Source organism: Salvia miltiorrhiza, chromosome 4 (genome assembly GCF_028751815.1).
Source record: "Salvia miltiorrhiza cultivar Shanhuang (shh) chromosome 4, IMPLAD_Smil_shh, whole genome shotgun sequence".
NCBI lineage: Eukaryota > Viridiplantae > Streptophyta > Magnoliopsida > Lamiales > Lamiaceae > Salvia > Salvia miltiorrhiza.
Window position 1 is genome coordinate 30,521,340 of NC_080390.1, and position 72,089 is coordinate 30,593,428.

At 38.1% G+C, this 72,089-nt stretch overlaps 3 long non-coding RNA genes across 3 annotated transcripts; all 3 read left to right on the top strand.

The window, feature by feature from the left end:
• Positions 1–20,638: 20,638 nt before the first annotated feature.
• Positions 20,639–22,727, top strand: LOC131019732 (uncharacterized). The gene is made up of 3 exons (XR_009100398.1): positions 20,639–20,997; positions 21,361–21,480; positions 22,275–22,727. It is a non-coding gene; the product is annotated as an uncharacterized LOC131019732 (long non-coding RNA).
• An 18,488-nt stretch (positions 22,728–41,215) lies between these two features.
• On the top strand, positions 41,216–43,820 carry LOC131019733 (uncharacterized). The gene is made up of 3 exons (XR_009100399.1): positions 41,216–41,412; positions 42,928–43,003; positions 43,624–43,820. It is a non-coding gene; the product is annotated as an uncharacterized LOC131019733 (long non-coding RNA).
• Positions 43,821–48,339: 4,519 nt separating this feature from the next.
• Positions 48,340–50,892, top strand: LOC131019734 (uncharacterized). The gene is made up of 3 exons (XR_009100400.1): positions 48,340–48,536; positions 50,051–50,126; positions 50,747–50,892. It is a non-coding gene; the product is annotated as an uncharacterized LOC131019734 (long non-coding RNA).
• The last annotated feature ends 21,197 nt before the right edge of the window (positions 50,893–72,089 follow it).

Consider the following 72,089-nt stretch of genomic DNA (forward strand, 5'->3'; position numbering starts at 1 on the left):
ACATAATCATCCGGGATCACCAGGTCGTAATAAATTTGCCATTCTTGAGGATTCTTCGGTACTTGAGGACATAGAGATTGATAAGCAGGATACCAATGGAATTGATATAGGCAGGGCTGTTGCTATGAACGCTACCTTGGATGAAAATGAACATAATCAGGGAACAAGACCTCAGCAGCAAATTCCTCAAGTGCAGGGAAGGGATATCGCAGATAAGCAGCTTATTTCTTTGGAGCAAAATACCGAACAGTTGGGAGACGTGAATGATAAGAGGGAAGGCTGCGGTGCACGGCCGCCTCCTTCAGTTGAGTTTTACAATAATCGGCTGGGGGATATCAACAATCGGCTGGGGGATGTTAATTTGAAGTCCGACGAATGAACAAAAAGGCATGTTGCTGAGGAACAATGTGTCGAACAGTTGGCGGGCGCTACGAAGAAGGTGGCTGAAGGTTCGGATCAAGCCTCACCTCAGGAGGAGCGACAAGAGAGGGACCACGAGAAGTCGCATCAGCAGGCTACTCTGATCAGTAAGGCGTTTTCTTTGGCTGATCAATCAGAAAAGGAACAGAAAATTTTAGCTATGGAAAATGATACCAAAACGGAAAGGTTTAAGCAGGAGATCTTGGGTTCGGTACCTAAACGTGGCAGAGGGCGTCCTCCCAAGAATGACCAGAACGCACGCAATCATAATAAGGCCCTTCTTCTTCAACAAGAAAGCATTAAGAATCGTCTCCGGAAGGCAGCTGAGGCCGGGCATCAACCACGCGACTACATTATTGATTATCAGGAGTCGGAAAGTTCGCAGGCGATGGACAACGTGGCCAATCAACGTTGGGATAAGGAAGCGGAGCTGGGGTCATCTCAGCCCAGGATTACCCAATAATTCTCATGAATTTTCTAGTTTGGAACGTTCGAGGCTTCTCGGACGAATCTAAAGCTCTTCTTAAAGAGCATTGTCATTCCTTCTTGCCTTTGATTGTGGGCATTATTGAGCCCAAGAAAAGCCTCCATAAAGTTCGTCAGAGCTATTGGCACTCGATTAATATGGTTCCCCGCCATCAAAATTGTCGGCAGCCTCGGAGGTCGAACATCTGGTTGCTTGCTAGTCCGTCTGTTCAGACCGTGATTTTTCTTTCTTCGGACCAAGTTATTATTGCCGATTGTGTTTGGCATTCTTATTCTTTTAGAGTCGCTATTGTGCATGGTGCTAACGATCATGTTTCTAGGCGCGCTTTGTGGGTCGATCTTCTGGCCTTTGTTGATGGAAATACAGTTTTTATTGGTGATTTCAACGCCGTTAAGGGTGCTCATGAACGTCGTAGTTTGGTGGCACCTCTGAGAAGTTCTTGCAGTGAGTTTTGCGATTTCATTGAGGCTTCGGATATGATAGAATCGCCTTCTTCAGGCATTCGGTTTACGTGGTCTGGTCGGAGACTTCTTCCTCGGCATGTGGAGTCTAGATTGGACAGGGCGTTTTTCTCTAATGGCTTTGCGAACTTGTGGGTGTCGATCAATACTCATGCGCTTCCAAGACTTACTTCTGATCATTCTCCCTTGATTTTCCAATGCAGTGCTGAGACGGGAAAGGGGAGACGTTTTAAGTTCTTAAATATGTGGACTTTTCACCCTAGCTTCCAGGAAAAAGTGGCTTCTTCTTGGGATATGCAGGCGGACATTCGTAGTCCTATTTATAAAATCATGTTCAAGTTACGACGTCTCAGAAATGATCTTAGGGCCTGGAATAAAGATGTTTTTGGGCAGGTGGATATGCAGATTCAAGCCGAACAAAACTCTTTGCTTGATGTTCAGAATAAGATCTCTGATTTGGGCTACACAGATATTCTTTTTGATGAGGAAGTGGGGCATCAAGCTAGGTTGTCTTCCCTCTTAGCTAGAAAGAGCAGCCTTCTGCAACAAAAAAGTCGTGCGCATTGGCTTAATGACGGTGATCGTAACACTTCGTTCTTTCACCGCGCTATTCGCTTCCAGAAGCAAAATCACAGGATTGAGCACTTGAAGATTGGTGATGTCGTCTCGTATGATTGGGGCATTATCCAGCAACATATTATTGATTTCTTGTCCTCTCTTTTCAAAGAGGATAGTCCCAGCAGCGTGAATTTAGAGTTGCTTGAAGGTATTATTGATCAGTATGTTTCTGAGGAGCAGAATGAGAAGCTTACTCGTACTCCTGATGACGAGGAGATTATGGCAGCGGTCTTTAGCTTGGATGTGAACAGTTCGCCGGGTCCGGATGGCTTTTCTGGGAAGTTTTATCAGAGCTGCTGGAGCATTATCCGTTCGGATATTCTTATTGCTATTCGTGCGTTTTTCCTAAATTCGTACTTGCCTGCAGGTTGCAATGCTAGCACCTTAATTTTGCTCCCGAAAAAGGATGTGGTGGAGACGGTGGCGGATTTGAGACCCATAATTTTATCAAACTTTTTCTTCAAAATTATTTCTAAAATTCTTGCCACTAGATTGGGTGGAGTAGCGGCCGTTGGGGTGTCTCCAAATCAATTTGGTTTTATTGGAGGTCGCTCGATTCATGATTGTATCATGCTTGGTTCTGAGGGTTTTAGCTGCATGAATCGCACGGGCAAAAACTCGAATATGGCATGCAAAGTGGACATTCGCAAAGCCTTTGATACTATGCGCTGGGATTTTATTCTGCATGTGCTCCGGGTCAATGGTTTTCACGGAAAATTCATTGAGTGGATTTCCATTATCTTCAGCTCCGCTCGGATTTCCATCCTTTATAATGGGCAGTTGAGTGGATACTTCGCTTGCTCTAGAGGGGTCAGGCAAGGTGATCCTCTTTCTCCGATTCTTTTTGGCATTGCTGAGGACGTCTTGAGTCACTTATTCCTCACTTGTGTGGCTTCTCGCCACATCATTCCCATGGATTTTAGTAGAGGAGCTCATTTTCCTTCTCATCTACTTTATGCTGACGACATCTTGATTTTTTGTAAGGCGTCGATGAGAAATGCTCGTAAAATTAAAGAAATTTTGGATTTCTATGGTGATATTTCGGGACAAATCTGTAATCCGGCTAAGTCTCATATTTTCTTTGGGAGTGGCGTGTCTCGCATTATGAAGAATCATGTGATTAGTGAGCTTGGTTTTGCCATGGGTCTTTGCCGGTCACTTACTTGGGAGTTCCGATCTTCTCTGGCCGGATGCGTGCGTCTTACTTAATTGGCATTTATGACAAGATTGTCAATAAGTTCTCAAGCTGGAAGGGGCTACATCTTTCTATGGCTGGCAGGATCTGCTTGGTTCGCTCTGTGATTCAAAGTTCGCCGATTCACTCTATGATGATATATAGATGGCCTAAGTCTCTCATTTATAAGCTTGACAGGAAGTGTCACAATTTTATTTGGTCGGGGCATGTGGAGAAAAAACCCTCTTGTCCTGTCAGTTGGTCTAGGGTCTGTGCTTCTCGGTCAGAGGGTGGCCTCGGGGTTAGATCTTTCTCGGCTATGAACAGAAGTTTTTTGATTAAAATTGCTTGGAGGCTAGTGCAAAGCCGTGACTTCGCTCCAGCTGTTCTTGCCACACGTTACTTGTCGAAGTTTGGATATGCCAAGATGAACCTGGCTTCTTCGCCGTTCTGGACGGGCGTTAGGGAGCATGTGAATACTTTGGTGAATGATACTTATTCCTATATTGGTACAGGAGAACATATTTACTTCTGGCATGACGATTGGTTGGGTTACAAGCTGGCTGACAAGCTCCACATTCCTTTTTTTATGAGGAATTTCCTGCAACAAGCTGTGAGCGATAATTTCTATGATGGTGTTTGGCACTTCACTCTGGATTTTATTATTCAGTTTCCTGACATTGTGGTGGATATTCTGATGCTGCCGATTGGGGAGGAGAGTGACACTCGTTTCTGGAAGCCTTCTATTAGTGGGAAGGTTACTGCTTCTATTGCCTATGCTTCACAATCTTCGCACTTTCCCAAAGTTACTTGGGGAACCTGGATTTGGGAGCGCTTTATTCCTGACAGAAGATCTCTTATTACTTGGCGGATTTTGCATATGAAGTTGCCTACGCTGGATGGTCTTATTAAAAGAGGCATGCACGGCCCCAATAGATGTGTGATGTGTGGGACGGCTGAGGAATCCATTGATCACCTGTTCTGGAATTGCAGTGTTGTTCGACAGATTTAGGTGGTTTTTTTTGATTGGTTTGCCAAGGAGCACATCCTGGATTGCTTGGATATTCATAGTGTGTTGGCCACTGTCTGGAATACTGATTTCAGTCCGTTGGTTCGGTCTTATTGGAAGGCTGGGGTGATTAGCCTTATTTGGAAAATTTGGGACTGTCGCAATCAAATGATTTTTGAGGATGATACTTTCCATTCTAATCTGATTCTTGGATTCCTCAAAGTCATGTTTAAGGAGATTGATTCTAACTTCCCTAAGCTTGGGCGTTCTTTTAATTCATGGCAGGATTACTTAGTGCTCAGGAAGATTGGGGTAGCCATGCGTGCTGCTCCTCCTCCTATGATGATCGAGGTTCACTGGTGGCCGCCGGATGGACAGTGGATGAAGGTTAATACTGATGGTTTGGCTCTTGGTAATCCTGGGAGCATTGCGGCTGGTGGTGTTTTTCGTGACAACTGGGGTGCGGTCTGTGGTTGTTTTCATTACAAAGGTGGTTCGGGGTTTGCTTTTGAAGCGGAACTCCTGGCGGTCATGCATGCTGTTAGGATTGCTAATTTCCGGGGTTGGCTTTGGCTCTGGATTGAAGCAGACTCGTCTTATGTTGTTCAGCTTTTGCATTCACGTTCTCTGGATGTCCCTTGGCATTTTTTACCTCTTTGGAAACAGACTTTAAGTTGGCTTTCTAATTTTCGTCTTCAGATTTCGCATATTTATAGAGAAGGAAACAGTGCGGCGGATATTATGGCTAACCATGCCCGGATGGAAGGATGGTGGCCTTTTGCTATTGAGGATATTAAGACCGCGGTGTCTTTAGATATGGCGACTCATAGTCGTGTTCGTATTAAGAACTGATGAGGTGGGACTGTGTGGTGTTGGGGTGTGGCTTTTTCGAGGGCTTCGGCCTTTGTCTTGCAGTTGGGAAGGCGATGAGGTAGGCGGCGACTTCTCGGCAGTTGGTTTCGAGTTCTATTAGGGTGAAGAAGGGATCTTTGGCGACGGCGTATAACCGGCCAAAATCTATTCTCACCTGGCGTTTTCTGGGACGTAGGCGACGGCGTCTTACCGGCCTTTGTCTCACTCTTGTGATTATCAGTTTCGTCTACTCAGCGACGGCGTCTAACCGGTTGAGCTTTGCTTTTGGAGGGGCGAAGGTTTGTAGGTGGGCGGCTACTTCTCGGTATGCTTCCTCGGGTTTGCTTAGAGTGGGGGAGGGATCTTTGGTGACGGCGTCTTACCGACCTCTGTCTTACTTTTTTGTGGTCTGTTTTGTCTTCCCAGCGACGGCGTATAATCGGCTGGGGTTTGGTCTTTTTTCTTTTTTATTTGATGATGGCGACGGCGTCTTACCGGCCATTGTCTTTTTGGCCCTGCGTTTTATTGCTTTGGTTTCGACTGGTTTGAGCCAGGTTTGTTTTGGGACGATGGTTAGGCCGGAGTTCCAGAAACTTTCCTCTCCACTCTTCTGGTCGTGGTTTGTTGTCATTAGACGGGCACTCTTTTTCCTTTTCTGGTTTTTCCCACTGGGTTTTCCATGAAAAGGTTTTAATGAGGCTCGGCCCTTAGTCTGCTTTTTTGTGCTTTCAAGGGTTCTAGGTTTTTTCTTTTTCCTTTTTTTTTTTAATAAAATCGCATTTTAATAACTACCAAATGCAATCATAAGTCTGTGCTTTATTGAAATATGGCATAAAACATGGAGTATTATTTTTTGGAAGTTTATAACTTGTTCATATTACTGACTTGTCTCATCCAAACAAGACATAGTTAGCATTGAAGTTACTATTCTTGCACAACTCCCGATAATGTGTTGATGCACATTTCAGCAGCCCTCCCCTCACATCATTGTACTCGCAACTTAAATCGTGCCACAATATCTAACTTGGCTCATATCACGTGGAGACGACGACGACATTCCACACTTCCAACTTGTTGATCCACCGCCCATAAAAGTCTCCAAATGGCGCATGAGGTATAACCCTGTGTCTATTGTATTCTTGTTGTCTACCCATTTCATATTTACATGTTGCATTTGCGCTCTTGATATCGTGTTTGCCTTTGCAAATTTTTGATGGTCCAAAAGATACTATGACAACAAAAAACACTAAAAAACCACACATGATTAAAATATATAAAATTATACATGAACATCGAATGTATATTAAGGCGAATATATTCTTACCTTCAAGCAGACATGAAAAACATTATGAAATCCAACTCTTACCATATTCATTGTCGATGTTAGACATGAATAACGCATATTATATTCACAAACACTATATTCATAGACAACCTCACATCATATTCACACATTCAATTAGCACAAACAAAATCTTACACTAACAAACATTACTCATATTCACATTATAATAATATGAAAAGAATAATAATGATCAATGAATGGTATATTTATATTTAGTAAAGCCTAAAACATTCCCACAAAAAAATGCATGAGCATACGAACGACCTGTAACCACTTGTCATGTTCATATCCAAATAAAGAGTTGAACAAAACATATTGTCAAACGTAAGTTCTATGTTCACATGAACAACAAAAATGAATAACAAAATAGACAAATGAACATGAAAATATGACATTTTGTCAGAAATAAATTATATGTTCACATGAATAACAAATATGAACAACAAAATAGACACATGAACACGAAAATATGGCATTTTGTCATAAATAAGTTCTATGTTCACACGAACAACAAGCATGAACCATGTTGTGATTAGTATTACTACGATATAGTTATGATTGAACAAACCCGTGAGAAATCACAGAAAATCGAAAAAAATCGTCGTCGAAAATCACACAAGAAATTGCCATATCTATTCCCCACCAAGCCGGAAACCACACAAACTATACCAACCAAATCCTAGTGTCCATGGAAAAGTACAAAAAGTTTTCACAAATATAGATTGAATAAAGCTCATTCGTTGGAGAATGTCATAAAATCGCAGAAACCCACCCACATAATATATTCACGCTTGAACAAACCCGACGGAAATCTCACAAAATCGAAGAAAATCATCGCCGAAAACCACACAATTCTCCAATCGATTCCCCACCAAGTCGAAAATTACACAAACTAACACCACCAAGTCGGTATTCGTCGAAAAGAAGATTTAAACAGAAAAAATCGTGGAATCCCTTAATATGGCACTCACCTTCGTCAATGGTGGTGATGTTCACCGGACAACGATCCCAAATTGGGCGAGAAACTTCTGGTTTGGTGGTAGATGAACAATTCTTTCTCTCTAAAGAATGATCAACGGTGATAAGCTAGAGTAGAGGTGAAAAAACTGCATGCATTAATTAAATCACTTTTTGATTTCTATCCAATTTAGTAAGACACGTCAATTAAGGGATTTCTTCAAATCTTAGATTAACATTCATTATTTGACTTTTAACTAATACCTTATATGCCCTTATTCACACAATTCAGCTGATATGTTATATATATTGTAATACTCCCTTCGTCCACGAAATGAGTACCCATATTTCCTTTTTCGTCCGTCCACGAAATGAGTACCCATTTCCCTTTTTGGCAAGTGTACCCCACACATCTCTTTAATTAATACACTAAAAAAGTGGGACCCTTAAACTATTCACACTACACTTCATACATTTCTTAAAACCCATGCCGTCCACACATGGGTACTCATTTCGTGGACGGAGGGAGTATTAATTATGATTATTATCTTTAAATGTCATCCGCTAGATTAAACAAAATCAAGGGCTTAAGATTATTCTTAGGTGTCACAAAATCTAAAGTTCTCACTTGATACCAACCCTATATATATATATATATATATATATATATATATATATATATATATATATATATATATATATATATATAGGGAGGGGAGGGCTAGAATAAAAACACTCTTAAGTGTATAAAATATAAATGATTTTCAGCCCTTAGATCATCAAGATCTACGGTTGATTCGTAACCCTTTTGGATGAATTCGTGGTCCTGGGTTCGAATCCCAAAGGTAGCAAAAATTTATTTTTCACAATTCGTAACCATGTTGGATGAATTCGTAACCCTGTTGGATAAAATTCGTACATTAAAAAATGTTTATATTTATATTTTAAGAAGTGTTTTTACTGTAGCCCTCCTCTATATAGGGATATATATATATATATATATGTGAACATTATTATGTTCATTTGTTTTCCTATGAAAATATCGACGAACATTAGTATGTTCATTTATTTTTTTTACGAAAATATCGACGAACATTAGTTTGTTCATTTATTTTTACGAACATATCAACGAACATTAATATGTTCATTAGTATTTTCTACGAACATATCAATGAACATAATATATGGATGCATTATTCACGTAACAGACTCTTCATCAAATTAATATTCCATAAATAAAAGATTTGATTGCCTATATCTATGACAAGTAACGATAATATCAAATCTTCACCAGATGAATCATCACCCTTGGATATATGAAGATCGACGCACAAAATTTGGTCTTCATTCTTCGAATTTTTTATGGTCTCCATAGAACTCTATCATATATATATATATATATATATATATATATATATATATATATATATATATATCCCTGCACATATGTTTGCACATGCAGACGAATGTATATGAGAATTTGTGAACCTCATATATATGGTACTGGAACTATAAAAGGTATATTTGAGGCAGAAAACTTGTACACTTGGGCTCGTTTGTTATGCATGATAAGTGTGGGATAGATACCTATAACACCCTAATATGTTCTTTGCTTCAAAATTCAAAGCCTTTTATAAATTAATGGCATGTTATCTATTATCCATATCTTTTGGATAGTGTATCACACCTGGGAGGTGCGATAGCGTAAAATATTTTTTATATATCTAACCAAACATGATATTGATATCTAATAAATTAATAGATATCACAGTCAAAGATATCACGTCTTATCTCATACAACGAAGAAAACGAGCCCTTAATGAATAATCAAATCACATTAATTATGTGCTAAATAAAAACAATATCAATAATTTGAAATATACCTAGGCTACATCACATCTTTCTTCATCTTAAATCAAGAAGAGTAGTGTTAAGTGTGCGTGTGTTGGCCAAGCGGCAAGGGGGTTAATGCCTTAGGTTAAAGTGTTAGGTCTCTGAACTGGTGTATGGGAGGAATACACCAATATGCTATTTTTCGCAAACTTCTTTTGAAAACTGAAGTTAGTATCGAAACTGATACTGAAGTGATTGACTGAAGTAATCAGTGTGAAATGAGATCAGTTAAAAGAGGGTGTAGACTGATACTGATAGCGGTTCAGTATTTAACTTCAGTGCGAAGAACTTGTCGACACACTGATAGTTGACTTAGGGTTTCAGTCTAATCAGTTTTAAACAATCAGAGAACTGTTAGAAATCTTACTAAATATCCGAAGATTTGTTAGTTAGACAGCTGATAACACTTGGAGCGGAAACGATTTTAACGAATAGCCTTTAAGTGAATCACTTTATTCAATTTTAGGGTTTTTCTTTTCTCTTAATCAATTTCAGTATAGGTATGAGTTTGTGCGCACGTAAATGAAAATAAATCCTGAAAGCAAATAAGAACACAAGAGTTTTACGTGGTTCAGAAAAATATTTTCTACATCCACGGTCAGTCGATCACACTGACAATTCACTGGGCTTGTGCTTGCAGGTGCACAACAAACCTTGCTTCTGAAACTCATGTTTCAGAGCCAACACACTGGGTTGGACTTTTCTCCTTCTTAACTCACAGTTGCTAAGACAACACGCGTCTAGCTTGCGGAGGTTAATATTCTCTGAGTTCAGACAACCGTCTCAAACTCTCTCTATCTCAAACGCTCTTCTCACTCTGGTAGAAAAGGGTTCTAATCTCCAACTTACAATTACTGAGAACAGGCTCTCAAGTAATCAAGATCTAGGCTAAAGATAAAGAATATGTGCCTAGAGATTCTAAGATAATGTATGTATATCAGGTGGTCTGATATTTGGCAGTGAGAATTCTCTTCTTCGATTTAAGTGTTTTGGCTAAGTATAAGCTGAGTCTTGAGTTTGGCAGAGCTTCAGCGTATGTTCTTGAATCGGTGAGGTCGAAGGTTGATCCTTGAGCTTTATTTATAGGCGGATGAGGAGGAGTAGATTCGTTGGAGGGGATCCTTCAATCCTATCTTTCGTTTGACTTGTCAATTCAAATATGGCTCAGGTCTTCGTCCTCTGTCTCCTTTATGCCGAAAGAGGTATGGTTTTTCTGGACTGGGAGATGGTGTTGCAAGGTAAAGTAACACGATAAAGGAAACTCTGCATGATGAAGGACGATTCACCATATTCTTGCACTAAATGCACAGTCCTTAGCATTAAATGCGGCGTGTACCGGAAGCATTCAAATTTTCCTTCGTTAACACTAAATGATTTATACATTACTCAAGTTTTAGTCTGTATCTGCACCATCAGTCCGAGGTTTCATTAGCTGCATTACTCTAGTTGCAATGAATTTGTTGACTGGTCAGGCGTATTTAAATGTTTCCCTAACACTTGTACTTCAGTGCAGATTCCTCATTGAATTCAACATTTGATTCAGGTGAATTCTAGTCTTCAGTTTGGTGATCAGTGAAGCTTCAGTCCTTCATACTTTAGTCTTCAAGACTTCAGTTCTTCGGTCGTCATCTTTGGTCTTCAGTCTTTGAGACTTCAATCCTTTGGTCTTCAGTCCTTCCGTCTTCAGTCTATACTAGAGAAATGAACTCCAACAGTTGAGTTCAAAAGAAATTCTAGTCTAGTAAATTTAAAATCTTAGGGTTTTGGGATCATCAAAACTAAGGAATGGATATTTCTTCTTATTTCCCAACACAAAGGCCTTGGGTTCGAGTCCCCTGTGGTGCGGCCTTTAAAATTCTTTATTTAAAACTTGTTAGTTTTAAAAAAAAAGTGTAGTGCTAAATCATAACTTTGGCTGCCATAAGTATTAGATTAGTAATTTTGTATTTGTTATAATCATATATTTAATTATGGGTAAATATTAGTTTATGACCCATCGTTTGGGCGTTTTCTCAAATATAACTCACCCTAAGCATATTTACAAAACAATACCCATCGTTTCTGACTCAACCTAAAACACCTCTAGATTGACTTGCAATAGGACAAGGACACTCTAGCAATGGTAAGTTGAACCAAAGTCATCTCTCAAGGAAGATCTTAAAGGGCTTCTAATTATATCACAAGAAAGCGGTAAAGGCTGGATTGAAAACGGTAAAATTAAACTAACACTTGGAATTAAACTTAACTTAAAACTTAAACTTAAGAATTAACTAGGCGAAACTCAAATACTTAAGCATAAATAAATTATTAACCCTAGGCAGAATTTAAGTAGTAAAGTAAAGTTTGATTATTCTAATTTAACTAAAGCTTGTAAATAAAAACTTAACTTAAAATTAACTAGATAGAAAAGAACAAAGCAGAAATAAACTATTAAACCTAGGCAGAATTAAAAGCATAAAGTAAAGGCAAGTTGAATTTAAACGCTACGAGGCTAAGAATTTAAATAACTTTAATTAAAAGCTTCTAATCTAAACTAACATAAACGAAATTGCATAATTGAAAGCAAAACATAATTCAAGTAGAAACTAATAAATAAACGTAATTAATAAATACCGAAATCGTCTCGAGAAGCAAATCTGTCACTTGATTACAACTCTAAACGAAGAACTAACTAAAACTGAATTGAATGCTAACTAAAACTCGAAACTAAAGAACTATGAAAAACGAGAATTAAACTAAAGATTGTTTTGATTGCCTAAGGTCGAAGCTACTCTTGATCCGAAGGCTAAAGGATTATTTCTCATAATGAACATTAAGCTCTTTATATAGACTGTCTTTCATCAAACCCTAATATCAATCAAGAACGGCCCATCAAAACTGGGGTTAAAAGATAGAGTTGTGACATCAAAGGAAACTTCAGGATTGGAAAGACTGCTCGGCAAGTCTTGGCAGCTCTGGCGAGTCATGGCAGCGCTGGAAAGTCATGGCAGAGCTGAAAGTCAGCTCTGGATAAGGATATTTCCAGCTCTGGAACAGTGTTGCGTAGGTAGCTCTGGAGATGGTCAGCTCTGGAGTTTTGGTCAGTTTTGGAACTCAGTTCTGTAGACTCTGGAATTCAGCTCTGTCTCTGGCACGGGAAATCCACTCTGACGAATGGACTTCAGCTCTGTCAGCTTTAGCTCTGCACAGATGAATGCCAACTCTGTCAGCTTTAGCTCTGGTCTAGTGAAATTCCGCTCTGTCGAGATTGGTCAGCTCTGTCAAGTTCAGTCAGCTCTGGCTATCGAACTCTACTCTGGGGAATGAAATTCAGCTCTGGAAAGTTTAGTCAGCTAGAGTATGCACCGCGAGCTCTAAAAAGTATGATTCTGATCCAAAATCTCCAACATAGCACTCTTCCTCCTATTATATCAAAATCTCCTACAAAGCATTAAACAAACCCATAAACGCACCAACTTTCAGAATATTTAACTCATATTTCGTACACTCAAACCCCCAAAATAAGAACATTTAGGCATAAATCAGTTTCATTTTTTTCTTATTTGTGATCCGCAAAAATAATACGGCGATTGGTATTTGATGTGTCCGGCCAAGCGCCATGGTGAAAGTACACGTGGAATAAAAAAAAAACTAAAGAAATGGAATCGGGAGCCACCATCCCTCTCCCTTGCTCTGCCCCGTCACCCCCCTCTATATCTCTCTTCTTCCCTCTTCTCCCTTGCTCTGTCCCGCTTCCATCTCCAGCGAGGGCCGCCATCAGGAGCCACGCCGTGGCGCCTCCTGGACCAAGCGGTGACCCACTTCGTGCACGATGATAGTGCGCAACCCTAGGCTAGGCGAATTCCCCCACCAAAAAGGGATTTTAATCGATTTGCAGGCGTAACCCTAATTGGTACCCTAAATTGGCCCCTCCCCAATTCTTTTCCCATCGAGTACTTGGACTTCAAATCATCGAAGGGCGCTGCGGTGGTCTGGGGCTGTGGTTGCGGCTGGGGCGTGGGCTTTGGCGGCGGTGGTGGCGGGTGGTGGTGGGCAGCTAGTTTGTGGTAATCTCGGTTGATTCATTGGTACCCTGCGCTGCCCCCCGCCGCGGATCTGTAGCCATTGGCGGCTGGGCTCAAGTGATTTTTCTTGCTGAAGCAACCGCTCATTTTTTGGGCTTTTGGTGGTTCTCTGAAGTCAAGATTGCAACTTTATGAGATGAATTTCTACGGGAAATTGGTATATGCGCGGCGGGGGTGTGAGGGTAGGAGATGTGAGGGTGTGAGGGAAATTGGTATATGCGCGGCGGGGGTGTGAGGGTGCAACTTTAAAGAGATGGAATCGTGGATGCAAAATTGAAGCGATTTGTTTGGGAATGTGTTTGCAGCAGATGAGAGAAATTCACAGACCACTGTCTGTTGACTTCTCACGAGGTGTTGGCGAAGTATTTTTGGGGGTCTTGATATTTTGAGTCAGGGTAGGAGGCGCCACGGCGTGGCTCCCGATGGCGGCCCTCGCCGGAGATGGAGGCGAGGCAGAGCAATGGAGAAGATGGAATGAGAGGGATAGAGAAGGGGTGACGGGGCAGAGCAAGGGAGAGGGTTGGTGGCTCCCGATTCCATTTCTTTAGTTTTTTTCTTTCTTTTTTATTCCACGTGTACTTCTAATGTGGCGCTTGGCCGGACACATCAAATACCGATCGTCGGATTATTTTTGCGGGCCACAAATAACAAAAAAAAATGAAACGATGGGTATTATTTTGTAAATATGCTTAGGGTGGGATATATTTGAAAAAACGCCTAAACGATGAGCCTGATATTTACCCTTTAATTATTAATCAATTATCTTATAATGTTACCCCTGGATATGTTCTCTTTTCCTAATAATTAAAGATTATTTTTACATATATTAAACTAATTATACTATGTTAACTATGCATTGATTTATTTTTTTTGATATACTGACTTGATTTTATTTAATAGTGAAGATATATTGTGTTCTTATATAGTTTTATATTTATCAATGTAAGGATATTTAATAAATTTTAAATTCTAATTTAATACTAATATAACTTATCATATAAAAACATGTTTTTTGTAGATATAAATGTTTATTTTAATTATATTTTACAACTTTCATAACACCATTCAAGTAAATTAAATAGAGAAGTACATATAATTTGACATGTATAAAGCTTAATTTTTTTTCTATTTATGATTGAATGTAACAAGTAGGTAAGATGACAAATATTTGATTGGTCTTTGGATCAATTATGTTTAGAAGCAATATTTTTTTTTCTTATTTTTTCATTTATTGCTTTTTTTACATCTTTAATTATTTTATTAAATATTCCTCTAATATTTTTTTCTTTTTTTATTTATTTCTAATTTGTTATGTCATATGTATGTAATAGTTATAACTTTTTTTTATTTTTAAGTCCTTATTTTAATTTGAATTCAAATTATTTTATTAAATATTTTTAAATGGTAGAGGATTTAAATTATATATATATATATATATATATATATATATATCGGTTCAAATTAAATTTTACCAGTTCAATTCCAAATTACTATTTTTTTTATTATTTTTTACTAAGAATAATTGAACAAAAAACTCAATGTCTGGCACTCTTCTTAGTTAGTTCTATATCCATTCATATTTATACTTGAGTGTTTTTTTTTATCAGGAAAAGAGAAGAATATAATAAAAAGGAGAGTACAAGGGGTACTCCAACCCTTACAACCAAGCAAGCTAAAGAGGATAAATCCTCGAAAGCGAAAAATCTGAATTACAAATCCAAGCAAGATCTAGGATCATAAATCCAATTTGCCAACGTAGCATTGCTTAATTTCTCATCCTTCAGAGATGCCCAAGACCAAACTCTAATCCTAATTTCCTCAACCATTTTGGCCATCTCCAAAATACCTCACTCAAAAATCAACTTATTTCTAACCTTCCACAAAGACCAAACAACACACACCCGCAATGTAGCAGATATTCTCGAAAAAGTTCCTTTTCCAAGAATGTCACAATGTTGAAGAAAGTGTATAACTGGATCAATATGAGAAACCATACACATCTTCAACCAATTGTGACATTCACTCCAAATAACATAAGCGAACTTACATTTAAAGAAAAGATGGATTGTGCTTTCCTCGTCCTCTTTACACAAGCAACACCTTGAGTCTTCATCGTTATAAGCATTCCTCTCTTGTTTAAATTGGCTTTCATCGCCATTCGTTGTTTGAGCACCTTCCAAGCAATTGACTGGACCCTTCTAGGAGCATAACTGTTGGGAATTGAAAAGATATTCAACCCTTGTGTTTTGATGATACCAAAACCACTGAAAGGCTTATTATAGCTAATAGTGGTTGAGTTTATTGAATAGCTAAACTAGACATTGAATGAAATGATGACTGAAGATGGTAACTCAACTGAAGACTGCTTGACTAAAGGCTATGCATAAGTCCATAACACACTAAGGAATGCAGACTCAACTGAAAACTCCCAACTGAAGGAAACTGCATCAGAAATAATTGAGGAATCTACGAGTCATGGCATTCGCCTCAACTGAAGAAGGGAACGTGGATAACCTCCAAGACATGCTACAATCTCTGAAGAAGTCAGAGGTATTAACTTTAAAAGACGGAATTTCCTCTTTTGTGTAAAAGCCTGCAGCATCTGTACCAAAGGACAAGAAGATCATTTCTCTATCCATCAAAGAAGAATGGAGACAGAGAATCTGAGCAGATTAAGACGTTATCTCACAACGGCAGGATTCGAAGAAGAGATCTCCACTAACGGATTTATTATTTAGAGCTGTCTATAAAAAGCTCAGGAGGACACCCCAAGCAAATGGGGGATGGGAGAGAGAGAAAATTTGATTCAATTAACAATTTAAAAGCTACATCGAAAGATCAATTCGAGCTCAACCTTCATAAGCATTGAATCGAAGAAGAGAGCAAACAGAGATTATACAATCAGAATGGCTGATTACAAGAACTCTCTTAGAATCACTAGGCAATCAATAGATATATCTTTAGCCTAGTTGATGATTACTTGAGAGCATGTTCTTAGTAATCCTAGTTGGTTATTACATAACCTTTTTCTTTCAGAGAGAAGAGTGTTTGTAATAGAGTTTGAGACAATGACCGAATTCAGCGGTTGTTTAGTACCATTAAACTAAACAGATCGGTCCCTTGGCACCTGGTAAGCCAAGCGGTTACCTTGGTACCAGTTAAACCAAGAGGAAGTTCAGATTAAAAGTTCTGGCTCCAATTACCTTAGCATTAGCTGAGTGGGCACGATAGTGTTAGGGCGTGCTAAGTGTTAAATCCAATTCAGGGTGGATTGGTAGGTTTTGTTGTGTACCTCTAAAAGCATAAGCCCAGAATGTTTGTCAGACAAATAATCTGGTTGTGGATGTAGGAGAGATGTCTCCGAACCACGTTAAAAATCCTTGTGTTCTTTACTTGCTTTCAATTATTTCCTTTATATGTGCTTAACTGTTTTCAATTGAACTGGATTAACTAAAAAGTGTAACCATTGATTTTACAAGTGACAAATATTTTCTAAAGGCTATTCGCACTAAGTTTAAATTCCGTTGTTAAGTTATTAATCCTACTAACGACTCAACTGATAGTCAGAGCCATTAATAATTCTACTCTGTTTTACAAATTATAGACTGTAAACTTACATGGACATCAGTTAAGCTCAAGCGCTCGACTGATGTCAACCTACTGAAGCATCTTCAGTATCAGTCTACAATCTGTTTTCTAACTGGAAATTGGTTAAGTTTGTTTTGATTGCGAAAATAGCCCACAGGTGTATTCCCCTCCCCCTCCATACACCTATCAGTCAACCCTCCGGGACCCCAACAATAACTCCCCCACAATTTCTTGTAAGCTTTCATATCTTCTCGTTGCTTCATTTGTGGTGTTGTCTTTAGCAAGCCTCTGGTACGCAAATTTTGTGGAGTAGATACCATTTGGAGCAGGCATCCAACTCCAGCCATCTTCCTGTCCTCGAACCACTTTGCACATAAGTACAGAGTTTAACATATTAGTTTCTCTCTCAGATAAGTTCATTCTCCATCTCCACTGCCAAACCCAAGTTCCATTCTCCCACTACCCCATTTCGCTCACCAACGCTTCTTGTTGGAGTCTGAAGTTAAAAGGCTGAGGAAATTTATTTTTAAATCTCTCAGTCTCTGCCGGAAAAAAGTTTTTTCACCATTATCCATCACCCTCACAAATTCATTGCGAATGCCCACTTCTCCATCTCCCTCGTAAAGCTCACGAACCTCCTTCCACCAACTAGACCCGCCTCTCATTCTCCCTCCCCTACTGTCACCTGCCCCTAATCTCTCCAATGCCCTATACTTAGATCGAAACAATCTCGCCCAAATTCTTTCTGGTTCACTAAGGATTCTCCAGATCCATTTTCCAACTAAAGCTCGATTGAAAACATCCAAATCCCTGATACCCATGCCCCCTTCCCTTTTATCTTCGCACACCTCACTCCAACTCACCCAATGAATTTTCCTATTGTTGTCATTCCATTCCCCCCCCCCAGAAATTGTCTCTGAATTTGAACAATCTCCCGAATAGTTTTTTTGGGAAACAAGTAGAAGAACAAGTAATAGATCGGTATAGCGCAGAGGACATACTGGATTAAAGTAACTCTTTCTCCCATCGAGATATGCTTGTTATCCCACCTGACCAACCTTTCTTTAAGTTTATGAATCAAATTTCCCCAAGAAGAGTGTCTTTTATGATTTATACCCACTTTCATTCCAAGATAAGAGAGCGGGAGTTGAGAAACCGTACACCCCAAGTTCTCCGCCCTTATATTCAAGATATTATTCAGGACATTTATACATGTAATGCTGCATTTGTTGAAATTCACTTTCAATCTTGATAGCATTTAAGAATTCCTTAAAATGCATTTCATAGCCTTGAAATTTTCCAACTTTCCGGTGCATAAGAAAACCGTATCATCACCATATTGTAAGTGAGACACAGTCACTTTATCATTTCCAATCTTTGCTGCTTCAAGTAATCCAATATCTACAGCTCTATTGACTAACACACTTAAACCTTCAGCCATAATTAAAAAGACAAAATGGTGATAGGGGATCACCTTGTCTAAGCCCTCTTTTAAGGGGAAATTCTCCTAAGGGGCTGCCATTCACCAAGACGTTTGTTGTAGCAGTCAAGATACACTCTATTATCCATCTTCTCCACCTCTCATTGAAATTCATCCCTTGCGTCATTTCATCTAGGAATTTCCAATCGACCGAATCATAAGCCTTGGCAAAATCTATTTTGAAACCAACTCGGCTCAATTTGCATCTTCGGGCCTCTTCAATTGCTTCATTTAGAACAAAGAGGCCATCTATGCTTTGTCTGCCCCCAATAAAAGCGGACTGATGATCCGAGATGATTTTCTCTAACACCTTACAAAGCCTTTTTTCTAGGATTTTTGGTAAAATTTTGTAAATGCTGCCAATTAGAGATATGGGCCTGAAATCCTCAATATAAAGCCTTTCTTCGGAATGAGAACAATAAAAGTGGGGTTGAGCCCTTTAACAATTCTACCATATCTATAGAATTCCTCCATGACACGAAGAAGATCATCATTCAGCAAATCTCAGTGTTTTTTGAAAAATCCAAAAGAAAAGTCATCCCGACCCAGGCTTTTGTTCGCATCACACTCCTGTATTGCTGCTGCAATTTCTTCCACTGTAAATGGTTGGGTAAGGAATTCATTATCACATAAATCCAGTCTATTTTGGATGATAGTTTGAGGCAAGAGAGGTCGAGTTAGATCTTGTGTGCTGAAGTGATCCTTAAAGTGCTGAAAATTTTCTCTCTTAACCCCTTCCACCGACTCAATCCAATTATCGTTCACGGAGATACCATTGGTCTCGTTAAGGCTATATCTCTTGTTGATGAAACGGTGGAAAAATTTTGAATTTGAATCCCCCTCGAGAATCCACTTTGCCTTTGCCTTTTGATAGAATTGTCCCTTTTTCCATTGTAAATCTCTCAATAAATTTAAAAAACGCTTTGATCTCAGCGGGGCCTCCTCCTCGTCAAGCTTGAGGGCATCATCAATTTTATCAAGTTTCTCAATCTCCAACTTTTTAGTCTCAATACTCGAATCTAAAAATCCGAAAACCTGCTTGTTCCACTCTTTCAAATCATTCTTGAGGCATGCATTTTAGTTTTTCTTTCACCACAAATCCTCCCCACACTTGAAAGATGTAGCTACTCCACTTTGACATTACAAAGTCTTTAAAGTTCGGATGTCTTAGCCAGCTATTGATGAATCAGAAAGGCTTCGGACCCCAATCTTTAAACTGAGATTCGACTAAAATAGGAAAATGGTCAGAGATTGTTCGTCAGAGACCTTTTAGTTTCAAATCTCTCCACTTCTCACGTCATTCTTCGTTCACCAACATTCTATCCAATCTACTTTTGCAAGTTCCATCAGGCCTATACCAAGTGAACATTCTACCCTTTAACTGAAGCTCAACCAGATTACTATGGATGATAAAGTTATTGAAGCAAAACATATCTCTTATGTCCCCATTTGACCCCCTTCCAACTCTTTCTTCATCACTTCTAATAGAGTTTGAATCACCTATCACACACAAGCATGTGTCCCAATATTGAATAGATATTGCTTTAATAACGTCCCACAATCTTTTCTTCTCCGCAAAATCACAAGGAGCATAAACATTCAAAATACTAACACTCCATTCACTACTAGAACACGTGTTGTTGTATGATGTACACGAATCAAATTAAATATCACGATATTGATTTGTATTCATGAAATTATTGAACTATTCGATTTGGTCTTCGTTTTTTATTCGAATACCAGTTATACAATACCTCAAATAAATTGTTAATTCAATTGTTATCCATTTTAACACCTAAAAAATAAAAAATAAAAAAAATTGGATAAAAATGATACTATTATTTTCATAATTATAATCATTTTTTTTAGTTAGGTCATTTATTAGTATGGTCTATTGCCCTATTGTATATTTTTATTGCGTTATTGGTCGATGTGCTCAACGTATAACATTATATCCCACAATTATAATTATTCATTTATATTTTTTAATTTTTGTTTCAATTTCACTAATTTGTTACTCCCTCCGTCCCAATTGAATAGGTCATATTTCCTTATTGGATGTTCCAATTCTATAGGCCACTTCCTAAAATAGAAAGTTAATACATAACAAATATCCTCACATCAAATATATAATACGGTTAAGGAATCATGCGCTCTCCTTAATCCGGGGTCCTACGTGGCATTTCTAAGAATTCACCATTCAAAATCCCTGCAATTCTAGAGCATCTAGCTCAATTCTCTATCGCTGACGTGGCAATATAATTCCACATCACTTATTTTATTTTATTTTAAAAAACACAAAAATCTAACATTTTCTACCACACTTCCTAAAACCTAAAACCAATTCCCCATCTCCAATCTCTCACATCTGATTTTCCCCTCCCCCGTCGCCACAATCTGCCCCACCGCGCCCCGCCCCTCCCACCGTCGCGATCTGCTTCGCCGTACCACCTTCAAACCTGAAACCCTAATCTAGCGCGCCTCCACAATCTGCACACACTTGCGCCCCTCTTCTTCTCTCCTCTGAGGCGCGACCAGACCCCGTCGCACGGCCTTCAGCCGTCGTCGCGTCACCCCGCTCGCCGTAGCGCCGTCGCGACCAGAGAAGTCCGCCAGTTGCGCGCCTGGAGCAGGGGACGATACAGCCAGGTAGGATTCTAAATGTTGTATTTATTTCAATGGCAGTGGGGGTAACTAATTGGGGTTGATTTTCGATTTAATTGTTGGATTTTCGAAAGATATGTGTTAATGAGTCAGCCCCTTTTATGTTGTTTCTCCTTGCTCTCTAGCTGTTCGACGAAATGTCTGAATGACGATTGTGTTGATGAGGCCTATTAGGTTATTGTGTTAATTAATCTGGTGGCTGGTCTAAGCATTAGTATAACTTGTGTTTGAAGCGGCGATGCAATTTTTTTTGTTTCTCACATAAATTTTGGAGTGTGGATAGGTTTGATTTTATTAATTTGTTCTGAGTAATTATCATAACTCAATGAAGTTCCGTATTACTGTCAGGTTTAGATGATCTTTGATGCGTAGTGAGTAACAATGGTTGCCTTGCGTCTGGCACCACCGCCATCAATGACTATCCCGCCGGACATTACTTGGCTCCGAAACAGTTCTTGATCACCCATGGTAAGTATTTTCTATTAGGAAAGATTATATTTGATTATAATGAATATGGAATGATTAGTGTGAATTTCTTTTTTTTTTTAGGAGGAATTAGTGTGAATTTTAGAAAGAACAAATTTAGGAAAGAATCATTATGCAATACGATTATATGATTTACCAATCAATCAATAATTAGCCAATTTTAGATACAAATTAACAATGGAAACTTAATAATCTAGGTTTTAGCTATAAATTCATTAGTTCAAATGATAAGAGTTTTACAGCTAATCAACGGTGATTTGTGGTTTCTAATTTTTTCTTCCATGGTCACACTGATTTTGATTGATGCGTATTTATCATTTGGAGATTAGTAATTAGAGGATTACTGTGAACTTTCGGGGTTTTTTTGTAATTATTTTATTTTTATTTGGTTTTATTTTGTTTGACGAAGTCAGATCTCGGTTGACTGTTGATTTATTTTGCTAAATAGATGCTTAAGTAATCGGATGTGTTTAAGGATCGGTTTGAAAGTTCAGTGGGATGTAATGTTTGTTTTACTTTATAACTAATTAGCTGAATGTGTAAGATTAATATATTGGCGCACTTGATTTCTTTGTATGTGTTGTTAGTGTTTTGCTTATATTATAGGTGAATAATGATTAATTATTTTTGTTAATTAATTTTATGATTGAATATTTTTATTGTTGGATTTATTTCAATTTAGCAGTGGGTAACTAATGGGGCTGATTTTCGATTTAATTGTTGGATTTTTGAAAGATGGATGTTAATGGTTCTAATGATGGTATTTGTACATATAGAAGGCCACCAAGAAATTGATTTGTGCCAATTTACCATGAATTGCTACCTTTTTTATCAAGCTCAAAAGCAAGACAACAAAATGGAGCATAAGAATTCTCGAAAATGTTCATAGCAATGGAGACTACTGCAGCACCAGTTACTGCAGCTCTACTGCCAAAATGCATTTTGTTGGGCTTGGCATTGTTCTGGACTAAGCAATAAGATAACTTACCACCAATAACAGAGTTCATTTGGGTGACAAGGGAGCTCCGTCCGACCCCTAGCCCCACAACTCCATATGTGTAACCTTTGTAATTTGTGTGTGTACGAGAGTCAGATTGAGAATGAGGATGATGAATGAAGAGAGCTAATAGTTTAGTGTGTTTTATTAAGTATTAACTATTAAGACTATGTTTTATTTGCTACTCCTATTATTTGGTTAACTTTATTATGAATTAGTAGTGTTTTGCTTACGTATTCGTCCTCAAGCTTCATAGAATTATTCTATTATTCAACTAATATTTATCGTTATTTTCAAGTCTCGGCAGATATCCGACGGGTAGTGGGTGGCGGGTATCCGACGAGTAGCGGGTATCCGTGGGTCGCGGGTATGGGTGGCAAATAATAGTGTACAAGAAGTTGAAATTTTCTCTAAAATTTGTTGCAGTTTCGTGGTGATTTATTTGTTGGGTGGTATATTGCATTTGTGGGGTGGTTTTGATTGCAGGATGTCGACGTCGAGAAGCAGCAGCGCCCCTACCTCTCAAGTCTCGACGGGTATCCGACGGGTAATCGGTGGCGGGTATCGGACGGGTAGCGGGTGGCGGATACCCGACGGGTGGCGGGTATCCGCGGGTCACAGGTATGGGTGACAAATAGTAGTGGGTGGCAAATAATGTTTTTGAATATACATTTTGGTAAGTCATGTTAAGGATGAAAGTCTTCTTTAATTTATTTTTTCATTTTAGTTTGATGTGAAACGTAGACCTATATCATATTAACAATTTTTTAGTGAATAATCTCCATAATTATAACATCAAATGATACCCGTCGAAATTCGACGGGTTACACACTAGTAACTCATTATTTACACCAAATGTCATTGTACCTCATATATAATTATTTTTTCCTTATTTCTCTCTCCTACTTTTTGGACACATATATCATCAGCAAAAGTTACTTGCTCTCTCATATTTTATTAAAAATTATTCATTTCTTAACATATGTGCCCAAGCCTTGTGGTCTATTGAATTGGGACGAATGAGTATGATTTTTTTTGTTAACCTATAATTTTATGAAATAATCAAAGAACGTAGCTAACATATGATATTATTCCAATCATTTTACCTATCCCTTCATATTTATGTTTTATTACAAGTTCACTAATTTATTACTTCCTTCGTCCCTCAAAAATTTCCCCAAGAGGAACGACACGAATTTTAATAAAAATTGGTAAAAAATTACTTAATGGTGAAATCATGTACAAAAAAATAGTGTTTAAATGGTTGTAGTTGTAAAGTTGAGCAAAGTTTTTAGAGACTTGCCAAAAAAGAAATTGGGGCAATTTGTTTTGAAGACGGATGGAGTATAATATAATATCTTATAATATAATTTTACAAAATAATCGATCAATTGTGATCAATGTATGATATTATTTTCAATCTCATTTTTATTTTCAACGTATGCTATAAAATAATATCAATAATTATATATTTATTTAAAATGAAACGATGATTGAAAATAAATCATCCTTGTTATAATTATTTTTCCTTATTTAATCCTTTTAACAATTAATAATTTCTCTATTTAGTCCACATTGATATGAAGCATTTTAGCGGGGATAGAAAATTGTTATAATTATTGTTCTTTATTTAATCCCTTTATTAGGTGAATGAGCTTGATCAGAAGTATGTATAGGGAAGGAAAATATATTTGAAATTCTTTTATTTGATAAATAAGGAAGGAATAATAATTTTTTTTTAAATATCTAAAATACTTTAGAGACATATTAATTATAAATATTTTTCATATAATGCTCAGAGAATTATGGCAACCATAATTATGGCTCCATATAATTTCCCAATCAAGAACAGTGGGAAGTTATAATAAGGTCCCCAAATCAAATTGCAGAATCTACAATATATAGATCGCTTATTGTGGATATTTAGTCCACATTGGGTTGAGTGTTTTTAGAGATTGGATAGGGAATCAAGTAATTGAATCCATTACTTGTAGTGTGGTTTGAGTAATGAGATAATCATTACCCTTACTTGAGCGCAATCCAATCATCCAATTTGTTACCCCTCAAAATAGAGGGGAAACAAAAGAAAAGGAATCCCTTGCTAATGATTCTTTTTCATTGTTAAACCAAACACTCAATAAAAGTAATGGTTATTGTTACCATTCCACCCCTTTATTTGATTTCATTCATTTTCCATTCCTCAACTTGAACCAAACGTAGTCTGAATCTATACTACTCACTTCATCCCAATTTTATAACCCATATTTTTTTATTTAGACGTCTCAATTTAATAGGCTAACTCTTAAAATGAAAAATCATACTGACAAATACTCTCTTACAACTCATTATTCATCCCAAATATAATTTTTGACCCACAAAATTATCTCTTCTTTCACTTAAAATATAATATCTTCATTTTTCTTTCCTACTTTTTCACAAATTTTACCCTAAAAAGAGATATTTTATCTCTCCTATTTTATTACAAACTATTCATTTCTTAATAATATTCGTGTCTAGTCCTTGTGACCTATTGAATTTGGATGGAAAAAAGTATTGTTTTTTGATAAATTAACAATTAAATAAGAAAAGTTAAAAATCACGCCACTGAACTCGAATTCAAGACTATTAAAAAAAAATTTTGTAAAATTGATATTCATGACATCATTTGCATCTTACATCTAAAAATTTAGATTTGCTTCCGACTATCCCATCTGGACACCTTCATCTCTCCAACTTTGATCTTCTTCGTTACTAAAAGTTTGGTGTGTCCTCTTCTTGCCAATATTTTTGAATGTGTCCCTCAACTATATGAATATGAATAAAATTGATAAAAACAAAAAAAAAAATAGTTGGAGGGTTTTCGACCCCTCAACTTTACATGCGTCTGCCACCATTTGATCATACCCTGATCACTAAAGCACTGATCTTACCCAACTAATAAAGGACTACGACTTATAACTAAGACTAGGACATATAACCAAATCAATATCCAAGCTCTACTCACACAACTAATAAATTAGTTTTTTTTTATAATTATTTTGGATTTGTTTATTGAATGTAGATGAGCAAGAAATAAATTAAGGTAATTATATATGAAATTGAATTTAGGGTGATGATACTGAGCTATCAATGGTGTCTGCATCCTTTGGAAGTTGGAAGCGTAAATAGGGTCTACAAGATCAGATGTGTACAGGAACAAATGGAATATTAGCCGTTCTTTAAAGGACCACTTTGGGTACTTTATGAGAGCTCAGTCGTACTAATCTAATGTCTTAACATGCATTTTTAGTTGATTCTACGACTATATATAAATTAATAATCAAATTTATTTATGATACTTTAGCTTCTTTTATTATTGTTATGGTGATATGTCGATACGAGAATACCATATGATTCAATTTTATTGAAGAGTTTTATCGCCATAGAATTTGAAACTCGACCCTCGGTTCAAATTTAAGCAGGGGTGACAATTGTTGAACAAGACAGGCCATGAGTCAAATTGTACACATAAATGTGATTGTAAGTTTTGCATGAGAGGTGTCAAGATTCGGATTTAATCTATTATATAATAATGTATTTATTAATATAAGTAGGGGTATTTGTAAATAAAATTACAAATTATTTTGAAATTGCAATTTTAAGGTGACTTTTAAAGTGTGATGAATTAAATTACCATCTTTTCAATTTTTGTAATTATGTCCCCCTTAATTTTTTTTTATTGTCGAATTATTGAATTGGAGTTTACATGGATTAATTGGCCATGTAATATTCGTGTTACGACGTCGTTTGCAATAAAATTGCTAACTATTGAAAATTAGAGTTCACATACATGATACATCCCTTTACAATTTTGAAAAATTTTAATTGAAATTATACAAAACAACGTCGTTTGGACCTCACAAAAAGACGTCCTTATTAATCCACGTAAACTCTAATTCAGCACTCTGGCAACCCAAATAAAATTGGGGGGGTGGGGGGGGGGGGGAGAATTGTAAATATTGAAAAAATGGTGATTTAATTTGTCACATTTCAAAAGTTACTTTAATATTGTAAATTTGAAATGATTTTATTTTCCAAAGCCACTTATAAATATCCATGAAATTATAAATATATTATAAAAATATGAATTTAAATTTCAACTTATGTCACGATAGGAGGGTCTCGCACTGATTATGCGTGACTCTTGACTACACATGTAATTAATTGTAAGCAAATCATTGGGATCAATTACACATGATTGAGTATTTGAGTATTGAGTATACATATATCATCTCGAATTTAATGAGATACATTAAACGTGCACCTCATTATTAATCAAACACACGCTACTTGCAAAATGTAATGCCGAAGTCTAAATCGAAATAATGTTTGAAGAATTAAATACAAATTTGCGCATCTAATATTGGGCACGCCCCAAATCTAGAAGTGGTCCTTTGTGGGTGAACAAGCAACCCTATTATTGAAAAAATTGGACCTACTCAAGTTGCTCATTTATTATTGGTTTTATTCGTATTCAATTTGGCTTCTGTCAGTCGCTAGGTTAGCAGGTCCCCTACTGTGACTCAGGGGCGGAGCTAGACGAACGTAGCCCTTTGCCAATTCTTAAATTTAAACTCTTTATTTATAGATGAGAAAAAAAATTATATTATAAAAATATTTAATTAGATGATACTCCCTCCGTCCCATAAATAATGGCATGTTTTCCTCTTTGGGTTGTCCCACAAATAATGGCCTGTTTCCTTTTATAGAAATAATTAGGGCATAGTTACTCCTTAATTAACTCTTCCTAATTTAAAATTGATTATCCCTGCCGCTCATCTCTCTTGTCCTCTATTTCTCTCTCTTCAGAATTTGGGAAGTTGAAAACCCTAGTTCCGCCTCCTTCAAGGGGCGCCGCCGCCTCCCTTCGCAGACGTCTCCACCGCCTCTACCCTCTGCATCCATCGCCTCGGCCTCCACCTCCACCTCCATCTCCACCACCTCTACCCTCTGCATCCACCGCCTCCGCCTCCACCTCCACCTCCATCTCCACCGCCTCTACCCTCTGCATCCACCGCCTCCGCCTCCACCTCCACCTCCATCTCCACCGCCTCTACCCTCTGCATCCACCGCCTCCGCCTCCGCCTCCGTCTCCGTCTCCACCGCCTCTACCCTCTGCATCCACCGCCTCCGCCTCCGCCTCCTTCTCCACCGCCTCTACCCTCTGCATCCTCCGCCTCCGCCTCCACCGCCTCCACCCTCTGCATCCACCGCCTCCGATTTCCTCCGTCTCTGCTTTCGATCTCCTCCGCCTCTCATCTCTCTCACTCTCTGCATTTTGGGGTTTTCTTGGTTTTAGGGATCTGGGGTTTCTTTGTGTAGGATTTGGGTGGCGGTGGCGGTGGCCGTTGCCGGAGGAAGGGTTGGGTTTGGGTGTTGGTATTGCAGCAGTGGTGATGGTGATGGTGATGGTGATAGTTTAAGGAATTGGTGGTTTTAGTTTAAGCTTTCTTCATCACATTTCTGTTTTTTGGGGGTGGAGGGAAGGCGACGGCGGCGGCGCCGGCCTCGCCGGTGATGAGAGCGCCGGCAGCAGCAGCTTTATTTTGGATGAAAACATTTTCTTTTATTAACAATATTTAAAACCAATTAACCATTACATTAAAGATGTGGACCATACAATTTATCTCCTAATATAACTCTCCTTAACATTTTTGTCAAATTACTTAATAAATACAACAAATCTATACAGCATTGTGGTTACCCACACACTAATATAATAAGGATAATCTTGATTTATTTAATTTATTTTTTAAAATAAAAATAGGATTTAGTTATTTTATTATATTCTCTACATTATACTTATTTTTTTTAATTTTTTTGCATTTTTTATTTTTATGGCAATGGTCCCACCATCCTCTTTAATATTTTATCATTACTAACACTCTTTATTTACAAAAAACCCACTCAAAATTCAATCTCAACCACACATCTCATAAAGTGGTGGAACCCTTTCTCCACTATATCAACTTCATCACCAATTTTATTAAATCTCGTGGCCAAACATTTTTACATAATTTTCGCGGACGAAAGGAGTACATTGAATCGCCATCAAAACAAGTCCATTTAATCTTTATTGCGATATAACTTTATCATTTTCATTCTCACCACCTGAAATCTCATCTATATTATTTTCTAAATAATCAGAATTATTTATATTATTCTTGTTAATATCATTCAATATTCTCACCATCAACATTAATTTCATTTAACTTTTCGACAGATTTTTCACCTACTTGAAATTCTTTTGAAAAAAAACTTTTTAGTAATTCTCTTCTGAGATTGGATCAATTACTCCCTCCATCCCACGAAGCATGCCACAGTTTTCTTTTTGGTCTGTCCCACGAAGCATGACACGTTTCTAAAAATGACAAAAAATTTACCCTTTATTCACATTTTCACTTTTTCACCTACCACACTTAACACACAAAATACCAATTTCTTAATCTCGTGCCGAAAAGAACTGTGTCATGCTTCATGAGACGGAGGGAGTATTCAACTTGTTTTAGTGCTTTTTTTTTAATATCTAAATTGATATTTTTTTAATCATATTAACCTTAGGGCTTTAAGCACTAGTGTCAAGTGCACAAATAAACAAAGTAAATAAATAAACAACAACTAAATAATATCAAAATTCAGAGAGGAAATGTCGCACAAATAATTTTTATATGTATAATAAATTTAGTATGTCCACAATTAACACATGGAGTACAACTTATTTACAAAATTATAATTCCATCAATTAAAATTATTAATAATTAATTATTTATTTTTTTAAAGCATTTAAACATACTAAAAAATTTAAAGAAATTATCTTGTTGTAGAATCAAAATATCGCTAAAAATAAATGAGAAGGGAGACGTCAATTATTATTAGGCTTGTGCTTTGATACAAATGTGTGGCGCTAATTTACATAAAGAAGTGATAAAAAAAAAGGGTTAATGGCATGTAAATTACTAAACTATAGTCCAATTCTGGTTTGTGTACCGTACTTTAAAGTGTATTATGGAAATTCCTAAACTATTAATTTGATCTGATTTAGCTACCCCGTAAATTTTCCGGCGAAAAATTGATGACATGGACAACTGAAAATCCTACATGGATACGTCGGACCTAATCCTAAACACAGTCGTTTTATTAAATAAAAACGTTGTCGTTTTTTATTTAATTTGCAGTTATCTCAGCCCTACCTCCATTACTCTCTCTCTCCCTTCAACACTCACGCACACTTCTCAGATGCCTCCTTCCTCAACCAATCGCCGCGGCCCCTCATTCTCCGGCGAGGCCGGACGGCGTCGGCTCTCCTCCCTGTCGCCTCTCAAGTATCTCTCTCTCTCTCTCTCTCTCTCTCTCAGTTCACGTTCATGCTGTCCACACTTCTCCCTCTCTTCCTTCTCGGCTCGCTTCTCCGGGGACTGCAGCAGCGGCGAACCGCCGCCACCAACTCACTCCCCGACTCAACCCCAAGCGCGAGACGCTCATATGAACAGAGTCCGCTCGACTCTCTCCCTCTCTGAATCACACCCAACACCAGCGGCGCCGCCTGAACACCCTCTGTCCTGCAACTCTCAGATCTGGGTGAAGGCGCCGCCCCACGAAGCGCCGCCTCTTTCCTCGACGACGGCAAAGACGTCGCCGCCTCCCTCTACTCACGACACCCCTGATTCCCATGTTTCTCTCTGATCTCCAGCGACAACAGCTCACCGCCGCCACTGGTCTTTCTACCCCCCTCTTCCCCAAGTTCTCTCCGTACTCCGGCTAAAGACGACGAGGTCTCTCTTCCCCAAGTTATCTCAACCACAGTCCGTCGCCCTCAACTTTTCAAAGCCAACACATTCAACATCCCAACACCCACTTCCCGTAAAGGAATGTATGAAGAGGTACCTCTATTATACAAAAAAAAAAAAAAGAATGAACCTTTGGAAGTTGAGGTGTGCGGCTGGTACAAAATCTGCTGTTCTTGGCTGCCTTGAGTTCTTGAGGCAGTAAAATTTATGACTTGTGAATTTTTCGTATAAGAGAAGAGAGACCCCGTAGTCGGAGGGCTTCTTTGCGGCGAGGTCGTTTTGGTGGAGCATCCTGTCACTCTCATGGAATCTTGGAATGTGCAGTAATCGTTGTTTGGGGATGACGGGGTCTCGAAAAGGGCTTATTTGACTGTTTCTTCGTAGACGAACGGCGGGGATTTGCTGCCGCCGTTGATTAGCGTGGAGTTGGGATTTTTGGGCGGCGGCGCAGCGGAGTTTGTTCCAGGAAGCTGCCCATGGTGGTGAGTGGGGTGGCGTGCTAACTAGAGAGAGAAAAAGTTGGGTGTTGGGCTGAAATAGACACATGGACGCCATGTGTAGCTTTGATCCAGTTGGATGACACATGGACGCCAACATGGGTCCAGCACAACTTTAAATAGACACATATGTAGAATACCCAAAATACCCTTGCCGGAAATTGGCCGGAGTAACTAAATCAGATCAAATTAATAGTGTAGGAATTTCCATAATACACTTTGAAGTATGGTACACAGACCAGAATTGGACTATAGTTTAGTAATTTTCATGCCATTAACCCAAAAAAAAAGCCGTGTGGTTTGATACATATTTAAAGCTAATTTAGCTAAGAAAGTGCAATAAAAAATATCCAAAATTATTTGCTTCTAAGAGGGATCGATCCCGGTGAAACCAATTTAAAAGAAGACATCTCACCGTTGCTTAACAATTTAATAGATAGTATGTTTTAATTTTGGGGAAATAGCACCAAAATCCTTGTGGTTTCGTGAAATTCGCATATTTTCATTGACCTTCAAAAGGTAGTGATAAAATCCTTAACAGTTGCTCTAATTCTCATTTTTCCCTTAAGTAACATTTTCCGGCCATTAATTAGATGATGTGTCACCAATGTGGCACACTTATGCTTAGTAGATTAATTAGATGCTAAACGACGTCGTTTTGCGTCTAACATAATAGCGTCAAAATCCCTGAAGTTTGGCGTGATTCTTGTTTTTCCCTTGACCTTAAAATGATGTTTTCTCGCCGTTTTGCTAAACTTCTTGTTGAAGGTGTTGGTTTGGTTGAGGGAACAAGGCGGTCGGCGATTGTGTGTCGTCATCTGACTTAGGGGCAGAGTTGAGAGAGATAAGGGAGGCTGGGGTCGGCGCCGGCGGTGTCGCTACGCTGCCCAGCCAAGGGCGGATGTGAGAGGACAGAGAGAGAGATTCAAAGGGTGTTTCAGTTTGAGGGAGTACAGATGAAGGACGAGGCCGACGCTCCTCGCCGGAGTTACAACGGTGGCCATCTCGTGCTTGTGTGTCCGTGGCGGCCGGAGAAGAAGAGAGGAGAGGGAATCTGTAAAGAGAGGAGAGAGGGGTTAGCGGGAGAGAAGCGGCCTGGTCGTGGCGGCCGGAGGAGAAGATAGGAGAAGGCATCTGTAAAGAGATGAGAGAGGGGTTAGCGGGAGAGAGGCGACCGAAGGAGAAGAGAGGAGAGAAGCAGATCATCTCTGAAGAACCCTAATTTCATTTAAAACGATGACGTTTAATGTTCTCACTTAAACACAATCAGCGATTCGCCGAAAATTTAATCCTACGTGGATTTTCGACAGCCATGTCAGCATAAGTTTAGGGGACGATCAATTTTATGGGAATAAGAATCGGGATTAAGTTCAAGGATTTAATCACTACCTTTTGAAGGTCAAGAGAAATATGCGAATTTCGTGAAATCACAAGGATTCTGGTGCTATTTCTCCTTTAATTTTATATACTTAAATACATATATGGACATATATATATTTTCGGATACCCTATTTTTCCGAGGCCCTGTTCGGTCGACCACCCAGCGCGGGGCCCAGAACCGCCCCTGCTGTGAGTCAATCATAACACTGAAATATGAAATCCCTCCATTATTTCTTCACTGATTATTGGGTGCGACCGTCGCATGGGATGCGACGGGTTGACCCGCGCCCCAAACCCGCCCTCCTGACTCGGAACCCTGACCCGCGTGGGTTTGACCCATGCTCCTAATTATTACATTTGTTTATAATAATTGTCACTTTTAATAAACATAATTTATACATTTTTCATATAAATGTATATTTATGTTAATATAAGTAGTTAACATCAATATTGTGAAGAAATATAATATTTTAAAAACATTACATTTCTTTATAATAATAATAATAATAATTTTGACTATAATAATAATAATTAATTTTTATTACAATAATTACAATTAATATAATATTTTTGAAACATTACATTTCTCCATATCAAATATTACTTTTTATTATAACAACGATTACTTTTAATAAGCATAAATAATTACATTATTATTTGATCAAATAATTATTATCTTAAGAAAAAGTAATTATTGATATGTATAATATTTTATATTGAATGAAGGTAAATATTTATATTAACATAAGTATACGTTTGTGCGACCAAATGTATATCTTATGCTTATTAAAAGTAAATACTCTTATTAGGGTTTAGTGTTCATATTTAGGGTTTAGCTTACAGGGTTTAGGGTTTAGTTTACAGAATTTAGGGTTTAGAAAATATAATACTTTATATTAAATGAAGATAAATACTTATATTTATATAAGTATACATTTGTGCGAACAAATGTATATCTCATGCTTATTAAAAGTAACAATTATTATAAATAAATATAATAATTTAGGATTCAGGGTTTCGGGTCTAGGATGCGGGTCGGGTTGGGGCGAACCCGTCGCACTGGAGTGCGACCGTCGCACCAGAGACCGACCCTTATTTCTTTTCTCGCATTTTTTTATAATAATTTAAATCGCAATTTATTCACTCAAAAAGACAGCTCAATTATTAAAACATTTTATTAATAACCAATAAATCGAGTGTTCAAATAATTTGACGTGCGAAAGTATGTAAACCTAGAAAAAATCATACTCCTACAAAAGAAACTCAAACTTCTATGGACATACTTAATCTAAAAGAATGATTACAACAAGTCAACACTCTGCGTTTGGAACACCTTAAAACTTACACCAAAGTATTTATCACGACAATATAACTACATATAAATACATTGTTCTAGAGTAGATGTGTTGAAGAATTTCATTATAAACTTGTCTCATTATCTCTTCAACAAGCATATGAAATATGAGGAAGTTAAAAACAAAAAACAAAACAAAACAAAATGACAAAAATATCAAGTTAGATTGGATAAATATAACTTTAAATTTAAAGTTATATTTATCCAATCTAACTTGATATTTTTATTAAACTCTAAATTATAATCGATTTATTAAAAATATTTTGAACTATAAGTAAATTTTTATTTGAATTCCAAACTATCGACTTTGTATTGAAAATGTCCCACATTATTTTCCGGCCCGTGGAATTTTGACGTGATTTGCCTGATGTTATTGTATAATTTTTATTTTTTATTTTTTAAATGATATACTATCATTTGAAAATTTTCATACTGGATTAACTAAAGCACTCTACTTATATTTGAATTTATGAAAAAAAAAACACCATTATTAACAGTTAATTTCTAACTCAAAAGTCAGCCTGAGTTTAAATCAAAAGAAAGAAAATCCAAACTCACAAATGATCCCTAAATCAGATGTAGCCCAAAAATCTTTTAGATTTGAACAAAGAGATCCACTGCTGCTTACAGGAACAACAATTGCTTTCAACAAAAACGTATATGCTTTCAACTGGAATTTTCTTTTCAGCTCCAAAATTTATTTACAACAGTTCATTTCCCTAAAACTTTGGTTAGTTCCTACTTGAATTACAAGAAGCAACAACATTTTTCTAGAATTCATGATTCCAATCAATCCCCATTGAGTGAAAACAAACGAAAAATTGGCTTCAAATATGCTCGCTGTCAGATTACACATTGACATCTGACTAATTATGTCAAAATTTCAGGGTCGAAAAATAAATACGAGACATTTTGATACAAAGTTGATATGTGAGGGCTTAAATAATTACTATTTCTTATGATTCAACACATTTTTATTTTTGAGAATTACAAGGGACATCGATTATATAATCAAATAAGTCATCTGCATGTAGATGAAACCTCTACATCATACAAAGGTGGGAAAATAATCGCATGCAGGCGGGATCACTGTCCACACAAAAATGGACAAATTATCCGCATGCACGCGAAATTAAATCCAAGACTTCTCACAATAAGAGATTTTGAGTGCCCCAACTTTGCCACTTGAGTTAAGATTTATTAGGAATTAAACACATTTTTATAAAGTAGGTATATCTTGAGATTTTAAAATAATAGTTATTTAATTGGATAGTGAATGTTCACATACATATAATTAAGACACCCTAAACTGTTAGGGGTGGGAAACTAGGTATTTACATTAAGATAATCAAACCTGAAAGTAAATAATTCGGTGTACAAAACTTCTTCATGGATTCCACTATTTGCCTTTAGTGGAATGGAACACTTTTTCACTGTGTCCTTATTTAGTTATTTTGGACCATAATATTTACCGCATTTGGTACAACTAAACCTCACCACATGACATGCTAAAATTTTGTTTTACATGATCATATACTTTGAATTGTACTATGATATGTGATACAAGTGAATCTAGTGGATCATAAATATACACGTCTATCACTTAGCATTTTTGGTTCCCTCCAAGCAACCCATAGTGAGTAAGTATTGAGTGGAAAATCGATTTAATAAGGCCGTGAAATGGAATTGCAGCTTGTGTTGTTTTATTATGAAAGTCAGTAGAGTATTATTTATCGAGTTCACCGCCTCCGCTTTAGCTTCAAACCTGAAGGGGCTTTGAATGTCAATCAAGGGTTCATGCTTCGTCTTGGTTGGCAGACTGTGCCTCCAAACCATAAGGGGGTTTGAATGTCAAGTCTTTCACCCATGTCAATCAAGGGTTCATGCTTCGTCTTGATTGGCAGATTATCTCTGATGATTCGATGGGTTTTCGCCTTTTTCGGCAGCGCTATCTTGATTCTTGTCTTTAGCCCCGGTCTCCATGGTTTTCTTTTTCTATTTGGTTGGGCACTAGACAGACTATCTCAGATCTGATTTCGGACTCTTTCTGCAGTGTTGGTCAGGGCTCTTCGATCCTCTTCTGGATTGATAATTGGCTAGGTTACAGACTTACTGACAGGATTGGGATTCCAGACTACACCCTTCGGCATCTCCAGCAGCCCATCTTCGAGTACTTTTATAAGGGCTCCTGGCACTTCACCCTAGATTTCTTGGTGGCCTTCCCTGACATTGCTTTCAATATCATCTCGGTTCCCATTTCGAGTGTGGACGATCGGCGTGCCTGGATTCATTCTCATTTTGGAGACGTAATTTCTTCTCTCGCTCTTGATCGATTACGCCCCAGTTTCCCGTATGTGGATTGAGGCAAATGGATTTGGGTGCCTTACATCCCTGTTCGCAGGTCCATTGTTACGTGGCGTGTTATTTTAGGTCGTCTCCCGACGGCCAGTCTTCTCTATCGCCAAGGTTTTTAGGGGCTCGGTTGGTGCCCGCTCTGTAGAGCGGATGGGGAGGACATTGACCACCTTTTCTGGGATTGCCTGTTTGCTAGGCAGGTCTGGAGTTATATTTTTGCCTGGTTCCATTTTGATGGCACCTCGAATCTGGATGTGGAGAGTTTTATTATCTGGGCTATGCAGGTTCAGGCCAGTCGGCAGGTGGCGAACCTTTGGCGTGTCGGGGTTATGACTACTATCTGGAGCATCCGGCATCACCGGAACAAAGTTGTCTTTGATGAGGCTCCTATCTCTGCGGTAGCCCTGACTGTCCAAATCAAGGCGCACATTTTAGAGGCCTCACATTTTAGTCTTGGGGAGATGGCGAACTCTATGGAGGAGCTTCTAGTTCTTCATGGTCTTGGGGTTCCTGGTAACCCACGTCGACCGATCTCTTATGTTTATGTGTTCTGGCTCCCCCCCTCCACATCCTTGGCGTAAGACAATATTGATGGTTCGGTTCATGGTCACCCTCCATGTATTCATGATGGCGGCGTCATTCGTACCTCCAGCTCGGTGGTGGGGTGCTTTCATTTCTCTGGTGGCCGTGGATGGGCATTTGAGGCTGAGCTTCTTGCTCTTATCATTACTTTGGAGCAAGTTGTTTATCATGGTTGGGATCACATTTGGATTGAGACGGACTGCACTTACATTGTGGACCTCTTCCGATCTCGTTCGACCACTGTTCCTTAGCGGTTCTTGAGCAGATGGAGGAAAACTCTTCAGGACATTGTTGGGCTACTTATCACGATCTCTCATATCTTTAATGAGAGGAATCGGGTTGCTGATTTCCTAGCTTCAACGGTGTGAAGAGGGGTTCTGGCCTTTTAGCATTCCTGATATTCTACAGCTGGTTCGGGATGACAAGCGTGGTCTTTCCTATGAGCGGATCGTTTCTTTGGCGGGGTGCTCCTACTGCCAGGGATTGTTCCTTCTCCTTACTCTTTTTCCCCCGTTTGTTTTTATTTTTTGCTTGCTTGGTTGTGGTGGGGAGAGAGTGACCCCCTTGCTTGGTTATTTGTTGGTTGTTAGATGTTTTACTCTTGCTGAGGTTGGTTCACCGGTTGATTCGAGTGAGATGCTTGGGTTTGGTTGTCGTCATTGTCCCTATTGGTTTCCCGAGTAGTGTTATTTGTCTAATGTTTTGGATGTTTCACCTTGGTGAGCAACTTTTGAGGCAATTTGTCCAGTTGATGTTATGGGAAGTGTTTTCATTGCATGGCCTATTATCTCTTTCCCATTTGTTTGGTTTGGTTGATTGTGGTGCTTTGGTGGAATTGGGTCTCTGCTCCTCTGGGGATTCGCTTGTCCACCATGAGCATGGGAAACTAGGCGGGAACACTTCGATTTTCCTCCGGAAGGGTTCATCCCGTGAAGTTTGGCCTATCTGTTGTTGTTTTGTTATGTTTCAATGGCTCTGGGTCTCTGCTCCTCTGGTGTTTCGTTCATTCATCATGAGCATGAAAAATCACGCGGGAACATTTCGGAGCTTCTCCGAATGTTTTCATCCCGTGAAGATTGACCTATCTGTTGATATTTTACCTGGTTATAGGATTTTTGAGGTTGAGATTGATTGTAAAGGCCCTTGCATTAGGAAACTCACCCATAACGGAGAATTGGGTCTAAGCGAATTGCGTTGTTTCAGTTTGGTGTTACATCTCAATGCCTTAGCTTTGCGCACCTCTCGGGCAGGTATATCTGATGGGACTGGACGTGGCAGATGTTGTGGTTGGGAAGTTGTCTCACCTGTGTCCCGCCTCGGCTTTTGTGATGGCAGTCTGAGAACTATTTTTTGGCTTTGCTTGTGGGGGCTTCTCTCTCCTCGGTTGATCCCTGGGTGTGTGCTTATTTTTTTTTGTATTTTTCTGTGTCTCTGGTCTCTCTCCCGGTTTGCTCTTTCTTGCAGGTGGCGGCTTGGTATTGGACTTCTTGCGTTGGTCTAGTCCCGGCTTGGTCATTGTGTCTTTGAGATGCTTGAGGGTTCCTTCTCTAGGTTTCTTTTTTTCTGAGGGGGATGATGGATCATGGATGCGGTGTTGTCCTGTCCTTCACAGGGACCTTGATGTGCGATGGTACATGCTCTACCCGTGTTTTTCCCATTGGGCGCTTGGACTGCTCTCCCTCCCTGGGTTTTCTCGCTTTTCTTTGATGTTTTTCCTCTGTCTTTGGTTTGGGTGAACCTGGCCGGAGCTTCTGAGTTGGGCCTTTCCCGCTCTCCGCTAGTTCCTTTGCTATTTTTTAGACGGGCACTCTTTTTCCTCTTTTCCTTGAAGAGGTTTTAATGAGGCCCGACCCTCAGTTGCGCTTGTGCACTCATGGGTCTAGGTTCTCTTTTTTCTTTTCTTTTTAATAAAATTTATATTTCAGCTTTAGCTTCAAAGAAAAGCAAAGAAGAGAGGAGAAATGGAAGGACAATGCCAATGCATACGCTCATACCCAAAAAGAATGTTATCCTCTTTGAGATTCATTTATAACTTTAACCCCGACTAAGGGGGGTGTATTGAATTTAATGGATTTCTATGGATTTTAAAAGTCTGGGTGTATTCGTTCCAGACTTTTAAAAGTCTGCAGAAATCTGGGTGTATTCGTTCAAGACTTTTAAAAGTCCATAGAAATCTGAGTGTATTCGTTTCAGACTTTTTAAAATCCATACAAATCTAGGTGTATTCGTTATTCCATTGACTTAAAATCCGGAATGACTTTCATGGATTTCATCCAAAAAATACACACGACGAAATCCGGCCAAGAACCACGAGAATTGAAATCCATGAAATTTTAAGCGAGCGTTGAGTTCCAGCGCCCGTGGCCAAGAACTCAGCGAGCGCTGGTGTCCTATACATGTTCCCTTTAAAGTTGATTAGCTATTGCTGCTGAAATTCTTCTATGATGTACATGTTTTTATGTGTAAATATAGATTCTTCTGTTAGTGCTGATTTTGGTGTGAAGTTATTATAGTGCATAGGCGAAAGTGAAACATTATAATAATTCCTTATTGATTAATAATTCCTTGCATGATGTTGGCTGGACCTTGAGATGCTGAACATGGTAGACAAATACTGTCTCCAATCAATTACCTGCCCTCCTGTATCTGACTTTGTGCCATAAACTTGTGACATTAGTGAACATGAGTATAGATCCCATAGCATAATATAAAGTACAGAACATGAGAAGAAGAAATAGAGCGACGGTTGTTTCCAGCGCTCGCTGGATTCCCAGCGGTCGCTGGGATTCCGGATTCCAGCGGTGCTGGGACTCAGCGGGCGTTGGTTTTCATGGATTTCAATTCCAGAATTATCTCCTAAAGTCTTCGAAAATCAGTGAAAATCGGGGTGAAATCCAACCACGAATTCTTTGAAAGTCGTCTGGAATCTATGGGAATTCCATGGAATTTAAATTCCATGGATTTTTTAAAGTCTGTGGAAATCCACAACGAATACACCCCCCTAAGACTGCAAACACAAATTTTAATATATTCAATTTGATAAAATACAAAAATACGTATAAGTTCAAAATATATAGATTGAGATTTATTTTGTATGCGGGTTGCAATTCTCTAGTTAATCCTCTGATTATGCTTTTTAAAAGTTTTTTGAAATCTTTGGAGGGAAGTAAGCTTTCTTGATCTCTTTGAATTTGTATTTGATTTGATAACTTAATTGAATTTAAATTTGATGATGTCAATCCAAAAGGCTTCCACTTTATTTCTAAATTAAATGTCAATTTTGATGAAGAACGTGTTGATTTTCTTGTAGAACGCTTTGATTGTTGGAGATAACTTTGTTATAGTGAATTTCTCCTTCAATGTTTGAGCTCTTCAAATAATTTGTGTGTGTCCTTACGAGCTTCCTGCATCTCATATTGATAGTTGTAGGAAAATCTAATTAAAGAAGTTTAGGATTGGACTTTTAAACTCCGTAAATATTGGGCCTAGGGAGGTTCCCTAGACATCATTTAAATTCAAAATATTTCTCAGGCCGATCCTCTCATCCAAAGACGGTGAGGCCGGCGTTTACAGAAAGCTAGAGAAGTCTATTTTAACATATAAAAATTAATTGGAGAAGTGTTTATCGAATAATTTTGGACTTATGGCCATTTGGAAAAGGTCTATCAAAACTGGAGTAATCTCGAGTAATCATTTTAGACAAATCGCAAAATATGTATACAAGCTTGGAAAAGTACAACATTTTTACGCAAGACACACAACACTTTGAAATACTCACATCAAAAGTTTGGAAATATTTAGAGGCTATTTAATTAGCTAAAAAATCCTCGCAAAATACTGCTTTCACGATGAACTTTTGACAGATTTTAAGCTTTACTCCTAGTTCGATTTTCTCACAAAAACACATTTAAACCTTATATCTATGCATAGAACACACCAATACACATAGTAGCTCATGTAAATATATCATTGTTGTTATTCTCTTGAACACATGAGCACATCATCTAGACAAGGTGAGGCAAAGATGCTTATCCTTGTTGGTATTCTCTTGACTATAATTTTACGCTCAAAAATCTTCATCCTAGCTCAACCTTGGCTCCTCCTACCCATTGTCTTGGCTTGATCAAGGTCTCAAGAGGGTGATCTTGAGATGGCATGGTGAAGGAGATGGATGTGAGGTGAGAGAGAGAGAAAGAGAGAGAGAGATTTTCCTTCTCTTCATTTTTTGTTGCTTGGAGTGTGAAGTGAAATAAAAATAAGACAAGACAATAAATGGGCTGCCAAAGGGACGAAAAATCGAAAAAGAGAATGCATGGAGAGTCTTACTTGCACTCTTCCATGATTGCCTTCTCTTCTCACAATACCTAGTGTAATACCCCGTTTCCTCGAGCTAAGTTTAGAAAATTTTCGAACTTAGATTTAAGATGATTCACGCCGGATTGAGAGAAAGAATTTATTTTAATTCCAACAAAAATGATTTACAAAAGCATTTGTAAATTTAGTAATTAAATTATATGCATTTCATATTTATTTAATTTAGCATTCAAGTATTTTCACGAGCTATTTATTTAGCGAACCATGAAGTATTATTACAGTTTTCATAGTACAATCTGGAAGACTTTTTATTTTATTTTATTTTATTTTTTTATTCCTACTCCCACCACTAACTCCTCCACCTTTCTTCCCACTTTTCCTCCCACTTTCCCTTCCACTACTCCCACTTACTTCCACTTATTCTCATCACCCACGTTCACAATTCATTTACCAAACTTCAGCAATAATTAACTGAATTCCTGTATTCTCCATTCATAATTCCCACAGCTCATTCTGCCGAGGAGGAGCTCATATTTTTAAAAACAGTCGAGCAGTTTCATAGCTTCAACATCAAAGCAATTTCATATCTTTGAACAGAACATCCCCAAGGTTTCATCTTATTCTTCTTTAAACTACATGACTTGTTTTTACAATATTGAATCACACACTACGCATTTCCGGCAACTAATTTCCCCATATAACAAATTCAGATTTCGTGTATCAAGATTTTGAAACAAAATGGCATTCCCGTATACATGAGCATACAATCTGTGTTTATACATATATGAAGCATATCTATTAAAAAGAAAAGTAGAAAAAAAAAAGTCTTGAAGCTTTAACTTTCTCTGTTCGAACTTGTTGTGTTGAGTCGGGAGGTGGACGGAGGCACGGCACAGCAGCGGCGCTGCTGTCGCCCGGCCACGGTGAGAGAGAGAGAGGTAGGGCTCAGACGCCACTCTTCGCGGTGGGGTTTGGCGGCCGGAGATAGGAGAGTGAGAGAGGCGGAGGCAGCCTTGGAGGCTATTTTCTGCCGGTTTCAATAAGGTACGGTCGGCAGCCCGCCTCATCTGCTGCTGCTGTCGGCGGTGGCGTGGTGGCCGTGACGCCGATGGATGGCGGCGGTTTCTCGCCGGAGAGAAAGTGGAGAGTTCAGCGCGGCGGTGGCGGATAGCTACTGCTGTTTTCCGGCTGAAACAGAGGGAGTGGGGCGGCGAGGTCAGAGAAGGAGAGGACGGCGGCGGCCTTCATGGTTGCTCGCCGGACTGATTCAAAGAGAGAGAGGGAGTAAACGGCGGAGTCTTGGGAGAGAGGGAGTGAGATATGCAGTTGCGTGTGTGTGTGCGTGTGATTTGGGGGAGGCGAGGGGTGACCAGCCGGCGGTTTCTCACCGGGAGAGAAGCCGTGGCGGCGGAGCTCGAGCTTTGAGAGGGATTTTTGGCCTGAATCGAGAGAGGCGCGAGAGAGATGAGTGTGAGCGGCTGAGTGAGTTTGAGGAAGAAAGGTTTAGGGTGTATATTAGGCTTCTTTTGGGCTTTGGGGATGGGTTTGAAATTTTGATTTGGGCCGAGTATTTGGGCCGATTTTTATGAGTGATGGACTTTGAGTGTTGGGCTTAAGAGAAAGGGTTTGGGTTTTGGGCTCTTTTTGTTTTGGGCCGATTTTAATTGTATTAAATTTCAGTTTGGGCTTCTGATTATATTAAATCATGGGCTGCCCAATTATTGATTTAATTGGATTGTGCATATTTGTTTTAAAGAGCTACACTATTATAATTAATTAGACTTATTAAGTTTGATTAATTATTTTTAATTTTCATAATAATATTAAATTATTATTATGTGCATATTTTAAGTAAATTACTTATTATATGCTAAGCATGACATGAAATTTCATTATATTTTGCAATAAAAGTATTTATGATTTAATTGGTTTTAATTATAATTCCAATTATTAAAGAAAATCGAGTAAGGATATTGTTGGTGTCCTTAACTCAAGAATTTAGTTTTCAATTATTTATTTATTAAATTTTGAAAACCCGGCTAAGTGAATCATAGAATATTAAGCACTACACCATGACTTAAGATTAGAATTCAAGGAGACCTATTGAGAATAGAATTCTTGTAGGCTTTGAGCATCAGGAGGATTAGCACTGCTATTCCGATTCAGAGATAAGGTTAAACGATAGGCTTTGCCTAGACAGGTGGGCTTACTTTCCAAATGTACAAAGTATGATTGAGTTATTAAGCTCTAAATATTTCAATGAAATGCAAATTATTTATTTAATGTTATGAAAACTGTTTATCCAATAAAATGTTTATGTGCACTCTGCTCTGTTTAAGGCTCGCGCAGTTAATCAATTGAGGTTCTCTTATGACCTAATACGTTGTTTGAGAATTGTGTACACTTGTTAGTTGACTCGGTGGGTTGATCTCCATCGGGCTCTAACCAGAGGCGTTATAAGGGTGCTCGGCTGGATGTGTTCCGGAGCATGAGAAATATCAGGCCTGCCTGGGTAGCGTCCCGAGGTCAAAGTAAACTTGTCTGGGTTACGCCCTCAGTTCAAGTAAGCGGGAGACAGAGATCCGTCGGTGGCTAAAAGGTCCGGGATCACAGCGAGTAACAGAAAGGGAGTGTGACATGTGCGCACAAATGAAAGAAAATATTTTAACATGCTTAGAAGCTATTTCAATTTAAAACCTTCTAAGACATGTCAAGTATGATTGGATAAACTGTCTTTACGAAAATATAAAATGTTTCAGAAAATGCATGCCCACTAAGTACATTAGTACTTAGCCCAAAAATACTTTCAAATGTTTTCAGGTTGGCTGGACGGTGCTGACGGGACGGAGCTGAGGCTAAAGATAAATTCCTATGTTAGACTTCCGCTGTAGCAATTACTCATATCCATCTTTTGTTTTCCCAACTTAAGATTTTCATGTTAAATTTCAAATGATATATTTGACCGAGCTTAGACTCTTCACTACTAAATTTATGCTAATGAATGTTGGTTGTCAGAAGCATGAAACAAAACTTGTGATCCAAATGGGCATAGCCCGACTTTCTATCATATTTCGGGTTTTAACAAGGTTTTTCCCTTGTTTATTTCTATGAATTATTCACACCTCGATTATATTTATTCATTCAAGAATTGGGGTGTGACAGAATGGTATCAGAGCATGAGTTTTCTTTCATGACTCTGATAACCATAAGCTTTTGATGTCGAGTCTAGAATAGTATCTCTAGACTTCTAAGAATGTCAGTAGCCCTCAGCTCACCGTCACACTGCCGCAACAAAGGTACGATAATAATTTCAAAAATATACATATATGTATTTCAGATGTTATAAATGTTTCCAAGAAAAAAATGTGCGCTTCAATGAATGATGCTATGTGAATTGCTTATCGCTTTCCATATGTTATAAGTTATGAATTGCTAATCGCTTTCATATTGTTATCTTGGGTCTCCGACTCATATAACCAAGCTCAGTATCGTGTTTGGGACAACCCGAGCCCTTAACGATAAGATAAGTAAGTATCGTGTTTGGGACAACCCGAGCCCTTAACGATAAGATAAGTAAGTATCGTGTTTGGGACTACCCGAGCCCTTAACGATAAGATGAGTTAAAGTCGTGTTTAGGACTATTGAGCCTTTCACGAATACCAGATGAATGGTCGAGTTAGATTCTTTGAATCTTTCCGGCACAAGCAAAGTTTTTGATCTCGAGGTAGAGCATCACTACAATATATATAGACTCGCACTATATAGTTGTCACAATAGAATATCCTTTTATCACAATAAGTATAGTAGCGATTAGAATTACTCAGTTTGTCATTAGTTTTCAACCATTAGAACGATGCACTAAGTATCAAGCTGTCTTTTGGTAATCAAAGCGATTTTTTTGAATCCTAAGCGAAGAACTAGAGCAGGTAGTGAGTATGATGAAGTTTTCAACCAGCTGTCAATATGTGGTCCACATGGTGGACAATAATAAGAAATGCGTAAAGGAGTTCGTGAATGAATCGCGTCATGAGATATTCAATTCCCCTAGTGAACCAGGGAGATATTATGAAGGAACAAGCAATGAACGAGACTCTCACCACCGAGTCACTACAACAAATGGAGAAGTAAAAAGTTCACGCACAAATAAGATATGTACACCACCTCAAGATGGAGGTAAAGAAAAAGGAAATGGAATGAAAGAAATAGAGGAAACCCTTAAATAGAAGGAAAGCACTATAACTACACTTAAGGTATAACCCAACCCCAAGGCTAGAAGGCTCAAGCTAAGAGAGTGAATGCTTTGGCTAAAGTGCCAGAAGCTACAGCAAGAATAAAGATGGAACGCCACCACAATGGAAACTTAGAAACCCCCATTAAATAACCATTTGGAAATAGGAAAATGAGTTTACAGGGCAGAAGGAGTGCCATTAATCCTTGAAGTGAAAGTTACGAAGACGATGAGAAAAGTTTGATGTTAGAATTCCCTAGTCAATCTGAGAAGGTGACTTAGGACGAAGGAAACAATTAAGGAAGTTCAACAGATTTGAAAGTACAAAGATATTTTACCCAATGAATTACCAAATTTTCACCAGACCTAGTTTCATACAACATAGTATGTCACTATGGGGAGCACTAATTTAAGATGTCAAAGAAAAGATGATACACTAAGAATGTATATTGATTATAAGAAGTTGAAGCAAGCTCATAAGAATAGATATCCTCTTTCGAGGATAGACGACCTGTTAAATCAGTTGAGAGGAGCCGGTGTGTTTTCCAAGATTGACCTAAGATCTGGTTACCACCAACTCAGAATGAAAAGAGAAGACATTCCAAAGACAGCGTTTCGAACGCGTTATGGACTTTACGAGTTCACAGTGATGCCCTTAGATTTAACGAATGCCCCAGCAGTTTTCATGGACTTAATGAACAGAGTTTTCCATCAGTATCTCGATAGTTTTGTCTTAGTGTTTATCGACGACATCCTCGTATACTCTAAGACCGAAGAACAACGTGAAGAGCATTTACGCATCGTACTCAAAACCTTGCGCAATGAGAAATGGTTTACCAAATTCAACAAGTGTGAATTTTGGTTAAAGGAAGTTATGTTTCTCGGTCACATAGTGTCGACTGAAGGAATCAAAGTAGACCCCGCCAAGGTCGAAACAGTCAAGGAATATAAGGCACCATCAAATGTCAATGAGATTAGAAGTTTTATCGGTGTAGCAGGTTACTACAGAAGATTTATCGAAGAATTCTCAAAATTGGCTAGGCTAATGACTCAACTTTTGAGAAAAGGGACTAAATACGTTTGGTCTGAAGCGTGCGAACAAAGTTTTAAGTAGCTCAAGACTAGGTTGACTACTGCACCAGTGTTAGCAATACCAGGAGAGAATGAAGAATTTGAGGTGTACACTGAAGCCTCGAAACTAGGATTGGGTTGCGTGTTGATGCAAAATCAAAAAGTGATAGCATACACGTCTCGTCAATTGAAGCCTCATGAGCTGAACTACCCGACTCATGATTTAGAACTAACAGCCGTGGGCACGCGCTGAAGATTTGGAGACACTACCTCTATGGAGTTAAGTGTGAGATCTTTACAGATCATAAGAGTTTAAAGTACTTCTTCGAGCAAAAGAATTTGAACATGAGACAACGAAGATGGCTCGAATTAGTAAAGGATTACGATTGCATCATCAGTTACCATCCAGGAAAAGCAAATGTAGTAGCTGACGTCCTGAGTCGAAAGACGAAGGCTAAGCTAGGGTTTTTAATACCCAATAGAAGGAGCTGATTCGTGAGTTCGCCTCACTCAGTTTAGAGATTGTTTATTCCCCAGATTCAGTATCGGGTTATGTAGCTGCACTGACAGCTAAACCTGATTTGAGAGAAAGAATTGTGCAAAGCACAAAGAGAAGATTGGTTCTTGGAAAAGATGCGTCTCGCGGCAAGAACGAATGAAACGAAAGGATTCACTGAAGCAAATGATAACGCACTTATGGTTGGTGAAAGATTGTGTGTGCCACACAAAGAAGAATTAAAGAACGAGATTATGAGCAAGGCTCATGATACTCCTTACACTGCATATCCAGGCAGTACAAAGATGCACCAGGATTTAAAGAAAATTTTCTGATGGAAATAAATGAAAAGAGATATAGCGTCATCGTGGACCGATTATTAAAGTCAGCGCACTTTCTACCAATGCAAATGACATTTGGATTGGAGAAACTTGCAAAGTTATGTCAAAGATATAGTACGCCTTCACGGTGTACCTGTATCTATCACGTCAGATCGTGACACCAGATTCACATCGCGTTTCTGGAAAAGTTTACAAGAAGCCATGGGCACTCAGCTGAACTTCAACACAGCGTACCAACCTCAGACTGACGGGCAGTCAGAAAGAACGATTCAGATTCTAAAATTTTCGTTGCGAACAATTATCGCAGACAAAGGTAGAAGTTAGGAGGATTTGTTACCTCTCGTAGAATTTGCTTATAACAATAGTTATCAAGCAACATTTGGAATAATCCAGATGAGGCCTTGTATGGCCGAAAATGTAGTTCACCACTTTACTAAGATGAAATGGGTGAAAGAAAGCTGTTAGATCCTGAACTGGTCCAACAGATGGTTGAGAAGGTCGACCACATCAAGCAAAGAATCAAAGAAGCTAGAGATAGACAAAAGTCTTACGCCGATAAATGCCGATCGGAGTTAGAATTCAATGTTGGGGATCAAGTTTTCCTCAAAGTTTCTCCCTCAAAGGGAGTTATACGTTTCAGAAAGAGGGGTAAGTTACGACCCCGTTATATAGGATTTTTTTTAGATCCTAGATAAGATAGGCCCTGTAGCCTATAGGTTGGCATTGCCACCCAGTATTGGAGATGTGCACAATGTGTTTCATGTCTCTCAGTTAAGAAAGTATGTGTTTAATCCAAAGCATTTGATTAAGCAAGATAAAGGAGTCCTAGCCAGGACCTAAGTTATGAAGAGAAATCAGTTCAGATACTTGATCGCAAGGTTCAAGTTTTACGAGGCAATAATATTGTTCTCGTCATGTAGTGGAACCATCACAGGATGTAAAAGGCCACAAAAGAGATGAATAAAATGAAAGACTAGTATCCTCAGCTAGATTATCAAGGTATGTAATTTCGGGGACGAAATTTTTTTTAAGGAGGGAGGGATGTAATACCCCGTTTCCTCGAGCTAAGTTTAGAAAATTTTCGAACTTAGATTTAAGATGATTCACGCCGGATTGAGAGAAAGAATTTATTTTAATTCCAACAAAAATGATTTACAAAAGCATTTGTAAATTTAGTAATTAAATTATATGCATTTCATATTTATTTAATTTAGCATTCAAGTATTTTCACGAGCTATTTATTTAGCGAACCATGAAGTATTATTACAGTTTTCATAGTACAATCTGGAAGACTTTTTATTTTATTTTATTTTATTTTTTTATTCCTACTCCCACCACTAACTCCTCCACCTTTCTTCCCACTTTTCCTCCCACTTTCCCTTCCACTACTCCCACTTACTTCCACTTATTCTCATCACCCACGTTCACAATTCATTTACCAAACTTCAGCAATAATTAACTGAATTCCTGTATTCTCCATTCATAATTCCCACAGCTCATTCTGCCGAGGAGGAGCTCATATTTTTAAAAACAGTCGAGCAGTTTCATAGCTTCAACATCAAAGCAATTTCATATCTTTGAACAGAACATCCCCAAGGTTTCATCTTATTCTTCTTTAAACTACATGACTTGTTTTTACAATATTGAATCACACACTACGCATTTCCGGCAACTAATTTCCCCATATAACAAATTCAGATTTCGTGTATCAAGATTTTGAAACAAAATGGCATTCCCGTATACATGAGCATACAATCTGTGTTTATACATATATGAAGCATATCTATTAAAAAGAAAAGTAGAAAAAAAAAGTCTTGAAGCTTTAACTTTCTCTGTTCGAACTTGTTGTGTTGAGTCGGGAGGTGGACGGAGGCACGGCACAGCAGCGGCGCTGCTGTCGCCCGGCCACGGTGAGAGAGAGAGAGGTAGGGCTCAGACGCCACTCTTCGCGGTGGGGTTTGGCGGCCGGAGATAGGAGAGTGAGAGAGGCGGAGGCAGCCTTGGAGGCTATTTTCTGCCGGTTTCAGTAAGGTACGGTCGGCAGCCCGCCTCATCTGCTGCTGCTGTCGGCGGTGGCGTGGTGGCCGTGACGCCGATGGATGGCGGCGGTTTCTCGCCGGAGAGAAAGTGGAGAGTTCAGCGCGGCGGTGGCGGATAGCTACTGCTGTTTTCCGGCTGAAACAGAGGGAGTGGGGCGGCGAGGTCAGAGAAGGAGAGGACGGCGGCGGCCTTCATGGTTGCTCGCCGGACTGATTCAAAGAGAGAGAGGGAGTAAACGGCGGAGTCTTGGGAGAGAGGGAGTGAGATATGCAGTTGCGTGTGTGTGTGCGTGTGATTTGGGGGAGGCGAGGGGTGACCAGCCGGCGGTTTCTCACCGGGAGAGAAGCCGTGGCGGCGGAGCTCGAGCTTTGAGAGGGATTTTTGGCCTGAATCGAGAGAGGCGCGAGAGAGATGAGTGTGAGCGGCTGAGTGAGTTTGAGGAAGAAAGGTTTAGGGTGTATATTAGGCTTCTTTTGGGCTTTGGGGATGGGTTTGAAATTTTGATTTGGGCCGAGTATTTGGGCCGATTTTTATGAGTGATGGACTTTGAGTGTTGGGCTTAAGAGAAAGGGTTTGGGTTTTGGGCTCTTTTTGTTTTGGGCCGATTTTAATTGTATTAAATTTCAGTTTGGGCTTCTGATTATATTAAATCATGGGCTGCCCAATTATTGATTTAATTGGATTGTGCATATTTGTTTTAAAGAGCTACACTATTATAATTAATTAGACTTATTAAGTTTGATTAATTATTTTTAATTTTCATAATAATATTAAATTATTATTATGTGCATATTTTAAGTAAATTACTTATTATATGCTAAGCATGACATGAAATTTCATTATATTTTGCAATAAAAGTATTTATGATTTAATTGGTTTTAATTATAATTCCAATTATTAAAGAAAATCGAGTAAGGATATTGTTGGTGTCCTTAACTCAAGAATTTAGTTTTCAATTATTTATTTATTAAATTTTGAAAACCCGGCTAAGTGAATCATAGAATATTAAGCACTACACCATGACTTAAGATTAGAATTCAAGGAGACCTATTGAGAATAGAATTCTTGTAGGCTTTGAGCATCAGGAGGATTAGCACTGCTATTCCGATTCAGAGATAAGGTTAAACGATAGGCTTTGCCTAGACAGGTGGGCTTACTTTCCAAATGTACAAAGTATGATTGAGTTATTAAGCTCTAAATATTTCAATGAAATGCAAATTATTTATTTAATGTTATGAAAACTGTTTATCCAATAAAATGTTTATGTGCACTCTGCTCTGTTTAAGGCTCGCGCAGTTAATCAATTGAGGTTCTCTTATGACCTAATACGTTGTTTGAGAATTGTGTACACTTGTTAGTTGACTCGGTGGGTTGATCTCCATCGGGCTCTAACCAGAGGCGTTATAAGGGTGCTCGGCTGGATGTGTTCCGGAGCATGAGAAATATCAGGCCTGCCTGGGTAGCGTCCCGAGGTCAAAGTAAACTTGTCTGGGTTACGCCCTCAGTTCAAGTAAGCGGGAGACAGAGATCCGTCGGTGGCTAAAAGGTCCGGGATCACAGCGAGTAACAGAAAGGGAGTGTGACATGTGCGCACAAATGAAAGAAAATATTTTAACATGCTTAGAAGCTATTTCAATTTAAAACCTTCTAAGACATGTCAAGTATGATTGGATAAACTGTCTTTACGAAAATATAAAATGTTTCAGAAAATGCATGCCCACTAAGTACATTAGTACTTAGCCCAAAAATACTTTCAAATGTTTTCAGGTTGGCTGGACGGTGCTGACGGGACGGAGCTGAGGCTAAAGATAAATTCCTATGTTAGACTTCCGCTGTAGCAATTACTCATATCCATCTTTTGTTTTCCCAACTTAAGATTTTCATGTTAAATTTCAAATGATATATTTGACCGAGCTTAGACTCTTCACTACTAAATTTATGCTAATGAATGTTGGTTGTCAGAAGCATGAAACAAAACTTGTGATCCAAATGGGCATAGCCCGACTTTCTATCATATTTCGGGTTTTAACAAGGTTTTTCCCTTGTTTATTTCTATGAATTATTCACACCTCGATTATATTTATTCATTCAAGAATTGGGGTGTGACACCTAGCCCTTAGGCAATGATGGGTATTTTTAGGGCTTGAGCTTGTGTATTGGGCATAAAACAATTAAATGGGCTCAAATTTAAATTGTTGGATTGAAAATTAGGTTTTATTATTTTATAGAGCCTAACTGAAAATCTGGTCAAATTTAGCTTACATTTGGCTCACTCACTTCCCAAAAATTGGGCCTCCCACTCGACCCAATACATACGAGCACACATTCACGTAAATATCACGCACAAGCAAAAATTACAAAAATAAACAAGAAAAAAAAAAGACTAACACTTAATCGTTCACTTAGTACATAAAATGTACATTTAACCGTGCTTATGAAATGCAAGTATTCCTAATTGACCTTTGAATTTATCATCAACTTAGAAATAAATTATACTCTTTTATTTTAAGTCACAAGTATTCGACTCGTTAGGCATTGAAGATTTATTCTTTTGAAAACAATTTATTCTTAAGTACTGGAATTAGGGAGCTATGTTAGTATTATAATAGTTCAAAAATAACTATAATCTTTGGATGAAAATTAGGGATATTACATATAGATAATATGACCATATTACATGAACATAATTTTGTTTTTGAATGAAATATATAAACAACATATTTTTGTATAAAATGATCGCATATGTTTGATAAATGTAGATAAAATGTTCTAGTAAATGTAAATAAGATTTTTAAAATATTGATATTGATAAGATTGATGATTATACATTGACTTATAACATACTATTAATTTATCATTTCTTGAACATTTAGTCAATATATTTATGGCTCCATTGCACAGTGCTACAGTTGATTAAGAACATGAAACTTTAAATTATGACATCCAGTAAAGAGACTAATGAGTTGAAGGAATTTTCATAGTGCATTGCACATACTGAAGATAAAACAAATAGTGACGATAATAATGGATATGCTTTATCGATCTCATTGAGAATGTATTGCTTACATCATCTCAATATCCAATAACAGGCACTGTTTCAACTACTTATCCATCCTACTCCAACAATATTCACGACAATTCGTATTTCAAAAAGCAAGTAATAATTGCTCGTATCTATATTATACTCACTCTGTCCCATAAAAACATGCATAGTATGAGACGACACGTGTTTTAAGAAATCTTGTAAAGTGTAGTGTGAGTGGAGAAAGAGTCTCACGTTGATTGTGATGTTTAGTGTGTAAATTATTACTATAAATAAACTATGTATGTTTTTATGAAACGAACGAAAAAAAAAAGTTATACGTGTTTTTATGAGACGGATGAAGTATAACTTAAAAATATCGATACATATATGTTATTAATAAATAATTAAATTTTAAATACAAAATTATTATATTTAATATTTATTATTTAAATGCATCACCCGTCTACAAAATTAGTTCTTCAAAAATCTTATCGCTATTGAAATATTTTTGTTACAATACATCCCACAATAAAAGAATCGCAATTACAATGTTTATTATCGTCAATTTATGTGCCAAAAATGAAACAATTAAAGAATTTTTACGCGGTGCTGCGATGGAATATCCTAATCGCACTTCTTAAACAAAAATAGAGATATAAATTACTCAATTTTCAAGTAAAATTCCATCGATAATTCCCACCACATAGGAATATAATCAAGTCCTACTTTTCAAGATTTCAAGACCCACAAATGCATACCACACAAATTTTGCCACACTCCCTCACACACAAAATCACTTCCTCCCACACAAAAAGCCCACTTCAAAAAGGCCGAATTTCCGACGTGGCGGCGCCACCTGTAATCGGCGTCGGTGTTCCACATTTCCCAAGCCCAATCCACCAGATTCGCCACGCGCAGCCTCATGCCACCGCCACGCCAACTACCTCCATAAATATGGGCGGTGTGTTGATTAATCTCCTCAAATCAAATCTCACATCTCACATCACCAAGGCCCAAAATTGAACAACACAGCAGCTTCCTCATGTCCACCATCTGTTCGATTAAATTCCCAACTCAAATTTTCGAGATGCCCATTTCCCCCATCCCTACTGCCGCAGATTGGTCGTGGTCCAAGCGCCCCGGCGGCGACGATGACGACGACGACTATGACTACGCGCCGGCAGCATCTGCTGAAGGCGGCGGTGACGACGACGATGTAGATTATGATTATGCTCCGGCTGCATGATTTTGATAAATTTATCATTAATTTAAATCTAATATTATATGTAGCGGTTGCGGATTTTCTAATTTAGACATTAGTATTTTTTTAGGCTTTGTATTTAAATTAATGCTCTTAAAAATGTGTTCTAGATAGTTCGACTGGTTTATAGCTAGAGTTCTCTTTGTAAGAATATCAATTTTGTGAAGGATAAATTAATGAATGTTAAATTTATGACTTGTGAGTTATGTTGATGTTAATTAAAGTGGAGAAATTTCTTTAATCCATTTGGGACCACTCACAAAAATGAAGTTCTTCATTGCTACGAGCATATACCATTACCAAGGGTTGATATATTAAACTTTTATATTTTCTTATTTTGTACTACTGTATTATACTACTCCTTATTATATTATATTGCTTCTTATAATATGTTTGAACTTTACAATATAATACAATTTTTCTATAATAAATTTTGAATTCAAAGATTCTAAATTCCAAACTTAGGAATGTGATTGTATGATCTTGCAATACTTTAAATGATTGTATGGATTCTAAATTCGACTCAATACTTTCCATCAACCCATCAACGACCGCCATGACTTCCGAAATCATCGCATTCGACGACGGTCCTCTCGCCTTAGACACAGCTTTGATGACCTTCCCCCTATCATCTCTGATAATCACCCCAACTCCAAAGGCGTTTTGGCTTGGGTTGAAGCACGAATCCACGTCCACGCGGAACCTTCCCTTCTTCGGACACCGCCAGCTCTTCTCCCCCGCTTTCACCCCCATCGCAAACTCTGCCATACACAGAGGCTTCGCAGCAATGTAGAAGTGCCTTCAACTATAACTAAGCAATTTGATTTATTATCTTTTTTGTGCGTGAAATGATCATGGCGCATGCATAATACAATAAAATTATACAACGTGAAATAATTTCAATTTAATAAAGTTGGAAGAATGTATTTGTCGGAAAACTAAAGAAAAGTGTGAATATGAGATTTTTTTTATCAATTCGTGGAGATTTCGATGACAGTAACTTTTTTTCTGATTACTATTATTTGTTTGACATTAACTTGTGATGTACTGACATTACGTGAGCATTGTGCACTAATAAAAGGACATAACGTTGACGGGAACTATGCATGTGACAATTTTTATCAATTTAATTATTTGCATGTTGAGCTGAAAAGTTTCCCTTTTTGCATGATATTTGCTGGTCGTTACTCGTTATAGCCATACCCATACGCAATAGTTAATGCTTAATTCATTATTCCCTGAGTCCTATAATCCTATTAAAATAATATTCTTTTACTTTTACATAAATTAAATAGTGATTCTAAACCGCGGTAATGTGGCCACTCACAAATTAATTAAATAGATAAAATGTTAATTTATTTAACTTATTTTTTAAAATAAAAATAAAATTTAGTTATTTTATTGTATTGTCTACACTGTAGTTATCTTTTATATTTTTTGTAACTTTTTTATTTTTATTAAAAGACAAAATAAAAATAAAAAATACAAAAAAATAAAAAAAAAATAAGTACAATATAGTAAAATAATCAAATCCTATTATTGTTATAAAAAAATAAATTAAATAATTCAAAATTTTCTCTACAAAACTAGTTTGTGGGTAGCCACAATGTGGCTGCATAAATTTATTGTAAACTAAAAGTATATACATTTAATATTTTTAAAAAATATATTTATATATAACTTGTTCAGTTCCTTTTTATTTATTACTCCACATATTATTTTTATAAATATTAAATTAAAGTTATTTTTGGAAAAGAAATTGTGAAAGGCAATTCAAATTAAAAAGTGAACTACTCTCTCCGTCCCAATTCTATAGATCATGTTTTCTTATTTGAACGTTCCAATTTAATAGGCAATTTTCTAAAATGAAAAATCATACATACCAAACACCCTCACACAACTCATTATTTACATCAAAAGTCATTGTGGCTTCTATAAAATTATACTCCCTATGTCCCGCTATTTATGGCACGTTATTTTTTGGCAGGAAGATTAAAGAGAAACAAATTAGGTGAACAAGGAGTGTGGCCCACATGTTTAAATTTGTAATTAAGGGATTATTAATTATTCCTATTTTATCAATATAAAAAAAAAGACTTTATCTCTTTCTTCATTAATTTAATTTTAAATAACCTATATTTAAATTAATCATTCATAAAAATCGTAAATTGGGAAAAATCCTAAATCTGAAAATGGCGCAAACTGAAATCTGAAAATTAATAACCTATACTTATTCAAAAAACACAAATCTGAAAATGAAAGTAAAAATCTGAAACACAAATCTGAAAATGGCGCTGTTGTTAATGATTTCATAAGCTCATAATCAAGTTTGTACACTCTGATGTAGAGTGGTGTTTTACTCTGGTGGAGAAGAGGGATTTCTGTTGTCTGATGCAGAGTCAGAGTTCAGTCGCCAAAGTCAGAGTTAACTCACAGAACCAGAGTCAGAGTTTACACCCAGATTCAGAGTCCAGAGCCAGGGTTAGAGTAACCCAGGCAGAGTCAGAGTAGCCAGGGCAGAGTTCACTCACAGAGTCAGAGTCAGAATTCACTTGCAGACCTGAAGTCAGAGCTCAATAGCAGAGCTGAATTTTGAAGTCTGTTTTTCGTTCATTGTTTCTAAGTTTGCTATAAAACGAGCGATTGTGTGTCTCATACTCTAACATTTGTAACACTTTGTAATTTCTCAGTTTGTGAATCAATAACAAAAGCTCCGTGTTCTTGGTCCCGTGGATGTATGGTTTCAACCCGAACCACGTAATTCCTTTGTGTATCGCATTTTCTCGTCGTTTTTCTTTACAAGTGGCGTCGTCTGTGGGAAGGGAGATCCACAACAGACGTAGAAATGTTGATGCCACGAATCGAGACTGAGAAGTTTACGGGGAAAAATGATTTTAGGTTATGGCACATAAAGATGCGCGCATTGCTGACCCAGCAAGGTTTAGCGGCGGCTCTGAGAGAGGATGATGAATCTTCGTCATCGGCTGCGAAGGATTCCGATTCCAAGGAGAAGATCGCGGCAGTTGCAGAGACAGAACTCAAGAAAGCAGAGATGTGTGAGAGAGCCCACAGCCTGATTATTCTATGCCTTGGTGATAAGGTTTTGAGGGAGGTGGCAAGGGAGAAATCTGCATCGGCAGTCTGGTCAAAATTGGAGGCGATATATATGACAAAATCGCTTGCGAATCGGTTATTATTGAAGCAAAGATTGTACTCCTACAGAATCCTGGATGGAAAATCTATTGATGATCAACTTGAGGCATTCAATAAGATCATTGATGATCTTGAGAATGTTGATGTCCGAATAGGAGATGAGGATCAAGCTATTATCCTACTCAGTGCTCTCCCAAGTTCATATGATCAACTCAAGGATGCGATGTTTTATGGAAGAGAAAATGACATCACTGTGGAGGAGGTTCAGTCTGCTGTGAAATCCAAGGAATTGTAGAGGGCATCATCAACATCTCACAAGAAAGAGGCTGTTGGTGAGGGTTTAACTGTAAAACAGAAGGGTGAAAAATCCAAGAAACCCAAGAAGGATTTCAAGAATGGAAAACAGGAAAAGGGAAACAAGAACTTTGATGATGATGTTCAAACTTGCTATCACTGCAAGAAACCGGGCCATTGGAAAAGAGACTGCAATATTTGGAAAAGGAGCCAAAAGCAGTCCAATACTACTAAGAAGCAAGAGCCCAAAGAGCAAGAACAGTGTGACACTGCAGAGGCTTTAAACGTGATGCAATGTGATTTAGATGACCAGTGGATACTGGATTCAGGTTGCTCCTTCCACATGTGCCCAGTTAGAAGTTGGTTTACTGATTTACATTATCAGAACGAAGGGACAGTTGTTCTTGGAAATAATCAAACCTGTGAAATTAAAGGAAATGGGAGCATAAGGTTCAGGTTACATGATGGCACCATCAGAACTTCGGTGGAAGTAACATACATTCCCAGTCTGGAAAGGAATCTGATATCCCTTGGATCTCTTGAAACGAAGGGGTATGAATGGAAATCTGTAAAAGGTGGAGTTGTTGTCACCAAAGACAACAAGGTTATTCTGAAGGGGATGAGAATGAACGAGTTATATTACTTGGAAGCTGAAGCCATCACAGGTCAATCTGACTCCATGAAGAAGGATGAATCAATCTTGTGGCACAAGAGATTGGCTCATGTTGGAGAAAAAGGGCTCAATTAGTTGCTGAAACAGAACAAGATCAGCAATCCAATTCCATTCAAGGTGGACATGTGTGAACAGTGCATTCTAAGCAAAAGTAAGAGACTCCCATTTGAAACAGGTAAACATACATCTAAAGCTCATCTAGATTATGTTTATTCTGATTTGTGGGGACCAACACTAACTGAAAGTCTTGGAAAAGGGAGATATTATATGTCCATAATGGATGATTACTCAAGGAAACTGTAGATTTTTATCTTAAAGGATAAAACTGAAGCTTTTGAGAAATTCAAGGCATGGTGTAATGAGGTGGAGACTGAAAGTCAACCAAGGTGAAGTGTTTGAGGACTGATAATGGTTTGGAATTTGTGTCAGAGGAGTTCAATGATTTCTGCTCTAGAAAGGGAATTCAGAGACACAAGACAGTCATGGGCACTCCATAGCAGAATGGGGTTGTTGAGAGGATGAACAGGACTATCCTTGAAAGGATAATGTGCATGTTATTTGATTCAGGGTTGCTCAAAAGATTCTAGGCAGAAGCTGCTGTTACTGCAGCTTATTTGATCAACAAATCTCCCTCATCCACAGTTGATTTCAAAATCCCAGATGAGCTCTGGTATGGCTCCACATCCAACTATTCACACTTAAAAACTTTTGCGTGCAGAGCATACATACATGTCAGATAAGAGAAACTTGAACCAAGAGCCTTAAAATGTGTGATGTTGGGCTACCCCAAGGGTGTAAAGGGGTATAAGTTATGGTGCGCTGAACCTGGAATAAGGAGGGTGTATATCAGCAGAGATGTAGTCTTTGATGAAGCTCTCATGCTATATATAGTTGGATCTGGTTCAGAGAAAGAAAATGAAGATGATCTGATTCTGTTGGATGAGTTTCTTGATAAAAACTCTGCAGATAATGAATCAGGTGGAGTTACTGAAGTCTCTCAACAAGTTACAGATGGTGAAAATGTTGGGAGCAGCTCTGATAATCTGAGTTTATATCAACTAGCAAGGGATCGAGCAAGGAGGCAGATCAAGCCAACCTCAGAGATACAATCAAGCTGAAATGATATACTTTGCTCTCAGCATTGCAGAGGAGCTGGAATATCAGGAGCCCAAGCCTTATGCAGAGGCCATGAAGGGACCAGAGAGAGAGCAATGGCTCTTAGCCATGAAAGATGAGATGAATTCTCTTGAAATGAATGGTACCTGGATATTAGTTTCAAAGCCATTGAACAAGAAACTAGTAAGCTGCAAATGGATTTTCAAGAAAAAGGTTGAGGTTATTTGGAAAGAGCAGACCAGGTATAAAGCAAGATTGGTGGCGAGAGGTTTTACTCAAAAGGAGGAAATTGATTATAATGAAGTTTTCTCACCCATGGTTAAGCATACTTCCATCAGAGTTATACTGTCAGTTGTAGCCCAATTTGACATGGAGCTTGAACAGATGGATGTTAAAACTGCTTTTCTACATGGAGAGTTAGAGGAAAAGATCCATATGGTTCAGCCAGAGGGGTTTATAAATCCAGAAATAAGCAATAAGGTGTGTTTACTTCAGGAAAGCTTGTATGGCCTCAAACAAAGTTCAAGGCAATGATACAAAAGGTTTGATGAACATATGGAATTAATGGGATTTACAAAATCTGCATATGATAGTTGCGTTTATCTGAAGAAAATGAATGAAGTCACTATTGCATATTTGCTACTATATGTAGATAATATGGTAATAGCTAGCAAAGATAAGGCTAAAATCAAAGCAATCAAAGATGGTTTGAATCAAGAGTTTGAAATGAAAGATCTTGGTGCAGCTAAAAGGATTCTTGGAATGGATATCATGAGAGACAGGAAGGCTGGAAAACTGTGGCTATGTCAAAAGGACTACATATTGAAGATGTTAAGAAAATTCAATATGCATGAGTCAAAGTCTGTCATAGTGCCCCTAGCTGTTCATCTTCAACTCTCAGATAACCAGAAGCCAAAGAATGATGCAGAGAGACACCAAATGGAGAAAATACCTTACTCAAATTTGGTGGGAAGCTTGATGTACACAATGGTCTGCACTAGGCCAGACATTGCACAAGCTAGTGTAATGAGTAGGTATATGGTGGATCCTGGAAGAGAGCATTGGGAAGCTCTCAAAAAGTGCTGAGGTATCTAAAAGGCAGTGCAGACAGAGCTATATTGTTCCAGAGGAAGGAAGATATCAGTAAACCTTTTCTAATGGGATATACTGACTCTGATTATGCTACTAATTTAGATAACAGGAGATCTCAGTCTGGTTACATCTTCACACTTTTTGGGTCAGCTGTTAGTTGGAAGTCTTCACTACAATCTGTAGTTGCATTATCAACCACTGAAGCAGAGTACATGGCTGCAACAGAAGCTGTCAAAAAAGCTGTGTGGCCCAAAGGTTTAGTGCATGATTTTGGCATTGAGGAAAGCTCTGTAATTTTGAAGTGTGACAGTCAAAGTGATTTGTATCTCACGAAACACCAAACGTTTCATGAGAGATCTAAGCATATTGATGTCAGAATGCATTTTATAAGAGATATAGTGGATCAAGGATTAGTGAAGATGGACAAAGTTGGGACAGAGGAGAATGCAACTGATGCACTGACTAAAGCTGTGCCTACTGTTAAGTTTGAGCATTGCCTTGAGTTGGTGAATCTGCTGTTTTCAGGTCTGATACAGAAGTAAAGTGTTTTCGGAGGAAGAACTGGAGCTGGTTGTTGCTGTCGATTATTGGCTTAGAAATCAGGTGGAGATTTGTTGTTAATGATTTCATAAGCTCATAATCAAGTTTGTACACTCTAATGTAGAGTGGTGTTTTACTCTGGTGGAGAAGAGGTATTTCTGTTGTCTGATGCAGAGTCAGAGTTCAGTCGCCAGAGTCAGAGTTAACTCATAGAACCAGAGTCATAGTTTACACCGAGATTCAGAGTCCAGAGCCAGGGTCAGAGTAACCCGAGCAGAGTCAGAGTAGCCAGGGCAGAGTTCACTCACATAGTCAGAGTCAGAATTCACTTGCAGAGCTGAAGTCAGAGCTCAATAGTAGAGCTGAATTTTGAAGTCTATTTTTCGTTTGTTGTTTCTAAGTTTGCTATAAAACGAGCGATTATGTCTCATACTCTAACATTTGTAACACTTTGTAATTTCTCAGTTTGTGAATCAATAACAAAAGCTCTGTGTTCTTGGTCCCGTGGACGTTTTCAACCCGAACCACGTAATTCCTTCGTGTATCGCATTTTCTCGTCGTTTTTTTTTACAAGCGCAAACTTCAATTTCATTGAAATTTTTGGGAATTTCAAAATTTCTCACAATTTTTAGATAAGTGCAGTAACAACAGCCTTTTATAAATGGGGCTTACAATTCATTTTCCTACAACATTCTAGTCTTAAAACTCCTACAATCAAAAAGAAATCAGAAAAATGCATAGATGAAAAGATCTTTTACAAAATAGCCTTTTTGAAGGTTGGATTGTCAGTTTACAGAATTGTCCCTTTACTTATATTAGTTTCAGTTACAACAACAGTTGAGCATATAAAAAGAAGGTAACAACTGAAAGCGATAAATAACATAGACAATTTTATGTGGTTTGGATCAACATCCTACGTCCACAGTCAGCTGGTTAGACTGACAACCACTAGGCTTGTGCTTACGGGTGCACAACAAACCTTACGACTGAAACAATCGTTTCAGTGCCAACACGTTGGGTTGGACTTCTCGTCTCTTTTTTCAATCTCGCAAATTTGCTAAGACTTCACTCGTCTTGCTTGCAGGGGCTGAGAACTCTTCAAGTCTAGACAACTGTCTACGACTCTAACTCTCAAATACTCTTTCGCTCGGTTGAAAAGGGGTTTGAACTACCAACTAGATTACAGAGAATAGGCTCTCTGTAATCGACATCTAGGCTTAGGATTTACAAAGAAAATGCCTAGAGATTCTAAGAGAATATATGTAATCAGATAACTAATTTTTGGCATGAAGTATTCTCTTCTTCGATTCAAACTATGGATAAGTATGAGTAGGTTGACTTGCAGATTTGGCAGAGGTTCAGCAAGTTGTGCTTTGAATCGATGAAGATTGAACTTGGACGTTGAACCTATTTATAGGCAAAGATTTGAATAGATCCGTTGGTGGAGATTGTCTTCAGGATTTTGCTGTTGTGAGATAACATTAAATTTGGGCTCACGTCTTCAATCTTCTGATCTCCTTGAGTCTTGAAATAAGTAAAGTCTTCTTTCTTGGAGATGGTGTTGCAGGCCGATGTGACACAGCAGGAGAGACTTTGTGTCAGGAAGGACGATCTCCTATCTTCGGGATTTAATGCTTTTGTCCTTAACATTAATTGCACCAAGTACAGGGTTGACTATTTTAGCTTCTTGATGAATGGACTGATGCATTCTAAAGTATCAATCCGAGTATAGTCAGATAGTCTTCAGTGACATTCCTTCAGTCGGCTCTGCTGATCATGTGTCTTCAAACTTCTGCTTCAGTCAACATTCTTCATTCTTCAGTCTGTGGTCTTCAGACATAGCTCTTCAGTCTTTGCCGCTTCAGTCTAAACTAGTGAGGACTAAAACACTTAAGTCCATAAAGAAACTAGTAGTCTAGCTAGAAGAACTTTCTAATAGTTGTGGTATCATCAAAATCAGGAGGTTGGATATATCTTTTTGTGTCCCAACAATTGATAAACTTTCGGATTTAAAGCTAAAATCTCCAAAATTTCACCTTCTAAGAGATTGTCGTTCAGATACGACTCCAGCAGTAGAGCCGCAATACTTTGGGGCAGATTGTTCTGCGACACGTCACAACGCAAGGTTGAAGTGAGACCGAAAAATGCATCCGGTATATCGCCAGAGAAGAAAGAGAGAGGGAAGATGGACAGAGAGAGAATAGAGACGATAGAGATAGAAGAGAGAAATAAAATAAATTGTATTGAAAAATTAATGATAGGGGCATATTTGATTTTTTGTACAAAAAATGGCTAAATTTAATTTTTTTTATGTTACTAGACATTTTTTATTTTTACTATATCGAAGTGAATATTTTCATACATTGACTCTAAAATATATGACCGCAAATACTAAGAAAAATTTTATTCACCATTTTCTTTTGAGCTGGGGAATAAGATCTAAATCTTTACCCAAGTCTCTTATTCTACATGTTAAAGTGACTATGTGGGTGTTTGGCTAAGCTTATTTTAAAGAGTTTAATTATAAGCTCTTTGAGCTTATAAGATGTTTCAAAGTTTATAAGATGTAATTTTTTATTTATTTTTTAAACATAAGATGTAGTTTCTTAAGAGCTTATAATCTAGAGAGATGATTTTTAGTTAGTGAAAGAAAATCGAAAAGAGATGAAATTAGAATAATATATGATAAAAATAAAAAATCATAGTTGAGTTATTTTTGTAAAATGAATGTTACTTATAAGATAATGAGAAAATAAGTTGGGGGTAGAGGGCCTCATTTTTTTGGGAACTTATAAGCTTTTAGAGCTTATTTTTACGGCGTATAAGCTCTTTTTTCTTTAATGGCATATAAACTCTTTAAGAGCTTATAAGGTATTTTAAAGAGCTCATAAGAGCACCCACAGTGGGTGACTCGATCGGCGCCACTCGAGACACCCACTGATCGAGTCCCCCATTGCAGCAAGGGGAGACTCGAGGGAGACTCGATTTATCGGGTGAGGCACGATGAGCGATATGCATGGCGTGTGTGTGACAAGCGCCTAATTAGAAAAAATCTAATTTTTTTTTTTAAAAAAAAGAGCCGTTGGCCGACTTAGAATTAAAAAAAAAAAAATCGGTCATTTGACCGTTCTCTTCCTTTATTTTTTTTTTCTCTTTCTCTCTCTCTTCTTTATATACTCATTCCTCCTTCTTCCTCAAACACCACATTCATCTTCTTCTATCTTCTTCCTCATTCTCTCTCAAATTCTCTAAAAAAAATGAATCCATACAATCCAAACTATTACGACCCAAATTGGGTTCCCGACCTCTGCGATGATTATCATCCCGATTTTTCGAGTTTCAACTTGGAGAAGGAACCTCTTCAAAGCAGCGAGGAGGAGGAGGCACCGCCCGCCCACAGTGCCTCGAAGCCCAAGAAATGAGGGCGGCGGAAGGCGATGGCCTTCAAAGAAAAGGCGCTGGCTCCTATGCCGGAGGAAGGAAAGACCACCCCTCGTCACACCTACACCTCCGAGGAGATGGACCTTATTGTCCGAATTTGGATAGAGGAGACCAACGACGCCATACAAGGTGTCGATCGAAAGGGGGAGGCCTATTGGCAACAGATTCTCGACCAAGTGAACCCCCTCATCGGCGTCAACCTTAAAATCCGCCAAATAAAAGGACACTTCGCCTGGGTGAGTGCGGATGTGAACTTATGGGAGAATATCTGGGTGGAGACGTGCGCCATGTGGCCTTCCGACCATTCTGACGACATGCTCCAACAGAAGGCCCAAACTATCTTCGCCGCTAGGAGCACTTCTGGCAACTTCACCTACTGGAATGCATGGAAGATGCTCCGAGTCAACCGGAGGTTCAAGTCTATGTACCTCGAGGGAGACAAGTATGCCTCCAAGAGGACGAAGACGTCGGAGACGGGCGACTTCACCACCTCGGCGTCGGGCGATTAAATCGTCTTCCCGGATGATTGGAAATAAAGCAGCGAAGGCGGCGGCGAGGGTGGCTAAGGGGAAGGGAAAGTCGTCAGCATCACAAGCCTCAGAGGCTCCACTTGAGGCCAATGAGATGTTTGAGAAGTCCGACAGTAAGATCACCGGAATCATGGAGATGTACGACAAAAAGAATTCCCTCAAGAGGGAGATCCATGACGATCGAGTCATGTTCATTAAGACTTCCAACATGACTCCGGGGCAGCTCGAATTGCACAAGCAACAGGTGGAGGAGATCCTAGCTTGGCGAAGGGACGGTGGAGACCTATGTTGCATAGGTACGGGGGTGCGGATGCGGGGGCGATACGATACGAGTACGGGGATACGGGTTTTTAAAAATTATAGGGTGCGATTCGGCAAGGATACATCTAATTATTAAAATTTTATGATATATAATGCTTATAAAATATATACAATTTAAATTTTCTTAAATTAATTATATGTAATTTACATTTTATTTTACCCAAAAGTTAAGCATTTTCAATTATATATGTTAATTGAGCAACAATATAACAATTCAAATATTATTAGTCTAATATATAAGTCATAATTGAAAATAAAATTATCAAAATAACCTTGTGTAGGCCTTTCGTGCACGAGATACGTGAATTTCGCCTATGGAATTTGCGAATCCGATTTATTTTTATAAATTGTTTTAAAAGATACGCCACGTGGCGAATCGAGTGCGAATCCAACGAGAATCCGAGAGAATCGCACCCTAAAAGAATCCGATTCACCGTACATGCTAATTTTTGAAGAATCCGTGCATCATAGGTGGAGACTAGATAGGTTTTTTTATGTAATTTTTAATTATGTCTTTAGGTTTTGTTTAAGTAATTTAAAATTATGTCTTTAGGTTTTTTTTTAATGTAATTTTTAGATTTTTAATATTAATGCAATTTATTTTTTAAGTAAATTGTGTTATTTAAAATTGTGCAATTAAATTTAAATAAAAAATACAAAAATCAAAACTAAAAAGATCAAGTATCATGTCACCCCACTGTAACCTCATAACTCATTGTGGTCCCCTGCTATCAAGTCACCTCCATTGTGGATGCTCTGAACTCGGCCAAACACGTCTATGTCTTGTTTCACGGCCACATAATTATAAATGATTATGTTTTAATATATAAATTGAAGTACTCTCTCCACTTGTAAAACCTTTTAGAAATAAGATGAATCCAATTAACTAATATAAATGAAAAATACCACTAAGCTACACAACTTGAGATAAATTCACTTCTAACAAAATCAACCTAAAAGATATCAATAAAATTGATCACAAATACGATAATTTGGTATTTAAGCTAACAGCAATCTCTTTTATAAGAGAGAGAAAGAAGAGCGTATCATCCAAATTTTGAGGTACCGTTATCGAATGAATCTTCCTTTTTTTTTAGAGAACAAAGTGCTATATGCTTCCACAGTCAAACCCCAAATTAAAACATACAAAAAAATTTCGCATTATTATGGAATAAATGAGGTCCTACTTTTCGAGATTCACAAAGCACTAGCACAAAAAATTGGCACACTCCTTCACACGGCGCCCACATCAAAAACTCACTCCACAAAACCGAATTCACGACGTGGCGGCGCCACCGTGGCACCACCTGTAATCGGCGTCGGCTCTCCACACACCAACCACCATCTCCCCCACGCCACCTTTTCCAACACCATAAATATGCGTGAAATGCTTTCTAATCTCCACACAACTTTCTACTACTCCAACTGTTCCATTAAATTCCCAATTCCAACTTCCGAAAAATGGTCCTCATCTCTACATGCTGCAAGAAGTGGCCCGCCGCCGCCGACCACGGCCGGAGTTACAGTTATAACCACGCGCCGCCGGCAGAAGGTAACGGCGACGATGATGATGGGGATTATGATTATGCTCCGGCAGCATAATTTTGATGTACCCTATCTGCAATTTTAGTGCTGATATATAGCTAGCAATAGCTCTGTGCCTTGTGTATAATTTCGAGAATCTCCATTTTTGCCTTTGCTTTTGATCATATATGAGAAAATATATTGTTATTTATATTCTTCCAATTTGTTTTTAATCACATAATAATAATAATAATAATAATAATAATAATAATAATAATAATAATAATAATAATAATAATAATAATAACATGGACAATGATATTAATTTCATCGGACACGGATACCAATCATGCAAATTGTCTCATATTGTAGAAATAATTAAGAGGTTCGGATATTCCAAAGTTATAATTCATCTTAATACATAGGATTATTAGCATGTAAATATACAAATTTTTCTCACTTTCTGAAATTTAACACGACTTTTATTTTTTGCACACAAATATATGAACTTAGCATTTTTCTGATTTTTGACACCGATAAAGAAAAACTCTATTTACGGTTGACGTGGAGGCCGAAATACATGACGTGGACTATGGAATATGCACTTCAGTAGAATAGTTGTATTCATTATTTTGATTAGAGAGTGAATGACATAGTATTACCGCCTTTACGTTAACAATAAATTAGAGTTTTTTCTTGTCGGTGTCAAAAATCAGAAGAAAAAAAAAATGCTAAGTTCACGCATTTATGGACAAAAAAATAAAAATCATGTTAAATTTCAAAAAATGAGAAAAGTTTGTATATTTACAGGCTAATAATCCTAATAAATATTACTCATTTTCACCATAGAGTATATAAAAGGATAATTGCATGTAAATACACAAACTTTGGTCAAAATTCATTTTTTACGCGTATTTAGAAAAGTTCAAAAAAATACACCAACTTTATAAGTCATTCAATTTTGACGTCGATTTCATTTTCCCCAAATTTAAAAATAACATGACGTCTACGTGGCTTACCGGCACATGCCTTTTAATTCGTCGGACAACTAGTAAAATGATGTCGTATTATTTTACATGAAACAATGCCATTTTAAATATATTTTAAGATCGAGAAACTAAAAGGGAAAACCACAAAGCGTACCCGTCTGCCATTATTCCAGCATGAGCCGCACCCAACATGAAAGACCACCTCGCACGCCTCTGCCCATCGACCGTGTCCTAACTAAAACGATGGGAAGAGAAGAAAAGTAGAAAAAAGAGGGGAAGGGATGAGAGAAACTGGGAAGAGAAGAGAATAGAAAAAATAGGAAGAAAGAAATCGTGAACAAACGAATGAAGAATTAAACAGGGAGAGAGAAATCCTAATATGATTTAATTAACGGAACGACGTCGTTTATGCTCTTTGAAACAATGTCATTCTATTAAACACTCACAAAACGTTGTCGTTTCATTGACACGCGTGATATTTTACTTGTCACGTATATGTCATGTCATTTTTTTTGATCACCGAAAATGAAATCGACTTAAAAATTGAACAACTTATAAAATTGGTATACTTTTTTAACTATACTAAGTACGTGTCAAAATTAGATTTTGACCAAAGTTTGTGTATTTACATGCAATTATCCCTGTATACAAGAGTTTTAATAAAATAATTAGAGAATGTGTGTTTAATGGATAGATGATCTCATCATGTAAAATGAGTGGTTGTAATTTAGTTGAGTGTAGGCTACATGTGATTTTCTGATAAATAAGGTTGAAATATAAGAGAAGTGTTTAGATCATGTCCTAAAAAGAAAATATAATATATTCATTGTGAATGTTAAACAGGATAATTATTGTATATTTTTCGTGAATAAAGCTTTTTAAAAACTAGTTAAGAATGTGTGCATTGCACAAAATTCATTAACTTTATATTAATAAATTATTAAAGTTTAATAATTAAATAAATTTTATAATATAGATTAATATTAGCGATGGATGAGATAAAATCGTCTAGATTTTTAATACGTTTATATGACCGATAAATGATCTCACGAGTGTAATTTTGTTTATTCATGTATTTTATAATGCCCCAACGTTTTTTTTTTTTTTTTTTGAGGTAAAATTGAGGATAATTTATTGCACACAAATACATGGAACATGGAGATGACCCACCACAAACGGAGGAGGTTCATTCCAAACATGATGTGTAGAAATATCTCTCGCAGCTTTTGCTAAACAATCAGCAATTAATGACATTAAAATCTCTCTTGATATGACGAATTTGGAAGCCCGGGAGTGAAGACAACAAATTCTTGCAGTAACGAGCAATAGCACAAATCTCCATGATGTTTCGCCCTTGAACGAATGGCCTCACAAGCTCGCTTGCTATCCGACTCCACCCACCCATGCAAATAGCCAAGATCCTTCAACCAAGAAAGAACTTCTTTAATGCCGATCAATTCACCCTCTTCCCCACTCCGCCGACCAGCAATCTTAATAGCTTTCCGTAAAATTATAATGCCCCAACGTTTGGGGTTTACATTACTTCCGTAAAATTAATAAATAAGTTGATAAAGACATTCCCACTAGCTAGAAGTTCGGCATTGTGCAATTGTGGGTATTAATATCTAATAGTGTCAAAGATAACGTATAATAATGGGTATTTAACCATAGCTTATTTTGTGTTTTGGTTGTTGAACTTTGCTTTTTACTTCAAATACAAATTCTATATTGCGTTTTGTGTTTTTACACTTTAGATGCTCTATATCCTACCTTTTCATGTTCCACTTGAGTACCACTTTCAATATTTATAGTTTTTCTTATATATATATATATATATATATATATATATATATATTGTTAGAATATGATATCATCATAATAGTAAGAGAAAGATAGATTGAAGATTGTTTCTTGTATTGCTTGCTTGATCTGTAGAATACAATCACCCTTTATAGGGGAGAAGAAACTAGTACATGGAAAGTTTAAGAAAAGGAAACATAAATTAAGGGATCCAAATTGATGTGATTTCTTTTGATCGATTCTTTCCTTTCAACACTCCCCCTCAAGTTGTGTAACGGGATTCCCGATGCTCAACTTGTCAAGAACCTCTGAAAAATTCTTAGGGTTCACAGCTTTGGTAAGGATGTCTGCGAGTTGGTCTTCAGATCTTACGAATGGGAGCGTCACAATACCTCCTTCAATTTTTTCTTTGATAAAGTGGCTATCAACTTCTACATGTTTTGTTCTGTCGTGTTGAACAGGATTTTCTGAGATGCTGATTGCAGCTTTGTTGTCGCAGAACATCTGACATGTTTGTGTTGGTTGAAGGCCCAACTCGGTTAACAGTCTTCTTAACCAAAGGACTTCAGTCAACCCACTCTTGATCCCTCTGAACTCTGCTTCTGCACTTGAGAGAGCTACCACCTTTTGCTTCTTACTCCTCCATGAGACAAGATTCCCTCCGATGAATGCAAAGTATCCGGCTGTTGACTTCCTGTCCACTGGGTTTCCAGCCCAGTCAGCATCTGTGTAAGCTTGTACCTCGAGGTGTCCAGTCTTCTTGAACAGCACACCATAGTCGAAGGTTCCCTTCAAGTATCTCACGATTCTTAGTGCAGCTTCCATGTGATCCGCTTGTGGTTGGTGCATGAATTGACTCACAACACCAACAGCATATGCGATATCCGGTCGAGTATGGGAAAAATAGATGAGTTTCCCTACTAGACGCTGATATTGTCCACGATCGGTTGATTCAGCTCCTTGCACAATCTCTAGACCATGATTTACAGCCATAGGAGTTTCTGCTGGCTTGTAGTCTAACATCCCAGTTTCTGCCAGAAGATCTAGAGTGTACTTCTTTTGATTGATGAAGATTCCTTTCTTTGATCTGAGTACTTCAATGCCAAGAAAGTATTTCAGTCTTCCTAAGTCCTTCATCTCGAACTCTTTGAACAGGCTTTCTTTCAACTTCTGAATTTCTTCTAAGTCATCTCCTGTTATGATCATATCATCAACATAAATGACTAAGCAAGAAATAAGATCACCTCGCTTCTTCAAGAATAAGGTGTGGTCGGCGTTGCTTTGTTGGTACCCAAACTTCTTCATAGCTTCGGTGAAGCGTCCAAACCAGGCCCTGGGAGATTGTTTGAGGCCATATAAAGTTTTCTTCAGTCTGCACACCTCCCCTTCTTCAAAGTCATCTGAAAAACCTTGAGGAACATCCATGTAAACCTCCCTTTCATCCTCGAGTTCCCCATGAAGGAAAGCATTGGTGACATTGAACTGATGAAGATCCCAATCCTTGTTTGCTGCGATGGAAAGAAGGACTCTGACAGTATTCATCTTGGCAACAGGTGAGAAGGTTTCTTCATAGTCGACCCCATACATCTGTGTGTAGCCTTTTGCGACCAATCGAGCTTTGTATCGCTCAATGGATCCATCAGGTTTCCTTTTTATTGTGAAGACCCACTTACATCCCACAGTCTTCTTTCCTTTGCATTTCTCCCATGTATGATTTCTGTTCAAGGCATTTATCTCCTTTTTCATGGCATTTCTCCAGTGTTCATTTTTCAGAGCCTGTTCTGCTGTTTGTGGTATTTCTTCATCATACAGGGCCGCCTCATAAGCTGCGGCGGTTTTGGATAGGTTTCCTTTGGCGACATTCCCAATTGCGTACCGAGAATTCTTCCCAAACTTTTCCAGAGTATACCGCTTGGAAGGGATACCCCGAGTACTCCTGGGCGGTAGAACATATCCCCTTGTGCCTTCATTTGTTGTATTCTCCCCCTGATTGTTTTCAACATCTTGATTCCCCCCCTCCTGATCCCTTTCAACATCTTGAGTCATATGATCAGTGAAACCAGAAATCTCAGTGGTAAGTTCAGGGGTTCTTACCTCAGATACCAGCGGCGGAGGAGATATTGGCTGGCGGGGAGGACTTTGTGCATGAGTGGATTGAGTTTGCTCTGTGGCAAGGTTAACTGTTTCTGTTGGATCTGCTTTCGGGCTGCTTGGCATTGGTAACCAACTTAACAAGTCGATCCCACTCCCACTCTCCCCCTGACTGGTAAGGTGGTTATTGTAAAAATACTCAGTTTCAAGGAAATCACAGTTCATGGTGGTGATGATTTGACGGGTTTGGGAATTGTAACACCTATATCCTTTTTGATTAACCCCATATCCCACAAACACACACTTGACAGCACAAGGAGAGAGTTTGGTGCGTTCATGTTTAGGAATATGAACGAAAACAGAGCACCCAAAGACCCGTGGTTGAAGTGTGAGGGCAAGAGGTATGGAGGCAAGGGTAGACAATTTTTGTAGTGGGGTTTTAAGTTTAAGAGTCCTAGTAGGGAGACGGTTGACAAGGTAAACCGAGGTTGCCACGGCCTCGGGCCAAAACGAGGAGGGGACACGAGACTCAATCATCATAGCACGCGTCATTTCAAGTAAAATTCAGTTTTTTCTTTCGGCTACCCCGTTTTGTTCAGGAGTGTGGGGGCAAGTAGTTTGATGAATAATCCCTTTTTGTTGACAAAACGTTTTCATGGAATTATTAACAAACTCCCCCCCATTATCAGTTCTAAGGGTTTGAATGTTTTTCTGAAACTGAGTTTGAGCCATAGTATGAAAATGAGTAAATTTTTCAAAAACTTTAGATTTGTGTTTTAAAAAATATACCCATGTCATCCTAGTGCAATCATCAATAAATAACAGAAAATATTTAAAACCTTGTCCCCCTACCACGGGTGAAGGACCCCAAACGTCAGAATGTACTAAAGAAAAAATAGAGTTCACTTGTGTATCATTCGATTTGAAAGATTGTCTATGACTTTTAGCTAAGACACATGTCTCACAAGAAAGAGTATCACTTTGGATTAACTTGGGAAATAAAAGTTTAAGGTATCCCGTGGAAGGATGTCCTAACCGGCGATGCCAAAGCCAAGCTTCCCGGTTTGCAGTTCCGTGAGCCAGCATCACATTGCCTTTTTGAGCAATCTCATCCACATAGTACAGTCCATTTCTCTCAGTGCCACGCCCAATAATCTCCCCCGTCCTGATATCCTGAAGAAAGCAGAAGTGAGGATGCATTAGCATGGTACAATTGAGTTCTTTAGTAACATGACTAATTGACAACAACTTATGAGATAG